This window comes from Cicer arietinum, chromosome 6 (assembly GCF_000331145.2).
Source record: "Cicer arietinum cultivar CDC Frontier isolate Library 1 chromosome 6, Cicar.CDCFrontier_v2.0, whole genome shotgun sequence".
NCBI classification, from domain to species: domain Eukaryota; kingdom Viridiplantae; phylum Streptophyta; class Magnoliopsida; order Fabales; family Fabaceae; genus Cicer; species Cicer arietinum.
In genome coordinates, this window is record NC_021165.2 from 61,557,792 (window position 1) to 61,624,593 (window position 66,802).

General features: G+C 31.0%; 6 protein-coding genes and 1 non-coding gene across 8 annotated transcripts; 4 read left to right on the plus strand and 3 right to left on the minus strand.

Annotated features, from left to right (window-relative positions):
- Positions 1 to 6,830: 6,830 nt before the first annotated feature.
- On the minus strand, positions 6,831 to 7,664 carry LOC140920817 (uncharacterized). Its single transcript, XM_073369659.1, has one exon. It carries the CDS (start codon positions 7,662 to 7,664, stop codon positions 6,831 to 6,833), a length of 834 nt encoding a protein of 277 aa, XP_073225760.1.
- Positions 7,665 to 17,495: 9,831 nt separating this feature from the next.
- LOC101513826 (strigolactones hydrolase CXE15-like) lies at positions 17,496 to 19,394 on the minus strand. Its single transcript, XM_004506191.4, has 2 exons — positions 18,658 to 19,394; positions 17,496 to 18,029 (listed from the first exon to the last, which is right to left on the minus strand). Exons 1-2 carry the CDS (start codon positions 19,308 to 19,310, stop codon positions 17,717 to 17,719), a joined length of 966 nt encoding a protein of 321 aa, XP_004506248.1. The 5' UTR covers positions 19,311 to 19,394; the 3' UTR covers positions 17,496 to 17,716.
- A 2,051-nt stretch (positions 19,395 to 21,445) lies between these two features.
- Positions 21,446 to 21,517, plus strand: TRNAK-UUU (transfer RNA lysine (anticodon UUU)). The gene has a single exon. It is a non-coding gene; the product is annotated as a tRNA-Lys (tRNA).
- Positions 21,518 to 37,964: 16,447 nt separating this feature from the next.
- Positions 37,965 to 42,715, plus strand: LOC101513517 (fasciclin-like arabinogalactan protein 15). The gene is made up of 4 exons (XM_027335779.2): positions 37,965 to 38,888; positions 39,117 to 39,642; positions 41,416 to 41,532; positions 42,295 to 42,715. Exons 1-3 carry the CDS (start codon positions 38,109 to 38,111, stop codon positions 41,487 to 41,489), a joined length of 1,380 nt encoding a protein of 459 aa, XP_027191580.1. The 5' UTR covers positions 37,965 to 38,108; the 3' UTR covers positions 41,490 to 41,532; positions 42,295 to 42,715.
- Positions 42,716 to 49,252: 6,537 nt separating this feature from the next.
- Positions 49,253 to 58,667, minus strand: LOC101513194 (replication factor C subunit 1). Of its 2 annotated transcripts, none has more exons than XM_012717378.3 (22): positions 58,522 to 58,667; positions 58,266 to 58,376; positions 56,865 to 57,440; positions 56,716 to 56,783; positions 56,439 to 56,514; positions 56,302 to 56,363; positions 56,043 to 56,215; positions 55,782 to 55,909; positions 55,492 to 55,683; positions 55,286 to 55,407; positions 54,997 to 55,204; positions 54,038 to 54,091; positions 53,724 to 53,893; positions 52,764 to 52,854; positions 51,951 to 52,132; positions 51,817 to 51,856; positions 51,031 to 51,155; positions 50,541 to 50,613; positions 50,339 to 50,431; positions 50,006 to 50,255; positions 49,812 to 49,865; positions 49,253 to 49,697 (listed from the first exon to the last, which is right to left on the minus strand). In XM_012717378.3, the coding sequence occupies exons 1-22, from the start codon at positions 58,522 to 58,524 to the stop codon at positions 49,558 to 49,560; spliced, it is 2,991 nt and encodes a 996-aa protein (XP_012572832.1). In that variant the 5' UTR covers positions 58,525 to 58,667; the 3' UTR covers positions 49,253 to 49,557. The 2 variants fall into 2 exon arrangements, with proteins under 2 accessions (XP_012572832.1, XP_004506246.1); XM_004506189.4 differs by having other exon boundaries at positions 49,812 to 49,868.
- Positions 58,668 to 62,923: 4,256 nt separating this feature from the next.
- LOC101494926 (uncharacterized) lies at positions 62,924 to 64,225 on the plus strand. Its single transcript, XM_004506212.1, has one exon. The coding sequence runs from the start codon at positions 62,924 to 62,926 to the stop codon at positions 64,223 to 64,225; it is 1,302 nt and encodes a 433-aa protein (XP_004506269.1).
- Positions 64,226 to 64,291: 66 nt separating this feature from the next.
- On the plus strand, positions 64,292 to 66,400 carry LOC101494613 (uncharacterized). The gene is made up of 5 exons (XM_004506211.1): positions 64,292 to 64,537; positions 64,681 to 65,222; positions 65,305 to 65,559; positions 65,687 to 65,777; positions 65,855 to 66,400. The coding sequence occupies exons 1-5, from the start codon at positions 64,292 to 64,294 to the stop codon at positions 66,398 to 66,400; spliced, it is 1,680 nt and encodes a 559-aa protein (XP_004506268.1).
- The last annotated feature ends 402 nt before the right edge of the window (positions 66,401 to 66,802 follow it).

Sequence of the window (66,802 nt, forward strand, 5' to 3'; positions counted from 1 at the left end):
CAAGGAGCCTTGTCAATCACGTTTCCTATTTCTGAGGCACTCTCCTGGTGGCCAGTAAATGGACTTCGTGCTCCTTGGATCCCCCCTTTTTCTCAGATCCAGTTGCTGAACTCATCTATAAATAGAGAGTTCACTTCACTTGGAAAAACACACCAAAAGCACTCCGTATCTGAGGCTTTTCTCACTTCTCCCCCTTATATTCTTCTTCTTCTTCTTTTCTTGAGTAGCCTCTGTGCTATATTTGAGTAGCCTCCGTGCTATATTTGAGTGTCAGTCTATCGACTGGCATACAGAGGGTGTAATTCTAGAACGGTTTTCTACAGTGCAGTAGAACTCCGATACAGTGAATCTGGGCTGTTTTATCTTGGGGACTTCGTGGTTGATAGTCTGCCTTGCACAATTTTGGGCAGTGCCTCGAAACGTCTTAAAGAGAGCGACCTAGTCCGCGACTCAACCCAGTAATATTTTCGGTGGCATAAATTGTTTTCAAAGGTTTTCGAATTTCAAAAACAACACTATCACACTCATGTCTAATATTTGATTTTATAACCAATTGCAGTGAAATTAGATACCTGAACCTTTCACTCACATCCAATATGTCTTGCGCTCAAGTCTTAAATTCCACAATTGATAAGTTATATGTAAGTTTCATTGTAAATCTTCAATATGGTTCTTCCTGACCTTGTGGAGGAGTCTGTTTCTCCTAATCTGAATTTTATTTTCATAAAAAATACTAAAGTTTACAATAACAATATTGTTAAGATAGTAAAAGTTTGTTAGTATTAATTAGTCTCTTAGGGATTACTTAAAGTTAATTATTTAATTAGTTTGTTATCATTAGAGTTAGTTAGATAAATTAGATAGCAGGACATGGGTCTTCACTAACCACTATAAATAGAATTATCATTATATCATATTTTATAAAAAAATGATTTAATTTTGAGTTTTCTCAATTCAATTATCAAACTATGACTTTCCTTTTTTTTTCCCTCTTAATTCTCATATTTCTAATATCGTATCATAGTCATGGTTGCGATACGTGTTCTACTTCTGTCGTTTCTACCACAAAGACCACTTCCACCATTTTTTTCTATGTTATCGTTGATCAACCCTTTTTTCTGATGGCTTATTCCATTATTTGTCATCTATGGCAGACATCAAAGATGATAAAGAAGATTTTTTCACAACCGCCACTTTGTAAAACAGCGTTATTTCGAGTTAGGAAAATCATCATAAGAGTTTCAAATCGAAGCTTGGCAATTGCTTCTGCAACATCGCCATCACTACCTATACGTCATCCTCTGTCACCGCAACCTTTACCAGTAGCACCACAACGATTTATCAGTAATATCACAACACTTTAAACCTCCATTGTCTCATTTTTCTTTACCTTATTTTAAACATGATGTATTGAGAATATAGACTTTTGAAATATACCTCCGAAATATTATTGATAAATGTTACAAAGCGATGATAAAGATACATATATACAAGAGGAAACAAAATAGAAAAGTATAACAGCAAGCTAGCTGCAAACCTAATAGAAGAATAACAAACTAACTGACAACCAACTAATTCTAAATGATAAGGAATCAATAACAAGACTCAACTTATCACAAGCTAGTAAATAATTAATAAGCAAGCTGATGTTGATATCATAATACTCCTCTTCAATTTGGGAGAATTATATCACGAAGGCCCAACTTAGTGATGAACTAATGAAACTGGCTCCGAGGCAAAACTCTAGTTAAGGGATCAACTAATTGATGGTTGGTTGGAACATTAATAAGATTAAGAAATCCTGAAGCCATATATTCTCGAATTAAATGACAATCTATGTCATTATGCTTTGATCTTTCATGAGTTATAGGATTGGTGTCAAGATAAATGGCATATATACTATTACTATAGACCATAGTAGTGGATATATACACTTCCATACTTCTCAATATTTGCTTAAGCTAAAGAAATTCAAAATTCAATATTGCTACTGCCCTATACTCTACTTAAGTAGAAGATTTTGTCACTATTGATTGCCTTTTTCATCCCCATGATATCAATGATTCTCCTAATAAAATACAATATTATGTGGTTGATCTTTTAGTGCTCCTGGAACTGCCCCAATTTGCATCAACATAAGCGTGGTTGATCTTTTAGTGCTCCTGGAACTGCCCCAATTTGCATCAACATAAGCAGACAACTTAAAAGAGAAGTATGTGGAAAACATAAATCCTTGACCTGGAGAAGGCTTGAGGTATCTTAGAACATTATGAACAACATCTAAATGAAGTTTTCAAGGTTTACTCATGAACTGATTGATTTTATTCACCACAAAGGTTATGTTCGACCTTGAAATAGTTAGATACATCACTTTCCGTATTAGTCTTCTATATTGAGTAGAATTCCTAAGTAGTCCACTATCACTTTCACATAGTGGTAGGTTAGAATCCGTATGTATTGGAAGAGGTTTTATTACCAAAAATAATGTGTCCTCAAGGAGTTGCAAGGTGAGCTTTCTTTGACATAAATGAACGCCTTTGTTTGATTTAGCTATCTCTGAAACAAGATTTTTTTTGGAATTTCAAGCACCTTCAATCTGAAGTGTTTCCCAAGTTGTTTTTGAGTATGATGCAACAACTCATGATTATGACCTGCCAATATAATATCATCCACATAGACTAAAAGGATAATTAGAGACCTTGTTGAACCGTTGGTGTACAAAGAATTGTCTGTAGTGCAAGGTTTAAAGCCAAATTGAGCAACTATTGAAGAAAACTTTGTGAACCACTGGCGAGATGATTGTCTCAAACCATAAATAGATTTGTTTAGTTTACAATTGTTTGAGAGTTGGAGTTTTTGACTCAGTAGATGATACAACCACTGGAATTAACAAAGAAAGGGAATTGAACAATGAATCAATCAACCTAATCAGAATCAGAGTGATTCTGCTAGGAAGAACAAAAAGAATTTTATTGAATTGAATAGAAGAAGAATGGTTACAATAGGTCCCACGACCTTGCTGGTTCCACAACCAGAAATTCCGTTATCACCCAAAAACTGCTCAATTTCTAACAACTATTCCTTCTTATAGTTCATTTATTCACTAACTGCCTAACTAACTTTTAGACACGTGTTACATTAGGAAGTTTTCAACCAAACTCCTATTTCCCCTCTGATATACATTTCTAATAGTAGGCTTAGGGCTATTAGTCTTATCACTACCCCCCCCTAAAAGAACTAACTTGTCCTCAAGTTGGAAATCAGGAAAATTGTCTTGAATGTTTGCTGCCAATTCCCAGGTACACTCATGCTGAGGAAGATCTTTCCATTTAACTAGCACCTCTAACTAACCCTGCTTGTCCTCTCTGCTATCCAATATGGCTTCTGGGGTCACTTCTAACTCTAATACTTCATTTAACATAGGTGGAAGTGGTTGAGGCTGTTGGTGTGGCTTCAATGCTTTCTTCAACAAAGATACATGAAAGACCGGGTGAATTTTAGCATGACTAGGGAGGATTAACTTGTAAGCCACTGGGCCAATCTTGCTACTAATTTGATAAGGGCCATAGAAGCGGGGGGACAACTTAGCATAAGGTCTATTGGCCAACGATTTGAACTTATAGGGCTGTAATTTGAGATAGACCCAATCATCTATCTGAAATTCAACAACCCTTCTGTGCTTGTCTGCATTCTGTTTCATTTGGTTTTGGGCTTTAGTCAAGTTCAACTTCAATTCTTCAAGAATAGCATCCCTCTGAAACATTAATCTGTTGACTTCTTCTACTTTAGAAGGTATAGCTCCAGCCTTTAGTAAACTAGGAGGGTCTCTACCATATAAGGCACGAAAAGGAGTCATCCCAGCTGAACTATTGTAATTGGAATTAAACCAAAATTCTGCCCAGTGCAACCCATCTAACCACTTCTTAGGCTTAGGACCTACAAAGCATCGCAGATAAGTTTCTAGACATCTATTTGTTACCTCAGTTTGCCCATCTGACTGAGGATGATAGGAAGTACTCATTTTTAATTGAGTTCCAGCCAGCTTGAACAACTCTTTCCAGAAATGGCTCAAGAACAAAGGGTCTCTGTCAGAAACAATGGTGGTTGGAAACCCATGCAGCTTCACTATTTCTCTCACAAACACCGCAGCTACATCCTTGGCTGAGTAAGGATGTCCCAAAGCAAAAAAATGGGCATACTTAGTGAGCCTATCTACCACTACTAGAATGGTATCCCTTCCTCTAACTTTAGGTAATCCACCAATAAAGTCTAATGAAATATCCATCCAAACTTGCTGAGGAATAGGGAGCGGTTGTAATAATCCTGCAGGAGTGAGTGTCGAGTACTTATTTCTGTGGCAAACTTCACACTTATCAACAAAGCTCTTAATATCTGCCCTCATGCCTTCCCAGTACAGAAATGTAGCAACTTTTTTGTAAGTTCTGAAGTATCCAGAGTGGCCTCCCATAGGTGTTTCATGGCATTCAGCAATGATAATAGGGATTCTGTTAGACAGCCTAGAAAGAACTAGTCGTCCTTTGTAATAAAGCACTCCTTTTCTCAACTCAAAGTTCTGATTTGCCGTAGGGTTAATGATCAGATCTTGCATCATTTGCATCCACTTAGATTCTTGTTGTAATTCCTGAATCCAAGTATCTTTTTCATCCACATACAAAACTGAAATCACTGAATACATCATTTTTCTTGAAAGAGCATCTGCCGCCGAATTTTCAGCCCCTGGCTTGTACTGAATTTCAAAATCTAACCCTATAAGCTTGACTGCCCATTTGAATTGTTCATCTGAAAATAATCTCTGCTCAGTGAGAAACTTAAGACTTTTCTGGTCTGTCTTTACAATGAAGTGTCTTCCCATCAAATAGTGTCTCCACTTCTTAATGGCTTGAACCAGCGCCATTAATTCTCTTTCATACACGGGCTTTTGTTGAGATCTAGTAGACAATCCTTTACTCCAAAAAGCTAGAGGTCGACCTTCTTGCATTAGTACAGCTCCCAACCCCTTGCTGGATGCATCTGTTTCAATTATAAATTGCTTATTGAAATCAGATAGGTAAGTTCGCCATAACAATCTTCAATTCCTCACAAGCATAACTAGCTTCAGGTGACCAAACAAATGCATCTTTTTTTAGTAAATCAGTGAGCGGTTTGGCTTTTCTACCATAGTTTTGCACAAATCTTCTGTAGTAACCAGTCAGCCCTAAGAAACCCCTTAGGCTTTTGATGTTGGTAGGTGTAGGCCAAGACTTCATATCTTCAACCTTGGAACTATCAGCTGCCACTCCTTCTCCTGAGATGATATGGCCCAAGTATTCTAAATTGGACTGCCCAAAACTACATTTTTTTAGATTGGCTTTTAGATCATTATGTTTCAATATGTCCAGAACTAGTTGCAAATGTTGTGCATGAGCCTTCATATCAGTGCTGTAGACTAGTATGTCATCAAAGAACACCAACGTGAATTTTCTCAAATAAGGTTTTAGGATGTCATTCATCAAGGCTTGAAAAGTAGATGGAGCATTAGTTAATCCAAAGGGCATTACAAGGAACTCATAGTGTCCTTCATGAGTCCTAAATGCTGTTTTTTCAACATCCTCTATTTTCATCCTGATTTGGTGATACCCTGATTTGAGATCCAACTTAGAAAACACCTGTGCCCCCCCTAATTCATCTAATAACTCTTCAATAATAGGAATGGGGAATTTGTTAGGAATGGTAAATTTTTTAAGAGCCTTATAGTCTACACAAAATCTCCAACCTCCATCCTTCTTTTTCACTAAAAGGATAAGACTAGAATAGGGACTTATACTCGGTCTAATCACTCCAGCGTCTAGCATTTCCAATACTAACTTCTCTATTTCAGTTTTCTGGTAGTGTGGACATTTGTAAGGCCTTAAGTTTGGAATTTCAGTACCTTCTTTCAGATGGATGGCGTGATCATGCCTTCTAGAGGGAGGTAGCCCTTGAGGATTCTGAAAAACTTCCTGAAACTGCTGTAGTATTTCCTCAATCATCTCTGGAGTTTGGTGTTGTTGCTGCCGCCTGCCTTGTTCATTATCACACTGCAACAATAATCCTTCACCCTCCTTCAACAATACTTGCATAAGGGCACCATAAGATAGTTCAGTTTTGGTCAAAGCTGGATCCCCTGCGATAGTGATCACTGAATTCCCTTTTTTCACGGTCAACTCCATCTTACCAAAATCTGCCTTCACCTCTCCCAACCCAGCCAACCAATCTAGCCCAAGAACTAAGTCTACTCCTTTCAAACTGAAAAGATAGAAATCTTGAATTACCTCTAATTTTTGCATGCAGAATTTTAGCTTCGCACATTTCCCTTTGCCCTTTACTTTATGTCCATCTCCCACTTCAACCATATACACTGGAGTTTCTGCTACTTGTAGTTGTAACCTCTCCACTAACTGCTTGGAAATAAAGTTGTGGGAAGCTCCACAGTCAATGAGAATGACTACAGGTATCTCTTCTATGTTTCCCCTCACCTTCCAAGACTTAGTAGATGTCAACCCAGTCATGGAATACATGGATAACTGTAATGAGTTGGAGGAGTCCACCTGACTCAAGTCTTCATTTTCTGGTTCTTCATCTTCCTCTTCAGCTAAAAGCAACATCCTCAGCTGTTTATTTTTGCACACATGTTCTCTACTGAAGGGTTCATCACATCTAAAGCACAACCCTTTTTCTCTTTTTTCTTTCATCTCAACACTGGACAATTTTTTATAATCTCCTCTTGTTCTAGAACTTTCAGCATCTAAGTTTGGTATGATGGTATTATTCACACTGTCCATGGAAGAGCCCTATCTCTGTTTATTTACTGCAGTATGGGGTTCCAGGGTCACCATCTTACTATAAGAATTTGGTTTATATGAGCTATAGGATCTAGAGTATGTTCCACTATTCTTCTTTAATAACACCAGATTCTTCTGTTCCACTAATATAGCTTTTTGAATTAATTCTGACAGAGTAGCCAAATCATACAATTTCACTTCAGCTTTGATCTCTTCTTTTAATCCATTAAGGAAAATTCCTCTAACAAAATCTTGATTGACTTCCCTCAAAGCCCCAGCATATTTTTCAAACAGTTCAACATATTCCTCAACACTATTGTTTTGTTTCAAAGAAAGTAACAATTCGAAGGGATTTTGAATCATAGAGGGTTGGAAGCGCCTTACCACAGCAATCTTGAAACTCTCCCAAGTTGGATTAGGGTTGCAACCTTCCCACCATTGATACCAACTAAGAGCTTTGCCCTCCAAGGAAATTATCGTGGCTTGCATCTTCTCCTCTGCTGTCACGCCTCTAATTGCAAAGTACCGCTCCAATTTTTGGATCCACCCGTACGCGTCGTCCCCAAAAAAAATAGGGATTTCCAATCTTCTCCAATAATTTGGATTCAGACTCCGCTGATGACTCTCGCCTTCATTCTCACTTTCGCTTCCATCCTCTTGCGAGTGTCCATTTCCGTTTATCCCCAATTTGTTGGCTATCGCCGATAACAGCTCTTCGGTTTTCTGCATTCGAGCTTCGTTAAGCTCCAATCGCAATCTCATTCTCTCGCGATCTTGCTTCAGCTCCTCCATCTCTTGAGTCCAACTCTCATCGTTTCGTGCCATTCTTCTGGTAGAGACCATAGACGATTGCGGCAGCGATTGGTTGGTGGTTGATCCACTCCCTCAGGCACCAGAACGATGCTCTGATACCAGTGATACAACCACTGGAATTAACAAAGAAAGGGAATTGAACAATGAATCAATCAACCTAATCAGAATCAGAGTGATTCTGCTAGGAAGAACAAAAATAATTTTATTGAATCGAATAGAAGAAGAATGGTTACAATAGGTCCCACGACCTTGCTAGTTCCACAACCAGAAATTCCGTTATCACCCAAAAACTGCTCAATTTCTAACAATTATTCCTTCTTATAGTTCATTTATTCACTAACTGCCTAACTAACTTTTAGACACGTGTTACATTAGGAAGTTTTCAACCAAACTCTCCTATTTCCCCTCTGATATACATTTCTAATAGTAGACTTAGGGCTATTAGTCTTATCAGTAGATGATGATTCATAGATATAATGAAGAGAGTTGGAGTTTGCTTGAAGAGTTTTTTATTTGTTATTACTTGAACAAGTGTTGGTAGATTGCAAATGGAACTATTTCCTTCATCTTTCAGTTGATCTTCTATTTATAGATGATGCGAGGCTTTAAAATATTCAATTTCTTCTAAATAATAGTTGTTGGTAAACCTAGCGAGCAATCAGACTTAATAAAAGTCTATTTAAACACATGTTTTATTCTGTCCAAAATGATGTTCGATAAACCAAGAACATTCTTTGTTATGGTTTAATGGAGAATGAGAATGATAAGGAGAGTAGGTTGATATATCAGTTCTGGAAGCGTGTAATGCTTTTTGCAAAGTAGTACAACTATAGTGTACTTGCATCCTTGTTGTCCTAGATCACAACTCATTAATCTGAAAGTTGTTTTCTTCTTTTGGGCCTTCCATTTAAATTATGGGCTTGACCTATTATCTTGAATAGTTTTGTTACTTGAATTTTGGGTGTGTGCCCTAATTTCTTCTGGTCCAGTTTGCTCAATGAGAACAAATGCAACTTCAGATGATGTTGCAAATCAGATGCAACATATTGGAGTATGTTGCATTTGTGAACAAAAACTTCAGAGGCAACTTGCAGAGGTATCAGAGGCATGCTTTAACAGTGACATGTTTTAAACATCAGATGCATGTTTTAGCAGAAGTATGCTTTAGTAGAGACATGTTTTAACTCAAGAGGCATACCTCCGCAGAGACACGTTTTAACTTCAAAGGCATGCTTTAAAAGAGGCACGCTTTATCTAACTTCGATTCCTCTGGTTTTTTCCTCTGATTTTTATCTTTTGATTTCTTCATCTAATTTTTATCTTTTGATTTCTTCATCTAATTTATATCCTTCGGTTTTCTTTCTCTGATTTTCTTCATTTGGTTTATTCCTCTGATTTCTTCCATGATTGATCAGATACTCATGTACTTGTTGATGTGAATGACTTTTTGCTTGTCTACTTATGTGATTCATGTTCCTTCAATAAAACTCAAATGCAATCATCAGTAGATCACCATTCAAAAAACTTAAAAAAATTGTTTCATAAGGTTTGTTGTCATTAACATATATCAAAAAGGTTTTTTCCTCAACAAGATCATTTTCTTCTGTATGGGATCCTAAATTTTAAGAGAATCATTAAAAAAAAAATTGTTGCAGACTAAAAGATTAAGTAAAGGCACTAAATGAAATAAGGTTGACACAAAAATCTGGAATGTAAATAACATGTTGAAGTTGGATATTAGGATTAAGAATAACACTAGCAAATGTTAAAACTCTAACTTGTGAAGTATTATGTAAAGTAACAAACTTATTTGATAAAAAATTATATGAATTAAACATGTCAAGATTGTAGCAAATATGTGAGGCAGCTCCGAAATCAATAATTCGACAATTTAGAAAAGCTCTTTTGGAACTATTCAAGGAATATGTAAAAGAAGGAAAATTAAGAAGAGTGAAACACATACCAACAGTGGCATCTGCAGAATCATGAGTGGTAGCCTTACCCATTTGAGATTGGAAGAAAACAATGAGTTGTTGATATTGTTGAGTGGTCATGGTTGGGATTTTAGCAGAAGACAAAGCAGAATCGGTAACCTAATTTGCAGAAGACAAAGACTTCTTGTAGCCAGGTGGAAATCTATAAAGTTTAAAACACTTCTTTTTGATACGGCCAAACATATTGCAATGTGAGCAAAGAGGACGATCATGTTTACCAACACTGAAATTTGAGGTTTGGTCATTTCACATTAAACACAATTGGGGAATTCGAAAGAGGTTGAGGAGTACCAATTTCACGCTATTTTTTCTCTTTAGTGATCATAGAAAACACTTGATTGATGGAGGAAGGGGACCCATTACCAAGATCTGATCCCGAATTTGAGAGAAACTATTATTTAAACCCATCAGAAATGTCATGACGTAGTCTTGTTGAAGAAAATCGATGAGAGGTTGAACACCGCCACAATTGTATGTGTAAATGGGTTTGTATTTCCCAAGTTCTTCCTATAAACCCTTGAATTTAGTAAAATGTTGACTGATAAGGAGGGAACCTTAATTGCGATTGAGAAAATATTTATTTAATTATAAAACCTTTGGACCATTATTTTGGTGAAAACACATATGAAGATCATTCCAAATTTCAATAGCAGAGCTGCAGAGTAAATCGCGAAAGCTTGGATTTCTTTGGAGACATAATTGAAAATCCATGAGGCAACAATGATGTGTTTTCTTGAGGTGCAATAATGGTGTCATCAACAAAACTGAGTTTATTACGTCCAATCAGGGTCATAATCATCACATGACGCCAAGAACTGGAATTATCGCAGGTGATAGGGTGGGCGACAAGAACAAGACCGGATTATCATATTTGGAGATGGAAAGTGGATTGACATTTTGGCCATGTTCTTCCATGATGAACTTAATCAATATACGACTTATACCATATTGAGAATAAAGACTTTTTGAATATATCTCTAGGATGTTATTGATAAACTTTTAATAATGTTACAAAAGTAATGATAAAAGATACATATATACAAGATGAAACAAAACAGAAAAGTCTAACAAGAAGCTACCTTTAAACCTAATAGAAGAATAATAAACTAACAAACAAACAACTAACTCTAAGTGATAAGGAATCAATAACAAGACTCAACTTAGCACAAGTTAGTAAACAATTAATAAGGAAATTGATGTTATATCATAATATGATTTGCCTCATGTTCCTTCTCTCATGATGAACTTGATCCATATTATGTTAGAGAATCTTCTTTCAAAAATTGTCATGTCTAGTAAACAATTAATAAGGAAATTGATGTTATATCATAATATGATTTGCCTCATGTTCCTTCTCTCATGATGAACTTGATCCATATTATGTCAGAGAATCTTCTTTCAAAAATTGTCATGTCGCCGTCGGTTAAGTTAATTTAATGTGCAATCTCTACTATGTGTTTACAATGCTCCGATTTTGTTTTTGATCTCGACGGAATTTCAGATTGTATGGTTTATTTTATTTTTCATTTTATTTTGGTATAATATTGTATGGTTTCTGTTTTGATGTTTTTTAATTCAAGTTGGCGATCATGGATATCCCCTACCAATTAGTTTTAGTTAGTCTGTTAGGAATTAATTAAAGTTATTTAATTAGTTAATTACAATTAGAGTTAGTTAAGGAAATTAGTTAAAAAGTTAGTGTTGATTAATCACTATAAATAGAAATACCACATCTTTTATTGAATATAATTTTATTTTAAATTTTCTCTATTGAACTCTGAAACTATGATTTCATCTGTTTCTCTCCATTCTATAATAATCACTAAATTATTTCATTGTTCTACTTGTCGCTTTTTATGCAAACCTATAAGTTATGTTTTGTTTTGAGTGTGGTTCTGTATTTAATATGAACTAATAAAATATTGATCCATTTAGAATTATGGGTGTACGTGGGTTGGGTTGGACCGGTTTTGACAAAACTCTATACCTGATTTAATCAATTATATTTAAATTTGGTTAAGTTCTAAACCTGTATTTTTTTTATTTAACCCGAACCGACCCAATTAAGAACGGGTTGGATTGAGTTGAGTTAACGGGTTATATATAAATAATAACTTATTTTTTTATTTTACGGAAAAATATATTTAATACTTGAATGTTTTAAAAACTATAAAATTTCAATCAGATCATTCAATTCTTTAAAAAAATTATCAACCTCTCAACAACAACAACAACAAAATCCAACAATCTTCAAATACATAGATAAATTTAATAAAAGTATTTAACTAGTATTTAACTCAAATGTATTGTATTTAACTAAAATGAATAGTATTTAACTAAAAAAATTATATTTAACAAATGTAAAAAATTTAAACTAAATTCAGTATAAACATAATCATAAGCTTTTCGTTCATACATTTATTATGTAAAACTATAACAAAAATTAGATACGAATTTTATTAGTAGGAATATATGAGATTATAAGACCAAAACAAATTAAATGCTAAACTACGAGCAAAATTCAATATTTAGCCTAGACGCATGAACACCTTTTGCATCAACATTAATATAAAAATCAGTTATTAATAATATTGGACTGCTAGGACTGTCAAACAAAATTTAAAAAATATATATAACTACTTATTGGGTCGGATCGACGAGTTCAAATTGTTAAACTCATTACCTGAACTAAATATAGCGGGTTTCAACGGGTTGAGTTGGGATGGACCCGAAAATGATTGGGTACGGATAAAAATCGAGTTGGATTGAATTGGGTTGCGAGATTAAGTTGACTGATCGACCCACATCCATGTACAGCCCTAATTAAAACAATCATTATAATTCTAAATTATTTGATCCATCATGATTCAAATGGGTTACCTGCTAATGAGGTTATGCTTAGAGAATAGGAAATTTTTTAATATAGCTATTAGATTTGTTGTAATTATTTTTATTGGAAGGATTGATGGGCCAAGATTACACCTAAAATAGAAGGCTAAAGGTCCAAATAATTGGACTGGGTGGTCTTTATTTTGGATTTATGAATTTAACGGTTACAAAAAATTTTACAAATATTTTAGGAAGGATGGATGTTCATTCAACTCTATATTTACTTATGTTTATTGGACTTTAGTTTTTAGTGGTGTAAAATATACTATCGAATATTAACTTTCAGGAATATATTGAGAGACATATAAACATTTTCCAAGTAATATATTGAGAGACATATAAGTATTTTCCAACTTTTTTATTTAAGGATACAAATATTTAGTGTTAAATATTAATGTGTTTTATTTATTGTGATTAAACAAAAGTCTGAAAATATAAAACTTTTTGTTGATAAAATTGTAAATATCATATATTACAAAAGACTATTTTTTTGAATTGATTATTCTAAAAAATAAAAATTAGATAAGTAGGAAATGTTAGTATTTAAATTAGTGAGTCATTTGTGATTATGATATCTAAATGTATCAAAATTAAAATCAAATTCCCAACTTAAAGACTCAAAATATTTATTTTGTTAGTAATTTTTTAGTCTATTTAGATTAGATTGAACAATTTGATGATCGTAATTAAGTCGAAGTTAGTCTATTTAGATGAAAATGTACCGTTGAATTGTCGTAATTCAAATTCCTAAGTTGTAGTTGGTCTACCGTTAATTTATTTAGGTAATAATGCATTGTTGGATCTTTAAATTATAATTCCTAAGTCAAAGTTAGTCTATTTAAGTAAAAATATATCACTGGATTACTCGAAATAAAATTTCTAAGTCTAAGTTTATTAAGGTAAGAATGTACTTTTTCATCGTCGAAATTATAATTTTTAATTGTAGTTAGTCTATTTAGGTTAAATTGAACAATTGGATGGTTGTAATTAGGATTCCTAAGTTGTAGTTAGTTTATTTGCTTAGATTGAACAATTAGATGGTTGTAATTAGGATTCCTATGTTGTAGTTAGTTTATTTAGGTTAGATTGAACTGTTGGAAATAAGAATTCTATGTCGTAGTTAGCCTATTTGGATTAGATCAAACCGTTGGTTCCTCGTAAATAGGATTCCTAAATCTTAGTTAGTGTATTTAGGTAGGAACGTATCATTGAATTTTCGAAATTATAATTCATAAGTTGAAGCTTGTCTATTTAGGTGATAATGTATTATTGTATCCTTGAAATTAGATTTCAAAGTCTTAGTTAGTTTACTTAGGTAAGAATGTATCGTTTAATTGTCGAAATTATAATTCATAAGTCGTAGTTAATCTATTTAAGTTAGATTGAACCGTTAGATGTCGTAATTAAGATTCCCAAGTTGTAGTTAGTTTATTTAGGTTAGATCGAACTATTGGTTCTTCTTAATAGAAGTCCTAATTATTAGTTAGTCTATCTAAGTAGGAAAGTACACCATGAACGACAAAATTAAAATCCATAAGTCGAAGTTTGTCTATATAGGTGAGAATGTACCATTGGATCTTCGAAATTAGAATTTTGATGCCTTAGATACTCTATTTAGGTAAGAATGTATCATTTGATTGTCGATATTAAAATTTCTTAGTTGTAATTAATCTATTAAGGTTATATTTAACCTTGATATGGTTGATTACCGAGAGTTGAACTGGAGGAAGGTAGGTCTGACAATGGGACGGGAGCAGATTTTGCCTCTCCGCCCCGCACCCTACTAATCGGAAAAAATCTCCTCCCGTTTTTTAGCGAGTATGAAACTTAGGCCCTTATCTTTGCCCACAACAGGGTTTGGGTTTCTCCGTCCACACCCACGTCCATTCTTATATATATAATTATAAATTTTAAAATCATATCTATTATAATTAATATAATAAAATAATTATTATTAGATAATAATAAAATAAAATAAATATTTTTTATAGAGATGAATTATAATTTTTAATATTTTTAAAAAATATTAAGTATATTTAATATATACATGTATATACAATTTAAAAATTATAATAATATTACTAACGGGATGGGTTCGGGTGCAGGTGGACATCAACACCTCAAACCCGTCCCGACCCCCAAATTTAATTTCGAGGCAAACTCACACTTGCATCCAATCAAAATGGGGTTTTTCCATACAAATCAAGACGGATTCAAATGGATACCTACATGTGTGAGTTATGTTATCATTCCTAAAAGAAGGTGATTGCATCAATAGATTGAGCTGAAATGTACCGAGTTGAGATTCAAAGTGCATGCAAGAAGAATTAGTATCGCGTGATTGAATGTAGTCATTGGAAATGTAGAAGTTATATTTAATGAGGAATAATTTAGAGATTTTATTATCATTGAATATGTAAAGTATTATTAACTTTTATTTATATTTTATTTAAAAAAAAATAAACTAAATTTGCTTTTATTTTATTCTGGACACAATATTTGACAATAACATAAATTAGAGAAATTTTCAAAACTAAGTAGAAATAAAATATATTTAAAATAGAAATAATAAAATATAGTACTTCAATATCAAATATAAGCAAGGTAGATGAAAGAAAGTTAATGTATATGATTTAAATTTTAAATCAAATACATTTTAATTATTTTATTTTATAATAAGAAAACTATAAAACATAAAATGTTAATATTAATATTAATTTAATTGCATTAAACATAATAAAATTTATAATTATTATCTTAGGCGTAATATCTAAGATGAATTGATTAATGTTAATAAAAAGAAATTTGATTAATATGTATAAAAAAATAATGAAAAGATTAATATCGCATTAAATATAATGATTTTTATTATCAGTATATGACTTATAAAAAATTAAAGAATATCTATACACACAATCAATCTGTATTTTGTACTATACCCCTTTTGTTATGTCACATTTTATATCCAATTATAGTCTCCTTTTATTAAATGTATATATTTCAAAGAATAAAATAAATAATTTTTATATTAAAAAAATTAAATACATAAACTTTCAATGCTATATTTTTAAATTTCGATCACTAACAAATGCCACGAAGACATTTATTAGGGATTTGCTGTATTTTATATTTCTGATAAGTTATGAAATACTATCTTATTTTCAAATATATGTTGTGGCCTGTGGGATGTATAAGCACATATAAAACTGAAATTTATCCACAAGTAGGCTATTTATATAAGTCCATAATGAACCAAAACTTGCAAAAGGTCCAAATTAAAGATACTGTATTTGAAATATTTCAAAAGTTACAATTTTTTTATAGAATAATTTTATGAACTGTAACGTCTTTATTTACTAATTTGATAAGATTTGAAATAGTTAAGAAGAGTGAACTCCCCGTGCACAAAGAATAGACCAAAATGCTTTATTTTAATGTAAGTGATCTGATTTCTCTTTTGCGCTCATGATAAATAGGTGTCTCAACTTTTTGGTCCAACCTATTAATTAATTTTAAGATATTTTTGAATTTGAAAGAACTTACCCCCGAAATCGGGTCTCCTTTGGTTTTATCTTAACATTCTTAAAACCACTTGATGTCTAACTTGTCTCTAAATTTCGTTCACTAAATGTTTTATTATACCCTCTATCGATTTTGACTCTATCGTTAAACAATCATTTTGATGAGTTTATAAATACTCTCTCAGTTACCATGTCCAAAAACCTACCGGAAATACATTTCTTCCTTCTCTGTTGTTCTTATATCTCTTGTTTTGATTTTAATCCTTATTATTTTGTTACCTTTATTGCATTAGGGATGTATTTATTATACCCTGAAGTATTTATACATATCAGACTCATAAATCTTTAAGGACAAGATTATGCCTCTAGTTTTACTTATCAGTTGTCTATTTTGTAAGTTCACTCTACTTTGCAGTTGTTTATTAGTCTTGATCATTGTTGCTTACATCAACTTACAACAAATTCACCATCTCACTTTTATACAACTTAATTACAATGCAATGTAACTGCACCATAGCCATTTTCACATACATCTTTGATGAAAGCTCATGCATATTACGGCCTTCGTTATGTCTTTCAAAAAACATAAATTTTATTATATTTTGATATAAAAGTTTAATGGAATCAAATAGATTTAAATCCTCTTATTTTTAAATTTAATATGAGAGGATTATATGATCATCTTACCATTATGACGACGTAACTATTAACCAAATGAATCAATAGAAAAGAGAAAAATAAAAGTAAGAACAAAAAGATGTTGGAGTTCCATTCGAATAGCATGATCATCTAATACAATACAATAATAAGATATAAATACTATAACTTTAAAAGACTAAACTACCCTTAATATATAATATAAAAGCCCAATAGCATATTACTTAACATCTCCCCTAAAATTCACGATGCATTAACATGAAGTATCGAGAGTTTGTCGATCAAACAAAAGACTCAATCCTAAACATATTTCCTAATATTGGAACAACCCTTCAAACTAAATGTCAAATCAAACGAAATCAACCAATATCAAAATCAAAAGATAGGAACAACCAAAGACATAGAAAGAATCAAAGAGATTCTAAGAGAAGAACCAAACCAAGAGAAAAAGAAACCAAACGAAACAAATCGAAACAAACCAAACCAAATAGAACCAAACAAAACTAAATCATATAAACCAAACTAAACTACACCAAACCAACTAAACAAAGAGAGAAGCAACCAAGTAGATGAACCACATGAGAGAAGAGCAAACAAATAAAACAATCAATATGGAGAAAAGCAACGAAGCAGATGAATCACTAGAGAGAGGAGCAATCAAACCGAAGAAACAACAAAGAGATCAACAACACAGAAGAAAGCAATCAAAGAGATAGGAGAAACGAACAATTAAATTACCAACCAAATTAATAAGACGAATGACCTGCAATAGAACACCAAATCAATAGAGAAGCACAACAAGTCATAAAGAGAATAAATACACAACTGATCAAATCCAAATCACAAAAATGGAGAATACTCGCAACAAAACTTGCAATAACATTAGAACTGTGCCATAGTTAACTGAACTAAATAGCAAATACCAATTCAGATTGAAACTTCATTACTTCTCATGAAATCAAAGTTCTATAATTGCAATTCAACATAGAAAGATACATTAAAAGCAAAGTGTTTGAAGTTCTCAAACATTACCCGAATACTTTTCTATGAATTGCTTAATGACCAACATCAACTCTTTAGCTGGTTCTGAATTTGGATCAATAGTGAAGAATCCATGTTGTTGTCCTTCAAATTCCACATAATCTATATTTTTACCCCAATTCTTAAGCCTCCTTGCATAATCCTCTGCCCTGTCTTTAAGCAAATCATTTCCTCCAACAACCAAAAGAATTGGGTCAAGATCAATTGTCTCAAGGTTATTACTATGAACTCCAAATGGATTCACAAGTGGGTGATCAGTATTCTCCCCAATGGGTATGGAAAGCCTCCAATACCTGTTCAATATTAAGGTACAACAAAAAATACACCTTCCACTACTTAGCAACAAACTATTGTTCCAACCACAAAAATTTTGACACTATTTACATATTGGTTACCACTAAACATATTGTTAGTCCATTTATAGTCAAATGATTATTATAGTTGGAGTTTGTTATAGGCACTAATATGTTTGTTAGTATTAATCAAAAGTTAGGTAATTTAGTTGGATATACTCTCTAATTAATACTCATGTTACCTATTTCTAACAATTAACCTTTCTTTCATTTAATATTTTCTTTTTTAAACTCTATCCTACTTTTAGACATATAGAGAGCAAAAATCTAATTAGTTGCATTGATTTAGTTTGTCACCCCAAATCTGAACCACCAATGGTCTTCCGTTTGAAGGTCATTAACTAAGTGAAATCGATGAGAAATATTGAATTTGAATTTGAATAGAAACAATACTTGGTCTGATTTTACTTATCAATCGATCAAACTTTTGATTAATTGATTAATGGAATCATTTTTTCTAGAAATCTTATTGAAATTTGGGTTGACTACACAAGATTCAAGTTCAAAAGTTTTGGTATGAAAAAAAGAGTTTAATACAAAATGAAGATCATATATCAAATTTTCCAACCTGTCAATAAGTTCATAGTTGAGAAAAGCATCTTTTGGTCCTTCAGCTTCTGACTTGGTTAGAACGGTTCCACCAAAGAACGGTGCCAACAGAACATAACCCCTAACCTTAACCGGAGCCAACTCAGGCGCACCAAAGCCAAGCCGAGCTGCCAAATGGTGAGCAATATTACCACCAGCCGAGTCACCAGAAATAAAAACCCGGCTAAAATCAGCCACGTGGTTCAACCAAGAATCCGGCTCACTACTCACAGCTTGTTCTTGAAGCCACTTAACAGCCTTGAAGCCATCGTCAATTGCACTCGGGAGCCGATTCTCCGGCGCGAGCCTATAATCAGGGGCAACCACTACAACTCCAAGCTGAGAAGAGAGCTGGAAGCAATAGTTTTGACAATTTGGCCAAGTGCGTGAGCCGATGCAGAAGCCGCCACCGTGGATGTAGTAAAAAATTGGAAGCTTGGTAACGGTTGAATTAGCTGGCTTATAGAGCCGAAGCTGAAGATCATGAGCTGAGTCAAAAACGACATCTTTCCATAAAACAGTCCCGTCGTCTTGAACAGGGGTGTTAAAGGCTGGATTTGCGGTGCGAACTATGGAACCGTCGCTATAGACATGAAGAACGCCACGACATTCGTCCACTAAAAGTTTAGACATCTTTTTTCTGTTTTTTTTTATTTTTTATAACCAAAGTATATTTAACAATGATGAAACTCTAGCAAGACACTCAAGCTTGTGTCGTACATATGTACGAAACGCATCGATGTTAAACACAACAATGATTAGAGGTGTATAAAATATATAATTAATATTACACTACATTAAAAAAATTAAACTAATTAAATAATTTATGAATTGAAATATATATATAAAACAAGCTAATTAATTAAATTTAATTCAAAACTATTTAACAATTTAAAAAATAATAATCTCAATTAAAAAGAAATTAGAAAAATTTTAAAATTTGTGTTTCCTGGAAAAGATATAGAAAATATTTCCGAAAGAAACATTTATTTTTTTAAAAAAAATTACTGAGGAATTTTGTATATTTATTTTTTAGAAAAAAAATATCAAAAGAATTTTAAACTTTTTTTTTCAGAAAATAATCAAAACTTTTTCTTTTAAAAATATTTTTATCAAAAAAGGTTTTCATTTATTTTCTCGAAAAAAATTGATATTTTTTGTCAAAAGAATTTCAAAGTTCTTTTTTCCGAAAAACTAGTTCGAAATCGATTTTAATTAAAAATTTGTTCAAAATATTAAATTGATTTATATTTATATATTAATTTCAAACGGTTCAGAAGTGCACTGAATTTGTTTCAAAAGTGGTTTTTAAAAATTGAATAAAATTATTAATGTGGTTCAAATAAGTTAATTTTTGCACCATAAACACCCATAACAATTATGTATTAAATATATTCAATTTATCAATTTTTTCATATTATTATGAGTGTTATATTTTTAATACATATTTTTTATTATTTAAATTTAATTGTTATGCACTACTAATCCCACAAATGTAATGAACTAATAGTGTAAATTTTTTTACTTTACGCTGTATATAAATTAAACCCTTATTCTTTTTAAAAGTCATATAATCAATGAATTTTATTCTGTTTGATTATTATATATTAATCATATCCATTATATTGTTTAAATACGTAGTATTAATTAATTCATCTTTAATTTTTTATAAATAAGACAATAATAATAAATTTTATTATATTTAATGCTATCAATATGTTTTTATAGGATAAAATCACATTTAACCATAATCTCAACTAGAGAAAAGAATTCGAGACAATACGTGACCTTATAATTGGTGATATCAGTGTCGTGTCCGTAGCATATTCTTACTTCTTAGGATGAAAATAACAAAACGTGATTGATGCATTATAATTGTAAGCATATGTTATGAATTATGATAGTGGCGTTTTGTTTGCAGACGTGTTTGCAATGTAAGACAAACACGGCGATTACCAACGCAGGAAAACGACACGGGAGAAGTTAGGAAGGGATTTGTGAAGGGAAATATAAATTGGGAGGAATTTTTCTTTGGGATAAATTTTTATAACAAGACGGCTAAGAAAATGCCTCAAAGAAAAATAAAACTAAGAAAATAACTGTAATTGATAATTTTTTTTTTTTTTATATAGAAAAAGAGATATGTTAGTTTATAATTACCGCGAATGAAAATCAGTTATTTTGTAGTTACTTTTTAAATCGGATTACAAGATGGGGGAGTATATGTTAATATCATGAATTCTTAATAGATGTTAATATAAAATGATATTTCCTTATGAAATAATATGTACATATATATAGTACATTAACACATTTATATATATATTAAATAATACGAAACTAATGAATAAGTGTAATAGAACTAATATAAATTTGTAATAGATCAATAAACTTTACATATTAATTATATTGTAGTTTAACATATGAAAGGTGAATGGATGAAAGTAATGAATTGTCATTTTGACTCTATAATGTTTTCTTGATGAATAAGAGTAATAGATCAATTATTTATAGTGCAGTTTTTTTACATATTCATAATACATTATTATTAACAATAATTTAATTTATATATTTTGTCAATATAAATTAAATTAAATTCTATTATTATTATTATATTAATTTTACTATCATTTAATTATATGCACCATCATAACAAACAAAAATAAAAAGACATAAAAAGTTTTGTAACTAAAACATGATTATATTTATTACTATTATTATTATTATTATTTGGATAATTTTAACTTAATCTTAAACTATTCAAATTAGCCGTCTTAGCTCAGTGGTAGAGCGCGTGGCTTTTAACCACGTGGTCGTGGGTTCGATCCCCACAGACGGCGTGCTAGTTAGTTCTTTTTCTTTTCAAAGCCATAAATCATATTATGTCACATAAACACTTTTGTAATTTTCATTTCAATTAATTTCATAAATAATATTATTTTTATTTTGCTTATATTTGACTTTTTATTTTTTATTATTAAAATAATTTTATTTTTAATGACATATATATCAAATAAATTTAAAAATTGTAGGTTTTAGTCTTTTCTAATAGTGTGCGTATAACTTTTTTTAACAGTTGATATTTGCCAGAAAAAAAAATACAAGTTCAATAAATAAATGAAAAATGGTAACCGCTCAATTTAAAATAAATTTTATAGTAAAAGGAATCATAATCATTAAAAAAACAATTGTGCTAATGTAATTTATGAATATCAAAATAATTGAGACTTCAATATATCACTCTAAACATTATTTCAATAGTAACAAAGTTAAAACACTTAATAGTAATACTAATTGAAAATTATAAAAAAATAACAGGGTATTTAAAAGATGAGTTTTACTAAAGTTAAAATATAAGGGTAAAAATAGTCAATTCTAAAGGTGAAACATAAACAATTTTAAAACTTAACATTTGTTGTTCAAAAATATACTGTTAATAAATTTTTTGTTTAACTAAAAAGTATATTGAGAGATACACAAAAATTGAATTTGACATAGATAATTAGTCGTTTATTCATTTATTATAAAAGATAAAAATAAAGTAACAAAAAAGCTTTCTACCAATGTTTATTAAATTTGAATTTGAAGAAGCTTTCTACCAATGTACTTCAATGGTCGTTCCACCACAAAATTGCTAGAATTCTAGTAGATGTGGATATTATAAACAGGTTTCATGAATCAAGAAGCCATATAGAATTTCTCTGCTAATGGAGCTCCAGGCCCTGGTGGCTTTGGAGGGAACTTCTTTCAACTCTACTTCGGTAAGATAGAAGACAACTCAATTTGGCAAATTGTTGATGGCCACATAACTCAATATTGGTCAGACAACTGGATTGGAGCGCCCTTGGTGGATCTTTTATTACTAATTTGAAATTATATAAATTTAGAATCACGTAAAATTTCTATGTAAAAATTTATAAATATTTTAATTATAAAAAAATATAAAAAATATTTAGAAGTGAGTATCAATTAGGAAGTTTTTAGAAATTTGTCTAGAGTTATCTATTTGTACCGACAAATACCTCATTGTACTTGATATTAAGCATAAAACAAATTATGAGTTTTCTATTAGAAATATTTTTCTTTCTATAACAAAGTGGTATCAGAGCTTGAGAAACGGGAGACTCGTGATTATTTTACTTTTCACTTTCCTCTTCTAAAAAAAAGAGAATTATGAAAAATTGCGTATTCGCATGTAAGACGAGGAAGAAGGATCAGCAAACTCCACCTTCTTCACATTCTTCTCTAGATGTAAGTTTAAGCAAAAGACCAAGTAAAATGAAAGATATAGAAAATATTTATGAAAGGTCAACTGAAGTTACTCTTAACCTTGAGGAATTGTATTGTCTTTTGGCGAATAATGAGCCATTAAATTATGGCGAAACAATGAAAGATAAAAGGTGAAGACAGGCCATGAATGAGGATATCAAGTCAATTGTGAAGAACAACACTTGGTATTCTATATGTGGTTGGAGTAGTAGGTCGTTTTATGGAAGCTCTTACTACTACATATATAAAAGTTACTAAGAGGATACTTCGTTGCCTTAAAGGTACGCTTGATTATGCAATATTTTACTCTTCTTCTAATGATTTTAAACTCTTTGAATTTTGTGATAGCGGCTTTGCAGGAGATAGTGATGATAGAAATAGTACTAGTGACTTTATATTTTCATGGGGGGCTGTGCTTTTTTATGGAGCTCAAAGAAGTAACCACAATGCCAGTTCAAGATGTAACTCCACCTTCTTCACATTCTTCTCTAGATGTAAGTTTAAGCAAAAGACCAAGTAAAATGAAAGATATAGAAAATATTTATGAAAGGTCAACTGAAGTTACTCTTAACCTTGAGGAGTTGTATTGTCTCTTGGCGAATAATGAGTCATTAAATTATGACGAAACAATTAAAGATAAAAAGTGGAGACAGGCCATGAATGAGGAGATCAAATCAATTGTGAAGAACAACGTGTGGTATTCTATATGTGGTTGGAGTAGTAGGTCGTTTCAGGGAAGCTCTTACTACTACATATATGAAAGTTAATAAGAGGATACTTCGTTGCCTTAAAGGTACGCTTGATTATGAAATATTTTACTCTTCTTCTAATGATTTTAAACTCTTTGAATTTTGTGATAGCGACTTTGCGGGGGATATTGATGATAGAAATAGTACTAGTGACTTTATATTTTCATGGGGGACTGTGCTTTTTCATGGAGCTCAAAAAAGTAACATATTGTCACGCTTTCAACATGTGATTCAAAGTATGTAGCAGCAACATTTTGCACGTGTCATGTCATTTGACTAAGGAGATTATTGAAGGAACTTCATATGCCTCAAAAGGAAGCTACTAATATTTGTATAATCAACAAGTCTACATAAGCATTTGCAAATAATCTAGTGTTTCATGATCACAACACATAGACACAAGGTACCACTTCACTAGAGAATCCATTGTCTAGAAAGAATTTGAGCCTAAATTTATGAAGACTTAAGATCATATTGCAGATATTTTTACAAAGCCGTTAAAATTTGAAGACTTTCAAAGGCTAAGAGCAACACTTGGAATGAAGAAGAAAATTTCAAATTAAGCAGATAGAAATTAGATAAGTCCATAACCATATAGAATTTCTATGTAATAATCTAGAAGTGCTTTAATTATAAAAAAATGTAAGAAATATCTAGAAGTGAGTATTAATTAGGAAATTTCTTGAAATTTGTCTATAATTATTTATTTGTACTTATAAATACATATATCACAATCAAGCATACCCTGAGAAGAACAAATGAAAATGTATGGAACCAAAATTTTATATAAAATATATAATAATCAAAATTTAATTAATAATCTATATTCTGATAGTTTTTTTTTTTTAATTCTCAAATTGTCCAACTCGGATAATTTAAAATTTAACATATATTAACGAGCACAACTCAAAAAAAGAGTATAGTTCTTTTAATAAAAGGATTTACATAATCAATACTATATATTAAACCTTAAACAAAAAACTAAAGGTTCTCCCGCGATAATTGATTGTAATTTTTTTTGTTTTTTTGCTTATTTAACTGGTTCTCTCGTTTAACTAAAACACTATATTAAATATAATAATACTAAATATTATTATAATTAATTAATCACCTAAAATTAATATATCAATATTATTACAAATTAACACATTCATTCCTTAAATACAAATAAGAATTCATATTAAATCACATATAAACAAAAAAAATACATATTTTAAATAATAAAATAAAATTTTAAATAATTTCAAATATATAGAAATTAACATATTTTCAAATATAAATAAACTAACATATTTTAAATTTCAAAAAATTTGCACAAAAAAATACAAAAAAATTTACAAAAAAAAAAATCAACAAATAATATATGGTCATAAAAATTAGAATAAAGATTTTTTAATACAAATTTAAACAAAATTTTAAAATTAAACCAATAGTAAAGAATCGGGGTTATCTTATCGCTTTCTCCTCTTTACCAAAATATTTTTATATTAAACAATAAAAAGCATAAATATATAATAACGGTATATAAAAAAACAAAATAAATAAATTATATACAAAAAACAGCTCGAAAATGAAAAAGATAAGATAAGTAAAATATGTTGCTTGAAAAATTGGAAGAGAAGAAAAGAGAAATGAAGAAGAAAACTGAAGAGAATAAAGGAAAAAAATTGGAGTCGGGAAGAAAGGAAGAAAAGAAGGGAAGAGGTGAGAGAAGGAGGAAAAGGCGCAACATAAAGCATGTCTGGTGGGCGAGGACTTCAGCCATCGGAAAATGGGTTGTGGTGTCAGTCTTTAAGGGTTGTGACCATCAGTCAACGAAAAAGAACACTACCAAGGACTTTAGCTCTAGTCCTAAGTAATGTGAAATTTTGTATCCCGCTTTTTATTTACTAAGGGCTTTTGCCCTACCAAAATTTTTATTTGACAATGCTTAGGATTATGACCCTTGTAAAATCCAATGCAACATAGTTAATTAGTAAGGGTTTAAAAGTGCAAGTAAATCTTCGAAAGACCCTAGCTAATTCAACTTCTTCATGTAGTGTCTAAATTAGAATTTGTCTATGTTCAAATTGTTATAAAATGAATTAAAAACAGCAAAATCATGATATAAAATATATGAGATTTTGTATTATTGACTTTGTAGAGCGTATCATTTTACGATGTAAATTTTATTTATAAGACATAAATATATAAGTGAAATACCATATTAAAGATTATTAATAATTAATAAATTCACTCACTAATGAGAGTTATAATGGATATCCACTAAGACTTATATGCACAAAATATAAATAAGGTCTTTTTTCATATATTCTTAGGATACATGTTAAAAATTTGAAAAGTATAAATTTTCTGTTGAAAGAAAAACTTTTTAAACTTTCAATGAATTAATTACACAAATATTAAGGTAAAGTGTCTATGTTTAATATTTTTAGGTGTACCCTTGGAGGATAGGTTAACATTTGCCCATAAAATAATTATATCTAATTACATTTTTCATTTAAATAATAGAAATTATGTTCATTCAATTATTAATTTTTTAATTTGGCAAAAATAATTAAATAATAAATACAGTAACAAATTTTTGATTTTTTTTCTAAAAAACTAAAATTTATTCAAATGTCACTTATTCAAACACAATACGTACTAAAATAGAGTCAAAAATTAATAAAAATACAATAAAATTAGATGGTTGAAAAATAAACTTCCACAAAATATCATAAAAATTAAATGATAAAAAAAATATAACTTAATGATACTTAAATATTGATTTAGGTATAAGAAAACAAACAAAACTAATATAAAAATAATCCTATTTTTCAATAATTGACTTGATATTTTATTATAAAGAAAATGGTAAGTGGATTTATGTACAATTTTTGATCTGTGTAAAAAACAAAAATATTGGCATGCTTGTTTTGACTAGATATTTGTCCACAAATGTCAAATAGAAAATGGTCCACAACAGCCTTCACTATCTCGCAGGAATTTAAGTAGCACATACTTTCAAAAGGGTAATTTGGGGATTTAAACTTCTGGAACTGTATTCCTCGCCAACCACTAAAGAATACGCCAAAGTGAGTGATTACTAATAAATATAAAAAGTAATACAAAAGTAAAATAACAACAAAATAATAATGGTGAAGACTGAAGGCTAGTAGTCTAGTGACAATGCCACCGACAAATTTCCAAACGAGACCGGAGTACTACAAACGAGTCACAAAAAGATATGCCAACTGGATTTCCTGAATAAATATGTACCAGTTTTTATTAACTTTTCAAAGTACTAAATAAAAACATTTTCCTAATAAAGAATACCCCTCCATCCTTTTAGACATATTAAAAATAATAAATTTAAGTTGGTTTAGTTTTTTATTCTTTATTAATTAAGTAAAAATAAAATTATCTAATACATATTTTTAGATTTTTAAGAGCTTAAAATAAAAAAAAACTATTTAATATATTTTGATTTTGTTAAAAAATTAAAAATTTAGAAAAAAAATTAAATATTTATTAAATATTGGGGACGGAATAAATAATAAATAAAAATTTTATAAATTTAATTCATGTAAAGTCATTTTTATATGTTTCACTATTTGAGGTCGTTGCCACTATTAAGAAAATAAAGTGAAATGAATTCGAGACTCAATGATTTTAAAGTACATTTGCGAAGACACTCAAAAACAAAGACATCAAAAATGTGATGTGAGGAGTAAAGTTGGTCGGAATAAATCTGGAATAGACACAAACCCAAATAAAAAAGTTTTTGACATACTTACAAAACAAAAATTATTAATTGAGAAGTAATTTAACCATATCACTTAATTATTTTATCTTTTATTTTTTTTATATTTGTGCGTGTTCAAATATTTGTGTCTAAATATTATGTATTTGGCCAACCCCCTAACAAAGTCTCTATGAAGAAAGTTAATATGTGAAAAATGAAAAAATCAATACTTGAGCCACTTGAAATTGACAAGTGATGGGAATCTAACTTTTGTGATTGAAGATCCAATATAAAAAGTTCAATGTGCTAAAAATACATCACATGTTAATTATTCTAGTACCAATATTTTCAAAATCGAATTGATTGGTGAGACATGCAGGTCTTGATTTAATTGGTTCAATTATAGTTAAACTAAATTATTAATAAATAAATATAACACTAAACTTTATAAATAATTACAAAATTTATAAAATTTAATTATTATATATATAACTATTTATGATTGTGATTTTTTAAGTAATTATAATAAAAATATTTTTTTTTAATAATTATACAGTTACGATTGGCTGATAATGTAAAAATATTTAAAGTGTTAGTTAGTGGCGGATCCTATATATAGTTGATGGGACTCCTGCCCCATGAGCAAACATTTTTCTTATTTATAAAACTTTTTTTTTTATTTTAAGCACGATAAAACCTTCATGTTCTACAACAACTAGAAAAAAATATTGTGTATGCAATGCTATAATTAATTACTTACTTTTAATGTTAGCTTTAATTTTACCCGTGACAACTGCAAATATTGCAGGATGTTTATCTACCATGAATTTTGTGAATAATGAAATGCACAATCGTATAAAGGATGAATAATTAAATAATTTGTTAGTTTCATGTATTGAGAGTGACATATTTCATAATGTTGACAATGAAAAAATTATTGAACAGATTTTATATATTAAATCTCATAGATGACATTTGTAATTTGTAAAAGTTATTATGTATTTTGGATTAGTTTATTCATTTTAATTATGAATTTTGTAAGAATTAGTAATATTTTTCTTTGGTCAATATATATACTATTTATTGGTATCATTCTAACTTTAAAGTATTTGGTAAAAAGGCTTGATACTATGTTACCATGTGAGTGGACATACAATTTAAATTGGTATTATCATCATAGATCCCCTCAACTCAACTTGAGACGCATATACGCGACAATCCAGGTAAACGTATGTTGTATGGTAACTCCCGATATTTGAAGAGCTACCTCAAAGTCACCTAGGAATTCTCCACCCGAATACCTCAAAGGTCTAACAATCTTACCTTAAGACTACACAGTAGACTACCACAATCAACCTCATTCATTTGTACTTTCCCAATATTACTAGGCTTGTCAGGTCCTACCTATATGATGACAAGATAATCTTCAATTTAAAGAAATAACTTCTAGTTACTCTGCTCGTTGGCCTATGATACTACATTAAGACCATCATCTCAAACACAAGTTGGAATCGCCACTATTTCATCAACTTTTGGGTTACTTCAATATTCTCATAACAAATTTATAACATCACTGTCATTAATCATGCATCATCATCAGCACATAATTTATCACAATTTTATAACATCACTATCATTAATTATACATCATTATCATCACATAAACTTATCATAATGCACCTATCTTTTATTATTACATCACATAAACTCGTCTAATAAAACATATGTACAAAATTAATTTGACACTCAATATCACAATAATATTAAATATCACACATTTAACGAAATTAAATCAATTAACGCCTTATAAATATTTTTATTTCATATTTTGATCTCACAATTTTTATATTTACACATTAATTAATTTATTCTTCAAATGGATACTGTCGTAAGTAGCTAGCCACAACTGAATCATTGGAACATACGGTTTTCAGTTCATCTAACATTATAATATTCTCATGAATTCAAACGATCTTCCACCTCTTACTTTATTTCGACGTTTTCACACGCGAATACAAGTCTACACGCAAAAAACATTATAATATTCTCATGAATACAAGTCTACAGTCGATCTAACTCGACAATTTATGGATAAATGTAAAAAAATAAATTATGAGAACACACTCTAAAAATGTAAATTTAGAAATTAAGTTAAATTAAATTATCCTAAATTGAAAAATAATCAGTGGATAATATAATCATTGTTCATAAAGTGATTTTGACGTTGGTTTCACTCAAATCAGATTTACAGTGAAGAAGAACGGTGCAAAATAATGAATTCCATAAACAGAGAAATCATGTATTTTAGAGATAAATTAAAATGGATAAAAATATGAGAAAGTATATTCAATTGATTAACTAAATGAGAACGATAACAAGAGCTAAAAACGTTAATTTTAATACGTCTAGGTAATGGTTTTACTCGCGACCGACTTTTTCCCATCTTCTTTCTTCTCCCCAATCTTCAATCACACCTTTCCATTCTCTTCAATTTATTATTTATAATAATATGCTATTAGGGTTTCACACAAACAATTCAAATCATATAATAACAAAATTCAATTTTATGAAGGAATATCAAAACAAAAGTTTATATATTTAGATTTTATTGACACATTTGGATATCAAAATTTCATTTAAATTTCAACTGAGACAATTTACTTTAATCACTTCTTTTTCAACGTCTATTAATAAAAGTCACAGTCTTTGAAACATGTACGAGTTTATCTATAAGCCACTCTGAAGATATGAATAGTTCACGATGAAGATCAAGATACCAACGTCACCTCAAATGTAGTTTATAAAAAAATGTTTCAAAATATAAAATATACTTTTTTTTTTTTTACAAAATTTGTATATTTGTTTACGCTTGTTCTTTTTATTTATTTCTTATATTTTAAATTAAAAACTATTATATTATTGTCATCTTTTCTCGTACAAATTTTTTAGCGACCAATACATCCCACAAGTAAACGTCTAGTAATAATGAAAAGTTTTAGGGGTGAGTTAAATTAGATTTCTACTGTGAATAATTAATTTGACTATGACTATTGAATTGTTACCGAATTCCCTCTAATATTTGTGATCTAATTGCTTACCAATAGAACCTTTAATCATTAAATAACCCATAATTTCTTAGTGAATTTAAGATTAAAATTACGTATAAATGAACAAGAATACTAGTATTGATCTATTGCCTTTGCATATATCCCAATTGGTTTTATGTGTCTATGTTCATTCCTCGTGTGCAAAATCATGAATTTCTTATCTCAAACATTCATAAAGTACACTTTTCATTTTAAAATACAAATTGTAAATCAATTTAAAGGTGATTAATCGATAAATAGCAATGAACACAAAAATAAGAAAAACAATTCAATAAACCAAATATCAAATCACGCGTCAAGAGATTTCATCAAATTATACTCATCCTTAACACCACGAGTTTAGTTACTCATGACAAAGGAACAAAAAATAGAGATTAAAGAAAGATTACAATAACTATTCATGAATAATTCTTGAGAATACTCCTTCGATGGTGTTAGAATCATTCTCCTCTAAGTTGCCTATGATACGACACAAGTCTCTAGTCTCCAAACCAGAAAAAAAAAAAAAAAATCTCCAAAAAGTGATAAAATTGCAATTTTATTCATTCAACAACACGTTATGTGCTCCAGCAGACACTAGAGACGCTCCAGGCCTCGCAGGACAAAAAAATTATTTAAAAACAAAGTGTGTCTTAGGCACAGGCAATTGTGCTCCCGCGCACAACAATTTTGCGGGGTCTAGCTTCTACTACATTTTTCCCTTATTTTGATTATTAATTTGGTTCAAGTGTCTGCATTAAAGTTGTATCTATGGATCTTAGCTATCATTTGAAACTAATTTGACTCTATTTGGACATCTACAACTTCATATATGATTAAAACACCCACATAAATCATGTCAAATTCTCACAAAAATTCAACATTGCACTAAAACAATGAAACAAAATAAAACTATAAAAAAATATCTACTTAATCTAAAAAATAAAATAATAAACATGTCATTAAATTCAAGAACTAAAATTATCAAACTATATCAAATAACTCTTAAAACTAACTAATGCTTAAATATAAATATGATAATCAAAGACTAAACAATAAAAAAAATGTATATAATGAAGAATTATCACTCTACTAGAGGTTGGGTCGATAATGATACATACACTCCATTTGGTGATTCTTCGAGGCGGCGCTACATGGAATTTAGGTTGTGATCTTTTGTTTGCCAAAATTGATTATCTTTCAGATATTTTGAGATGTTTGTGTTATTTATCTTTGTGTATGATGTTTATGATTAAATTGTTGTGCTTTAATCGATTAAATACTAAATAAAATTTTGTCTGCAATAAAAATGAATAAGTTAATTGCAATAAATTTGAAATTAAAGTAATTCAATTTTCAATTGTAAAAAGAAATTACATAATGATAGTTTTAATACTTAAATATTTATTAAAATATTTAACAAAATTTTATAAATGATATAATACTAGTATGGTACCCCCAAAAATTAACAAACGGACTCATGTTCATATAAAAAAATTATTACAATAAAAAATATATTTTATTATATTCTCAAAGTGTAGTGAACTAATATTTGAGTATCGACTAAAAAGAATATTTATAGTGTTCAACTTGTCTCAGATATAATTACTTTTAAAGAAAAAAATTTATGAAAAATAAAAAAACATTATTACATGCAAATTTTAAAAAAAACATTAGCATTCATAAAATATAATAAAAAGGCATCACACATTGTTTATTACCAAATGAAAATCAAATCATACCATTATATCATTTTGTTTTATTAGTTTTTAAAAATCTCCACAAACATCTTCACATCTATCAAAGTTATTGAAGATTTTCTTTATTCAAGGAAATTACATTTTTATACACATCAAATAGGAACTCAATTACAAATGTCATCTATTATTATTTTATTATCAATTACAATTATAAAAATTTACCATATATAATTGTCAATTGGAATTTCTTTTGATTATTTTTAGAAAAGGGACATGTCATTTATACCAATTTTCTTCTTCTTCCGAATATAGATAAAAAGCTAGGATTTAATACCTTAGAGAATGAGTAATTCATGAGTAAAAAAAAAGAATGAAAAACTTGGTAAATCAAAATGTGAGTCAGAATATAATTAATATATGGTTATCTATAAATAAAAAAAGTATAATCACCGATACTTTTACTTATTGCATGCGATGAGCCATCACGATGACAACATCACCTAATTTATTTATTCTTATGTGAAATTTCTTCATCTATTCGAAGTTCTCTATATTGAGCTTTTTTATTTTGTTTATCAACCATTTACTCCCAAATTATTTTATAGCATTGAAGGCTGTTATTTTATCCTAATCATCATGTTTTAGTTTGGTTCGGTTGTGATTTATCAAGGGAGTCAAAAGCCACGGCATTTGTAAAAATAATTTAAATTTAAATGTATTTTTTATCAATGAAAATAAGGCTAAAATTCGGTTGTAAATAAAAATTTAAAAATTAGATAACTATATTTTTGAATTTAAAATTGACAGACAAAAAAATTATGAATTAACACAATTAGAAATCCAAAAATATATATATACGTAAAAAAAAAAAAACTGAAAGCCACTACCACTAATTGTTACTTTATTTTATTTACCAGTAGTCCTAACAACACTCTTTTTAACATATATATATTTTTTTAATTTATGTAGATTCCACCATTTTATATACATACATTTTGATATAAAGATTATCTAAATACAATCATAATGTAAAAAAGTTTGTTTTCTTTAGATAATTTAATAAAATTAAAAAAAAAAGTATCAATAAAATTTTACAAGGTACATAAAGTTTTAAAAAAAATATTCAAATAAAATTTAAAATTTAATAAAACAAGGTACGAGAATGAACATTTTACAAGGACATATAGATGAGGAAATTGCATTAAACAAATCATTTTGCACAAAAATTTCTTTTATTATTTTTCTATAGATAAATAAGTTTTAACACCTATTAATCTTCACGTTTATAATTAAAATTAATAAATTCTTATTATAATATTTATTTTTTACAAGAAAATATATCTACTTTGATCATTTTTTCGGATGTATCTCACAAGTCACTTATACCATCATATCCAACAAAGTTTAGTTAACTTAATACTTTTTTGGTCTGTATTAACTTAATAATTTATTTTTTTTTACAAATATTGATATCATACTCAAAATAAATATTGCTTCAAAGTTTAGTTATATATTTTTAATTGATTCAAATATAGTTATTTAAAATTTAGAGTGAAATGATATACCATTTTACTTGCACATTATATTTATTTTAAATTTAGAGTGAAATATAACACAAATTAAAACAATAATATCATAAATAAAATTGCACATCACAATCCAGTTAATTAATAATATATAATTTTATGAGTGAAAACTAACTTGTGCTTGTCACATGTTACTTACACTATAGTACAAATTAAAAAAGAAGGAAATATTTAAAAGTTCGATAATATGAGTTACAACATCAAAGGAGTTTCATAAGAAGGTCTAAGGCTTCAATTGCTACATCTAATCAATTTCTTCTCTCTCAAATAAATTACTATCCCCTAATATTATTAGTTTTTAAAGAGTATAGTAGAGAAATACACACATTAAATATAGAGAAATATAGACATTTTATGTTCGAAATGACACTCTAATATATCTCTAAAATTATTTTTTAAGTTGTATTGAAGGGACAACCACTAATATTTTTCTATGTAAAAAAAAAAGAATGGGAGATAAATGTGTATAAGACTTGGTCAACGAAAAAAAGGACTTAACACTTTCCCTCGATGCCTCTCTCCTGTACCTAACTGCTGAAGGATACACTAAACCAAACTCATTTAATATTATGACCAACATCATTGTTAATTATATAATAATGGATTCTTCTACCATCTACCAAATACTTGATTATAGAATTACGTTCCCAATCACTTCCACTTGTCCTTTTTTGTGCCAAAAACTATAGCCATTTCATTTTATGTGACTTTGTTAGTGTAAGGTAATTGTGCCATAGCTATTTTTGAAACTTCTTCACGCCATATGCCTACTATTCTATCATAGTTATGTCTTTACTTCCAAATGGTGATTGATGTAATTAAGTGCTAATGAGGTTTAAGTTTACAAACCTTAATCAATCTATGCCCTTACAAATTCAAAATTGTACAACATTACATTACATTGTTATTACTTGAGAGAAACTTAACCCATAGGCACATACCATGTGTGAAAGTCTTAAAGGACAATTAAATGTTAGATCGTTATTTCATAGTAACATAAATTAAAGTAAATGTAAACATTTTGAAACTTGTAAAAATGTGATAATTCTTTTAATTTTAATTGTGAAATTTTGTTTGAAGAATTAGAAGTCTACCTCTATTCAATTGAATTAACATCAAACTATATACTATTGAGTTACTTGATGACATTTAGTTGTTTTTTTCTCAATGTATGCCCATCTTATTAAATAATATTAATTATTCATTCAACTTTTACATTATAGGATTTTTTTTTAATTAAGATTATTAAAATCAAGTCTTGTTTCAATTCTTATCCATTTTTTTTACAAATAAAAATGATTTTTTGAAAATCTTGATCACAATTGAATTATTAATAATTAAAGTAAAAAAATTAAATAATGAATTTTTTGTATTTGTCCAGGACACTTAAATCCCAAGAATCGGCACTCGTACATTGTGTTCATGCCTAAATAAAAGTCTTTCTAAAAAATTGCCCTTTAATATGAAGTTTTCTTAAATTATTCCGAAAAAATTCTCGCTTTCATTTTCTAAGTTAACTCACGTATATTTTTATAATTTTTAAATGATTTTTTACACTGATAATAAAAAAATTATAAATATCTTATTTACAAAAAAACTTAGTATTTTTATACAAAAGATTAATTAAATATAAAATTTTAAGCGTTTATAAGTATTTAAAAATTTATTAATATTTTCTTTAAAAATTCTAAATTTATTAGTAATTCTTATAAATTTCTAAACAAATCTGTAAAAAATAAATAAAAAAATTAAAATGAATTGACTTAAAAATAAAAATAAAAAATAAAATTTTTAAAGACTAAAAAATAAATAAATTTTATATAAAGACTAAAAACAAAATATTAAATTTTAGAAACTAAAAATTTATCTAACTCAATTTTTTAATAAATTTCAATATTTCAAGGGATTGTTTTATGGTATAATATAGTAGAGCAATATCTAGGATAAAAACAAAACAAAAACCCTTGAACAAATTAAAGAAAAAATTAATAAATGAAGGATTTATTTCCACATCAATCAAATATTATTTCCAAGTTTAATTTCTACCATCACATTCATGAGAAGATAAAAGTTAAGATAAAGCAAGAAATATCCTTAGACATATTAACAGCCCTTCCGGTGGGGGACAAGTCATATTTCACACATTGAACACTCGTATTTGCTAGCTAGCTAATGGAAAAAAGAAAACAAACTAAAGTATAGATCCCTTAATTATTTCTATTTACAATCTTCTCCACTTACTTTCCTTCTAAATCTATTCTTCCAAATAATATTAATTATCCAATCTCTTCATTGCACTTTGTCTTCATTCTTCTTTTTAATTAACAATTAATAAGTAACTAACTTTTTATGTACCAACCAAGTTGTTTCGTTTTTGCAACCCAGTATGTAAAGCTTTTTTTTTCTTTCTAGAATGTTTTGTATTGGTAATTCCAAATGTTGTTTTCGAGTGTTGGTTTAGTTTCTTGGTACATACTGTGTACAATACAGTTCATAGAAACAGCTTAGCTAATGCTACGTTAATTTGAACTCTAATTACTTGTCGTATAAGTTATATGCAGTAATAAATTTTAGTCATTAATCTTACATTAAACCATTAAGTTATACAAATAATAAATTAATTTTGAAGACCTCTTGCCAATTGATTATGGGTTTTATTATTAATTTTAACGAATTTAAGTTTGTATTGTCATTTTTAATAAAAAATAATAATTGTCAATTTAATTTAAATAATTAAGATTTATAAAACATTGTGTGTATTTTTTATCTTAAAATAATCATAATTAATTTATATAATTATAAAATTTTAGATATATTTTAAAAATTAAATTTAATCGTATCAATATTTATTAATTTAGCTAAAACTTAAACACAACCATCACATAAATTCAATCAATTTATGCGTATAAACGGGTGGAAGCAAATTGGGCAACACAACCGATCGATGATCCATAGGTCACCAAGAAAAGATGTCTGATTTATATATTAATTAACTAACATAATAATCATGCAACATGCATAGAATATTTATTCAACGCCTTTTACCACTAAACTCGTCCTCTGCGTGCGGAATCGTTGTTGTTAAAGAGTAACTTCATTTCCAATTCAATCTTTTTTTTTTACTCTATAGTCTCCATACTAAGGGTATCTATCTATTAAAATATTTTTCAACCTCTTTTTAAAAAAGTTCAATTATTTCTTAAATAACTTTTTACATCCATTTAAAATATTAATATTTTTCCATGTCATCAAATATATACATGATAATAAATTAAAGGCTTAATTGTAATATTGGTCTCCAATTTTAGCTGATTTGCAAAAGTAGTCCCCCCATTTTGTTTGTCCCCAGTTTTGGTCTCTCAAACAAAATTTTGGTCCAAAACTTGATGAAATTTCATTTTTTTTTGTATTTATTTAAGTCACAACATGCCTCAAAATCTCATTTGCAACAATTGTACTTGGAATCTATGATTATAAATGGTGTAGTACGACTTTAAAAAATGAAATTTCATTAAATTTTTGACCAAAATTCTGTTTGGGGACCGGAACTGGAGAGAAACAAAATTGGGGGACTACTTTCGCGATTCAGTTAAAATAGGAGGACCAAAACTGCAATTAAGTCTAAATTAAAATAATAATGCTGATTAATTGTAATGTTTTTTATAATTAAAATCAAAGGAGCACTATGTTACAAAAAAATAATTTTTAGGTGGAGGATTTGGGTCCTATAAGTAAAAAAGAAAAGGGTTTTATGCAACCCAGAAAAGGTGAAGGAAAATGTACAGAAAGAGACAAGGAAAATAAATAAAGAAATATAAGAGGGAGAATGACAAAAATTATGCGAAGACCTTATTATAATTAGGTTGGTTGATAATAATAGCCAAACTGGTTCATTTAACCTTTCATTAACTCATCACGAGGTGTGAGAAGCAGAAAAGAGCAAGAGCCAGGTAGCAGTTAGAAGGTACTGGACCCCATCCAGTTCAAAGTCACACACCGCACTCTTCCCCTTCAATCAAAACCTGCCACGTGTCTTAATAGTTCCACAAAGCAACCGACACACCTTAGTTTACCCATAACCTCAAGGTAAAAACAGTAACAACCATTAACATCTAAACTCATCTTAATCAAAAATTAACAACACAACAAAACACATTTATCACTTAACCCCTCTCCAATCTCACCAACAAAAACAAACCTTGCATTTAACTACCATCGCTCTCTCTTTTCTTTTCTTCACAGTACACAACATAAACCATAGCGTACAACGTTTCTCATCACTTTTTTGTTTTTGTTGTTGTCTGTAGAAAAAAAATGGCTATGGATTGCGGCATCTATGGCGTCGTCAAGCTCCGCACGTTGTTCATAAGTTTCCTTCTGTTTCTCGCATTTTCTTCATCTTCTTTGTCTTCGACGGTTCAGATTAACTCAAACTCAATCTTGGTGGCTTTACTTGATTCACATTACACAGAACTAGCTGAACTTGTTGAAAAAGCGATGCTGTTACAAACTTTAGAAGACACTGTTGGAAAAAACAACATCACCATTTTCGCACCAAAAAACGAAGCTCTTGAACGAGATCTCGACCCGAACTTCAAAACGTTTCTACTCGAACCGCGTAACCTTAAGTCTCTTCAGACTCTACTCATGTCACACATCATTCCAATCCGAATCACTGGATCCAATTCGGTAACCGGGTCGACCCGACACAAAACGTTGTCGCTTCAGCATAATCTCATTCTAAACGGAACCGGTCAACAATGGACAGTTGACGGCGCTAAGATTCTTCACACCGACGCCGTTACACGACCTGACGGCGTTATCCACGGGATCGAACGCCTTCTCATTCCACGCTCCGTTCAAGATGACTTTAATCGTCGCCGGAGTCTCATCTCCATTGCTGCTATTAAACCTGAGGGAGCGCCGGAGGTTGATCCCAGAACTCACCGGTTAAAAAAACCGGCGCCGCCGCAGGAGGCAGGCTCACCGCCGGTTCTACCAATTTATGACGCACTTGCTCCGGGACCTTCACTAGCACCAGCGCCTGCACCAGGACCTGGTGGACCCCACCACCACTTCAACGGCGAGGCTCAGGTAAATTTAGATAAGGAAACTTTATCTTTAATTACAATTAAGTAAAGTGTAACTAATAATCATTTTACAATTAAAGAAATATATCTGTTAATGTTTCGGAGTCTAAGCGATGAAAAGTGAATTTGTTATAAAAAAATTGCAGTTACATTCTGTTGAATAATTCGTTGAGAACCGACAGTATTTAATATTTGCAAAATTGAGAGATATTATTTTGTTTAATGGGGTCAGGTGAAGGATTTCATCCAAACACTAATCCACTACGGAGGTTACAACGAGATGGCGGATATTCTGGTTAACCTAACATCATTAGCAACGGAAATGAGTCGGTTAGTTTCAGAGGGTTACGTTTTAACCGTTCTAGCACCAAATGATGAAGCTATGGCTAAATTAACCACAGACCAGTTAAGTGAACCGGGTTCACCAGAACAAATCATGTACTATCATTTAATCCCTGAGTATCAAACCGAAGAGAGTATGTATAATGCTGTTAGAAGATTCGGGAAGGTTCGTTATGATACTCTTCGATTGCCTCATAAGGTTGAAGCTCAAGAAGCTGATGGCTCGGTTAAATTCGGCCACGCTGACGGCTCGGCTTATTTGTTTGACCCTGATATTTATACTGATGGAAGGATTTCTGTGCAAGGGATTGATGGGGTTTTGTTTCCACATCAAGAAGGTGAGGTTCTTCCTGATAACACTTTGACCCGTACCCGGATGGGTCAACCCGCTAAGGTTCTTGCTAAGCAAAGAAGAGGTGCGTTCATTTCTTTTCTTTTCTTTTTTTTTGTTTGGGTGTTTTTTAAGTCAAGAAAATAGGAAATATGCTAAAAGGTGATGATGATGGGTTTAAGTTTGGTTGGATCAGTAGAATTTTTTTTGCGTTTACTTTAAGTGTGTGTGGAGGGGTTGAATTGTTCTTCTGCTTTGCGATATGATTCTTGTAGCGTTGTGATTGGAGCTTTTGGAGTTACAAATAATTGTGACAGAAGAGTTGGAATTATTTAAGGAAAATACTAACAACTAACCGGAAAGATATAGGTTAAGGAACCAAATATAAAAAGTGTTTTGATTTATTTATATATTCAATTTCACAAAACTTTAAAAATCGTTCTATTATATTCAATACAAATTTTTTAATTTTTTAACATGTGTTTAGGACCCTTTATTATCTAATGTAACCTTTTTAGGGAAGAAAAAAATTGATAAAGAAAAGTGGGTAGACTATTGTGTGTTTGATTTTGTAATGACAAATTTATATTGATTAAAAGATGGTCGAATATAAAATAATTTTTGTTTGGATATATTTATATAAAAAATGGGTTGAGGATTAAGTTTGAGGCTATAAAACAAATTTGGAGAAAAAATACTCTAAAATAAAGTTTAAATTTCCGTTTCAAGTTAGAATATATTCTAAAGGCAAAAATAATTCTACTCGAGAGCATTCTAAATATTTCCAAATCAAAATTTTCATCCTGAATCACTTTTGTGAGATAAAAATGATTCCAATGATGCACTAAGTAAGGGTTTTATTTTAGTTGATCTGTGAATATGTGATCTAAGTTATGCAATTGTAATATGGAGAATTTGGGTTGTTGAGGTCCAAGTATTTTTTGTTATCTTGTTTTCTTCTGATTTGCGTATGTTAGGTTAGATTGTTAGACATATAAAGAATTGATGTAACAAATAGAATACTTAAGGTTTAAGAAACTAGTCTAAACCTTAAAAATAAAGGTCTTTACTTTTTTCTAAATAAGTCAAATATACAATGTGGTTTTCCTTCATATGTCACCAAAATAGATTTAGATGATCATTGTTGGCAAGACAACTGCTTAAGCTTTAAGTATTTTGAACTAAATCTGAAATTAAAAATTACTAAACAAGTTTAGTGTCACAACACTGTAATAATTTCTCTTTTTAGTTTTCTACATAGTGGCAGCAGCACCATATTTGAAAGTTTCACGTTTCTTATTTTCCACATTTAGGCATATATTAAATATAAAGAAAACCAACTAGACTGGTAAGTGGTAGGTTCAATCCAAAAGTCGATGGATTGTTGGTTTTCTATTTTTCATTTTTAAACTGTTCTGCTATTATTCCAAAGATGAATTTGATGTCAGTTAAAGATTCGTATGGATGAATTGTTGTAACTTATCCTTTAATTATTTGCTTTTTATCTTAAAAGATATATAATATGACTATTTTGTGTTAATTTAAAATTTAACCTGGTACAATTTCATAATATTTTATATTAATACATTGCTTAATATATATATTTTTATATTAAACAAATATATTTAATTGTTATTGATTTGATTTGGTTAAAAGTTCAAATAATGACTCGCCTTCACTTGATTAAATAATCAACCTGTATTCAAAACATTCTGCATAAAATTTTCTGTATCTCAATTTATGGGACCTTTAACATCTCTTGTAGCATGTTATGACATAAAGATTTTATAACATGTAACCATTAAATATGGATTACTACATAATTTCTCTTTAAGCTAAAGTTTGAATGGAATGACAGGAAAATTGCTGGAAACAGCATGCTGGATGCTTGGAACCTTTGGACAGCATTCTAGATTCACCTCTTGTCAATAAAATGCCTCATCTGGATGCTAGCAATAACACTCAAAAACAAAAAGTGAGATTATTGCTTCATTTCTTGTGATTCCTTATAACTAGCTAATTTTAATGTTCACTTATTAACTTAGGCTGATTATTAAATCATGGAAATTTTAATCTGTATCTCTTGATGTTCTCATTGTCATGTTGATGTTACCGATAATAAAAGACTCATATTTCAAGCTATATTTTAAAGCTAATTTGGTGAAATCATAATATGAGTCTTCTGATCTTCATCCAATAGCCGAAATCCCTTGTCTGCATGTTTTCCATGGTTGCAGGGAGTCTGTAAGTATGTAAGCGTGAGTAAGAATCCCACATTAGATGGAAAAGTGGAAAAGTGGAAAATTGGACTTTGAGCTCCATATAAGTGACATGACCTGTATACCAAATATCTTAACGTATTAGGTAAAGATGTAGCAACTCACTTGTGTGGTTGTTCTTAGTCTATTGTGATGACCTCAGACCTTGTCATGACCCAACAGAGTCCTTGGACCTGGTAGTCATGGTCAGCAGCTTCTCCCTCTCCTTCCCCCATGTGATTTCAAATCTTAAACACCAAATAATAAATAATTAAATCCATGGAAACCATTATTTCTTTTATTGTCCCCCGTCCTTTTTGTCTTTTGAAGCTTCTTCTTTTTAGTCTCCCATGATTCTCCTTTTGGTTAGGGTTGACATATTTTTGCATACTTGCAATTAAGTTAACCATTTAATTAGTTTACTTAATTTCTTTCAACATTATTTATTGACATACTAATAGATCATGCCTTGATTACAGATGCACAGGAAATTCCAAAGATGTAAAAAGTCAACGGAATATGAAGGCCAAATTTACTTGAATGGTTAATAGCAGCTGTTATATTATATGGGTTTGGTTTTGCCATCTTTTTTTTTTTTTTTTTTATCTTCTTTTTTCTCCCTCTTGATTTTCTCCTTGTGGATTTGGGTCCTTGATGAGAACACAAGTTCCTATATAGTGCATATATTAATATATATGTAATTAGGTTTCAATTAGTATGCTGCTATTATTATTATTCAATAGAAGGTTGTGTTGGTGGGTGAAAAGGTTTTGTGTAATAATAAGAAGGGCTAGAATACATGCCCAATTCAGTAAGTAATAATTTACTCATGAAATGGAAGATGGAAATATGGTAATAAAATGATTCTTTATTGTAATATATATATGACCTTTTATGGCATCCACTTCATGTATCTCTCTTTCTCCTTATGTCTATATTTTGTTATGTCTATATTTTGTCATTTTCAGGAAATTTGCCAGCGTTTGGATTCACATTGATCTTTATTGAAGCTACAAAATAAAACTAATGTTTCAAAATCGAAGTGAACCTATGTGAACTGTGAAGTGACATGGTAAATGGTTTGGTTTGGTTCGAGCAGATTAAAGTAGTTTAACTGTTACAGATCTTGATGGTTTGGTGTTAGATTCGATTTGTGAAATATTGATTAAAACTTCAAGATACGCTCTCATTGAAGGCCCTTTCAAAGTGGTTTCAAATATGGACATATGTGTGTTAATGCATTTTTAGTTCATAGTCGCGTTTTTACTTTTGGAAGCAGTGTTGGTGGTTAAATATCCTTTGTTTTGCATATATACGCAACTAATATTATATTTACACAATAACCGAAGTAATTTAATACTTATTTTGCATATATACGCAGCTAATATTAAATTTACACAATAAAAAAGTTATTACTTATCTGGAAGGACAACTAGTGATATCTTAAAGATGATCTCTTGTTACCTCTATAATTGATTTAATAAAGGAATAAAAAGATTCAAATTAATTTTGGTTTGAAAAATGTTATTTTTTGTAGGTGGTGATTTTTCTATTTTGTTTTGTCCATATGTGGAGTTTTAGATGTTCAATTGAAGTGATCTTTAATTCATAGAAAAGTTTAGAATTTATCTATAATTTATTTTTTAGACTCAAGATCAAATTAGCTTCTATAATGGTAAAAAATGAGCTGGAACTTGACCACGAAATTTGTGATGTTTTTATTGTTTTATGGAGTCAAAAATGACATTGTAGCAATTCCTCTTGGTTTATCAATTATTATAGTCTTCTTTTAACCTCTCTTTTTTCAAATCCACCTTTTGTTTATTTATTTTAATTTTTTATATTTTTATGTATCTATATTTTAAGTTTGTGATCAACAACTAAGTATTGTTACGAAATGGCTACAAAAACTAGACACCAAAGCTTTGTCACATTGAGTTGTCTTAAGTATCTCAATCAATCCTTAAGATATGGGTAAGTGGAACTTGCAACTTGTGCATGAAAACTTTTTTCCCTTTCAAAGGTTGCAAATCTGGCAACTCTGCCTATCTCTTTTTTTGTCAGATGGATATATTGGTTTAGAGTCGTAACGGAAAGGTATTTTCTCGGTTAGAAATGTCTACCACTGCATCAAACAATGAGAATTGAGAAGAATGTGAGTCTTCTCAAACCATTGCAAAATATATCTTCCTCTTGTTGGTCAAAATTTTAGAATCTCAACTAAGGTCGTCAAACTCTAGATCCTATCTAAGATATTTGAGATATAAAAAAAACATAGATCCTAGGATAGTAAAATGGATCTTAAGATCTCATAAAATTGACAAAATCATACCTTAAAATTAAGAAAAATAACGTTAACATAAAAATTTTCATTGATTTAATAAAAAGTCACAAGCTGAAACACAAAAGGCTATTACCATTGTCTCAAATAAAAAAAACAAAACATATCACCATCATCTAACAACATCTAAAACTTTAATTTAACAATTCATCCAATGCGTTGTGATCAAAACCAATATCTTCTATACAATCTTCATATCCTTCTCCATCAAATTCATCATGAAGGTTGTGAATCTCCAAATCATCTTGAGAGACAGCATCTTCAAATCCATTACCTTCTTCATTTTGATTGCCAAATTTTAAATCCTCATTTTCTATTGTGAAATCTAAAATGTCATTCTCAGTTGAACTTTCATTATTATCTACAATCCATTCATCATCATATTCAATATCATCAAGGTTATGTTCTACAACATATCTAGTTTGCTTCTTCTTAGCTAATTTTAAATTTGTCATCACAAACACAATATTATTCATTGTCTTTTGTTTCAAACGGTTTTTCCTATTTGTGTGGACCTAATATATACAAACTTCATTAGTATATAGACAATTGTGGATAATTTTCAAAGTAAAATTTTACAGTAATTTTTATCATCTCAAAAGCGCTCCAATTTTGTTCACATTCAAATGAACTACAAGTAGAGCTGTCAATTTGACAAGCCCCCTAATTATTTGCCCCAGCCCACATGTTGGAGGGGCCAAAAAATTTTATAATTTAAAAGGCCCCCCAAAAGTAAGCCCCAACCCCCTAAAATTTTGGGGGCTTAATAATTTTTTTCGATTTTTTTACTGATAAAAAAAATTTGAACTTTTTTTCGAAATCATTTTTGTTCGAGAAAAAAAAATCGATTTTTTTCGAGAATTTTTTATTTATTTTTCTCACAAAATTTTTGAGAAAAAATATATTTTTTAATTTTTTCGAAAAAAATTACTTTCAAAAATTTTTCAAGAAAAAATCTCAATATTATCAAAATATTAGGGGACTATAAACCCCCTCTCTTAAGCCCCATGAAATAATTGGCCAAGATTTAAAAAAAATTATTTTTATAGGGGGCCTAATATTAAATGTTTAATAGGAAAAAAAATAAGGGGGCCTAGCAGTTGAGGGCTTTTTTGACAGCTCTAACTACAAGTTAAGCTTAACACACTAATTGCAATAGATTGAAGTTCTGAATGCTCATCCCCATATTATTCCCACCATTGTGATGAAGTTTTGGTTTTAAGTGCAGCCTTTGCTATCAGACTACCAAAAAACTTTGCTTGTGTCTTGAAATCTTCTAGTTGAGCATCAATCTAACAAATTTCTTCAACATTTTCCACCATCTTTTATAAGTAGTCATATAACCCACGTTTGACTTCATAATCAGCTTTAAATCCAACGTTGTAATGTAGTTGAGGGATAAGGTAGTAGACTGCTGCATGCAAAGGTCGATTGAGTTGTTTATCCCACCTTTCGTCAATGATATTCCATAGAGGTTTGAAACTAAATAATGGAAAAACAACTAAATCACTTAGGCTTGAAATAGAATGCAGAATTTACTGAAATATTGTGCATTGCAAAACAGAAACATTAAGCAGAATTTGAAGACAAAATTTGCAGAAACATTATTTGTAGAAATAGTAATACCTTCTTTGAACACCATTGAAGGCAGCTTGGATTCTCTCTTTAGCTTGGTTCATTGCCTCATAAACAAACTTCATTGTTGGTTTATCATCTGAAGCCACTAAACGAAACACTTTGATTAGTGGATAAGCACCTTTTAATCGAATAACAATCTTTTTCCAAAACTCTTTATCCATAATGACTTCTTCAACATATTGCCCTTCATCAGTTTTTACAAATTTGTTTGATGTCCATTCATTAGATGTGAACATTTTTATCAATGATCCTTTGTTCTCCATGATACAACCCAAAGTTAGATAAAGGTTGCAAATCGAGTACCAGTTGGTCTCACCAAATCTTTTCCATTGGTGAAATGTTGTAATAAAGAAATTAGAAAAGCCTTTGAATATATATATATATATATTGGGTAATTTTCATACCCTTTGAAATTGTTTTATGATGAACTGTTATATTTTTCTCAAAATCATCTAACATGAGATCAATATAGTGTGTTGCACATGGTGTCCAGTAGAGCCTCTTCCTTTTTAACATTAATATTGCACCAGCAGCTTTGTAATTTGATGCATTTCGATCACAATTTGCACGACATTTTCTTCTCCAACTTCTTCTACTACTTAATCAATCATTTGATATATTTTATCAGTTGTTTTTATTATACGAGAAGCATTTATTGACTTTAAAAAAATAGTACCTTTAGGGTTGTTAACTAAGAAATTCAAAATTGTCGTCCGTCTTTTGTCCATTCACGCATCATTCATAATAGTACAACTTGTCTTCTTTCAAGTAAGTTTGTGTTCTTCAATGACCATAGTTGTCTCCTCCACCTTTTGCTTCAATTACTTTGTTTTAATTTGATGATAGGAAGGTGGCTTAAAACCAAGGCCATGTCTTGAAACCATCTCCAACATCCTTTTAAATTCATCACTATTTGACACATTAAAAGTTATGGCATTATTGTAGAAGAATGAAGTTATTTATAGACACGCTTCTTCTTTCAAATTCTTCTTAAAATTGTTGTTGATGGTGGCTTAAGTGCTTACTACATTTCTCTTGAAAAGTTTTGCAGGGGTAGCATTCTCATCCTCCTCTAGTGATCTTTTTCCTTTTACTTTTTCATTATGTGTCTTGAAACCATCTCCAACATCCTTTTAAATTCATTACTTTTTGCAACATTAAAGGTTTTGGCATTATTGTAGAAGAACAAAGCTATTTCTAGACACGCTTCTTCTTTCAAATTCTTCTTAAAAATGTTATTGATGGTGGCTTGAGTACTTACTACATTTCTCTTGAAAAGATTTGCAAGGGTAGCATTCTCATCATTCTCTAATGATCTTTTTCCTTTTACTTTTTCATTATTTGTATCATTGTCTTCTGTTTTCTTTGATGATTTATCTTTTAAGGATTTTCCAAGTTTAAACATGTGTTTCTTCACATCATCATGTACAACATCACATGCAACAACGTTGAGCTATGTACCAACCAAATGGTGTTTCAGTATGTACACTCCTCCAATAATCTTTTTTCAACAATAATTGCATTTTATTTTTCTGGTTCCTCCATCAACAGATACACCATGTTTCCATGTTATATCAGTTATGCTTCCTTATGCCTTTTTCTGCACTCTAGGAGGTGTAAAACCATAACTGCAGGCAACAAATATGTAGACATGATTGAAATTGTGAGGCGGCAAGAGAAATTGCATATTGTAGCGAAGAGGATTGAGGAGAGTTTCATATATGAGATTGAGAATGGCTGGAGAGCTGAGAAGAATTTATAGAAGAAATAGAAGGATGGAATCTGAAATTGAATCATTTAATATAAGTATTAGAAATTGAAACAAATGCTTAAAACTAAGACTTGGAAAACGAGTAGGGCAGAATACGAAGGTGCCTATGAGGAATACGAAGGAGTAGAATAGGAGCAGAGAAGAGCATTGTCTCATGCGCATGTTGTTGGGTGCTGCTGCCTTCAAAACCTCATGCACTTGCCTTTTCTTTATGGGAAACAAACAGAATACGAAGGCAAAGAGGTGTGAACCCAGGCCAAAGCATGGGATTTACAACCGGGTCGAAACAACGTAAACGGATCAGAGCTTCGTGAAAAGACGCATCTTCTGCGTGAAGAGGCGTATCGTTCCCACACTTCCATGCGCTCATAGATCTAGGTCAAACAATGCTCTTTCTTTCGCTCTAACACTATTCATGCTGTAAAATGCGTAAGATCTTAGGATGTTACGCTTTAGAGCTCACTCCTAACAACCTTGATCTCAACACTCTACATAAACACATAAATCTGAATAATGAACTACTTGTCAAAAGAAATTTAATCAAAAGAAGAATATATTGATCATATCTTTGGAGATTGTTTGTGGACTCGTGAATTTTGGTTTCTTTTTTTTTTTTTTCCACATGATATTGTAGATCTAATTTTGTCCGTTTGTTATGGTATTTGATTTGTCCGTAATAAAATTTGTTTTCAAGATAAACAAACATGAATCTAAGACCTTACTCATAAGGCGTGGATGACAATTGAAGAACACAAAATTATGTGAACTCTCATGCATCGGTTGTCCCCAATCATCATTCAAATTCCTAATCCATTTAGTACAATTATTATAAACTGCTACACCATTTTATTTCCTATTCTTCCCGTTTAATTTGTCATGTGGAAAAGATTGTAAATGTTACACCCACAATTTAACTAAATTCGCTTAAATCTTTGCTAGGATTGTTTGGATTAAGGGTTAACCCTTCTTTTTTGTTTAGAGGATTAACTCCTTATATTGCTTTTTTTTTTACAACTTATATTGGAGTTTATTGTAGGAGTTTTGACTGCTCAATAATTTTTTTTTTCTTATATAGAAATTTCAGTTTTTTATCGGTTTTTTATAAATTAATGATTTATTTATATTTATTTTTGTAGAATGGTTTATTTATATTCTTATAATTTAACCAACTTTCTTTTTTATAAAAATGAACCATAACTAAATTTAATATTTAAATTTCAATAAGGGGTTTTTCGGCACTATTGTGTTTTTTTATCAGGTAAATATCATTTTAACTTATGAAAGTATAAGATGCATTTTATTTCTTAGAAAAAAAATTTAAACTAATCATTGAATCATCAAAATAGTTTTTAAAATATATAATTTACTGTCATAAAATCATCTGAAAGATATAATTTACTATCAAAATAGTTTATGGTCGTTATAACATTGAAGACTAAGCTGACTAATATTTTAACAATTCAATGATTAATTTAGATTTTCTTTCGAGTCAAAAACTAAAATGATAGTATTTTATAGTTTTAAGAACTAAAATGTGATTTATCCTTTTTTTGACAGTATTACTAGACAAAAGATTTAAGGCTTTGTACGACATCTTAGACAAATTGATGTTTCTAACAAAGTTAAAAAAAAAATTATTTATTTGTTATTGAACTCTAAAGTTTTTACTAGAAAATTCTCGTGAGAATACCACCCAACACTTAACACTAATCTCATACAACATTGCCTGTCTCATAATTGTACTATAAAACTGTAAAAAAAGATATTTAAGCTAGAGGTACTTTCATATGATCATATCACAAGGCATCAACTGCATTTAAGAAAAAAAGCCACAAGTAATACATTGGCTCATGTAATCCTTACTAGAAAATTTACCAAAAAAACAACTCAAAATTTGGAAAGACCTAACATCAATTACACGAATAGAAAAAGGATTCATATACAACTCTTCCAAATAGTGTCTCCAGAAAAGGCAAGTTGTTTAACGTTTCTTCACCTTTTTCTTTTTGCAGGAGCCTTTGACGTTTGAGCAACCTTCTGCGCAGATGCTGAAGCACCTTTACCTCTACCACCAGATGCCTTCTTGGAACTTGAATTTCCAGTTCCCTTCAATTCAAATTGTACGTGCATGGCTACACACAAATAGATAAAAAAAAATAGAATAAAAATCAACCAAGCTCTTCTATTTAAGGATAAATTAGCAAAAGTTTCAACAATCAACATGCTAAAGGAACATGACATCCTACCCTTTGAATTCAAACTTTGAAGTTCTGACTTCAGCTTCTCGCCAGTTGTGGCGTCTTCTATTTTGCATCATCATAAAATAATGCATAAGCAATCGATCAATGAAGAGTAACATAGTACTACAGAGCTCATTAGAGTCCAATGATTGTGGATCTGTTGTAATATATATGCAGACTAATAAATAAAAATAACTTACCTGACTCATCATTGTCAGAGGTGTTCTCTTCTTCACTCTCGTCCAAGGCGTCGCCACCATTACCTTGTTCCGTTCCTTCATCAGCTGGTTCTAAAATAGCAGCAATGCGCTTCTTAGGTGCCTTTTTAATACCAGGAAGATTAATTAGATCTGCAGCTCGAACCGTCCGAGTTTTGCTTTGCTCTTTGTATGCTTTTGTCAAGGCTGACTTAACGGCAGGCAGTATGCCATCTAGTGGATTAGGATGACCCTAATGAATAGAATATCAAAAAATTAACCTGAGGTTGAGATCACTTAGTGGTAAAGAGACAGCATTAAATATAGTTAAGGAACCTTGAATTTCGATAACTCTACTATAGTATCAAAGTCTTCCTGACTGATTGAGTATGTATTCATAAATTCCACAACTTTCTCAACAGCTTCGGCCTGATAATTTTTTTAAAAAAATAAGCCATGTGTGAATCAACTAAAATTCCAGATTTCAGCTTAAAACATTTCATAGGTTTAAACCAATAAGTCATAATGTATTTCTAACCTTAGGCAGGACTTTGAGAGGTTCTGTCAATTTTTTAAGAAGAAGACTAAGGTATTCCAAGCGAATAGTAACCCTGCAATATTTTGTGAAAGCACAATGAGTATACTAGAGAATGACGAAAGCACAATTAGTATACTAGACAATGACAAAAGCACAATGAGTCTACTGGACACATACTTCCATACCCTAATAGAGCATGTATAAACCACAACCAAATTACAACCAAGATTCTTAATATTGCGTAGTTGCTGACATTGACTTGTACGTTCAACACAACTAAAAATAAACATCACCGAAGTTTTGATAGCTGACCAAATTCACAGGGTTTCATGTTTCAACTGCAATTGGTTTCCATCCAAAATCATCAAGGGCTTACAATTTAATTGCACGTATTACAGAAGGATTCATAAAGTCATCAGATGAAATTAAACTCTTTGAACCAGGTGCGTGAGAAAAGGTGATAAAGTAAAAACATTGCATACATATTTACCTTCCCGAACTAGATTCACGAGATGCAAGAATGTGAACGTGCAGGTCATCCATAAGCCTCGTGTTTTTGCCCATTGTCGAGTTCTTCCCTAGCCACCCACCAAATCGGTTAAAATTTCGTTCTCCCTGCAGAAATAATGCCAGTTATGATGCAAAAGCTAAATATAATCAGATGAATTCAATGGAAAAGACCAGTAGAAACAAATGTCCCACGAAAGCCAATCACATATGACACTATTGTTCAGCATATGAAACCATTCATGAGACTTACTTCAGCTATTAATGTTCATAAATTCTTCTATATCTCTAACAACATATAACAGAACAAATGTCTCTCCTAGTCAAACTAATCCCCTGGGTATGACATTAATATAAAAACATTGTTAAAATATCTGAAATTTATCATCACACCATTATTCATGAAATATGTTTATTACATTATCGCAACAAATTTGTTTTCATATTTTCTTAGGTTCATGATTCGTTTCTTATATAATTAGACTTGAAAGTCTAGTATTGGTAAGCGCTATATCTTCTATTACAGCATCAAGCAGATCAATCACATAACCAGCAGTATAATTCTATTTGGATTCTATTTGGGTATTACTTTTTCCTCCCTCCATACCATAAAAGACTAACCCTATAACTTCAATACATATAATGCATTTAATTTAAAGACGCGTGTTAATATGACTTTTCTGAAACCCTGATCCCGAAAAGAAAAAATTAAGTGTCAGGGAAGAGATGATATAGTGCAATAGCTTGCACAGGACAAACTAGTTTTTACCTGTTCAAGTATTTCTCTTTGCCCATGTAATAATGAAGCACTGAAACAATGATAAGGAAAAAAGATGAACTAGTTGGAGAAAAATTCAATAAGGAAATTTCATTATTTTCAAGAGCAGTGACAAGGCTACATACGGAAGTATACATGATGCAACAGAACTAGTTTGAGATAGCTGCCACTGTCGATATCTGCGAATCTGTACATTCACTATATCCCCATCAGCAATAGACTCAGCAGCACGGGCAATCAGGTTCATGCGTTTTACGCCATTGTCATCCTTACCAGCCGAGCTTGGTCTATAATTAATATAATTTTCCTGCCATATGTAATTTCAAAAATAAAAATGAGGAATATTTGAAATATTCACGAAGTACACAACATCAAGTAAATCAGGGTTATACACAGTAATGAAAGTAAATCACTACTGCATGTGAAATCAGCATAAGCTATTTTTTATTATCATATTATTCCACAAATGAAAATTTCTCAACACTTACAACCCTGTGACATGATCGCATTAGTAAACACAAACACACAGGCCCAGTTACATTTTACAACTTTACCTTGAAGAAAATTCATGAAAAAAAAATATTGTGCAAGAATCAATTCATTCAATTGATAATATGGCAGGTTTTACATATTTTTTAAATATGGCAAATTCCAAAATATAATAACTGGCATGTTAAGTGGTGTTAATGCCATTTTAGTTTAAACCAAATCTAAGTTCAATCAGTTATTCTGTGATTTTTATGGACTAGATGTGGCCAATGCAGACATATCTGGTCAATTTGATTAAAAGATGAGAATCCAAAAATTTTTGAATATCAAAATTGAATAAGGTTAAAGCAAGGGTGGTATAACACGCTCGACCACTAAGTGTAAATGTCATCATATAATTGGCCTGCAGACAAAATGAGGCATAATAAATTGGACATGAATTAAAGCACCTGGATAAGAAGAGGAACAAGATCGGGATCACTCATGCTGAGATTAATCCTCTCGTCCATTTTCATCTTTCCAGCATTAAAACCAAAAAGCCTACAAAACAAGAAAAGTGTCATGAAATTAAATTCAGTAACAACCTTCTGGCCGGTTAATGCTTCAGATTTCAAATGATGGAATTATTGTCATGCAGAGCCCACCTAGAATAAAATCACTGATGAAATGAGTCAAATGACAACAAGTTCACAGATCTATAACTTATTGTTAACCTTATGAATGAAACTCAGGATCCTCAAATTCTGGTAATTGAAAATATTATCATTCCAAGGTGGCATCACCCAGAATGACAACTGTTGGTTCTGGAAGACAGAAGAGAGATATAGCTAAAACTATAACCATGTTTCCCTATTTTGGTTCCCGAAGCCCAAATCAATTGAGCCGTTAACTTCAACATACATTTACTAACCCTATTGTATATTTATACTACTTCAACTTGAAGGCCCACAGTCCACACAGCCTCCATGATTGAGTGACGTGTTTGCTTTGCATGGCTATGAACAAAAGTTATCAGAAAATCTAGCTACAATTACATGATATTTGATAACAAACCTAATTCTGTAAGAAAAATAAAAATCACAGAATGAAACTAAAATTTGGTTGAAAAGCACAGTGGAACTGCAATGTCATGAATGAAAGCACGAAATATTCAATTAATCGCATGTCACTTATTTTTACTAGCATATATAAGAGCAATCTGATAATATGATTTGACAGGCTACTGGGGGTCTGGGGCAAAAAAAAAAGGTTAATAAAATGAAATAATTCTAAAGGAGAAGAGAAGTATAATGTCAAACCAGCAATCACAAATAGTGAGAATAAAGATACACCAAATAAGAAATTAGAACTAGGAGTGTGACAATAAAGCATGGTTTAAGTCCAGTACTTAGATAATATGAATATCATACTTATCAACAGCTGTGAATGGTGAAATGTCTTCATCTTTTGCATTGGTAAGTAAGCGCTTCCTAATATCATCATAGTTGATAACTGACATGGAGAGGCCCATATATTGTAACTGGTTTAGAGCCATGCGCATATCTCCATTAACTCTTTCTGCTAATTCCTCAAGAGCAATCTAAAACAAACATGGCAACGGTTCTAGTTAACATTAATTTTTTAAAAATGTGAGACAGATGTAAATGATTCAAAGAAATTATGTATCCTCATAGCCCACAAAATTAAGCAGACTAAAACTCTCAGATATAAGTTAGAACTATACCTCATTAACTTGAAGCCCTTCGGCCTTTGCAACATCCATAAACTTCTTTGCCATCTAGCATAAATAATAATTTAGTTCTAAACTGCCAAATCTCAGCATGATTGTTTTAACATGTAAAGTTAAATGACGATATAAACTCAGGTTCACTTAAGGGTGACAGGACAGCCATGATGCTTCTAAGTCATCAAAGATGAAAACTCGGATCATTGAAAACTAATCCAAGGTCAAGATCATATGCAACACCAAAATATTAAAGATTCAAGAAAGTTACACATTAAACTTGACCAAAGTGGAAATCCAATATCATGAGACAGACAGAAAGACATGGAAGTTAATGTTTAAGTTTATGATATTCAAGAACTGAGTGAGTTCAATAAATAGAACGAAAAAAACACGTGTAAAATAAATCAAGTTGTTCAGTAGTCAAGTGATATAATGTGGTAGGGAGATATACTGTGGTTTGAAAGAACTGAGTGAGACATAGGGGATGGGATTGGGAGGTATAAGGTGTTGGATTTGATCCCCACCAGCTAACTAGTTAATAAATACCCACTAACTTAGGCTGTCAAAAAATGTAATGTAATGTAATGTGATCATGAAAGAGAGAATAATTATCAAAACGGTTTGTAAATTAAATATTAGCTTTGATGAAAATGGTATTTTGATCCCCAAGAAGTATCAAGCAATAACAACACTCATTTGTTCAAGTAACTGACGACATCAACTTTAATATGCTGAATATAAATAACCATAAATAATTTGGCGAGGTCATCCCAAATGTTTGTACAAGCAAGGGATCCCTATTGTTTTCAAGAGTTAAATAAACAGAACTTGAACAAATCGATATGATTCGGATGAAGAGAGAGAAACAAAAGGACCTAATTTAAATGAGTGATGATTTTAAATTTACATAAAAGAGAAACAATAACATCTAGCAGTGAGTGGTATGCAAGACAGACCTGTTGCTTTGTAGGCTTCCGATAACTAAGAAGCAAGCAGTAGTTCACTAGGCTTTTTAGTTTCTGGCTATAACGGTCATTGCAAATGCAGATAATAGGAATTTTTGATATCTTGATGCTAGCAATAAGATCAGCAACACCACCCCTATCACCAGCTGACATCCCATCAACCTCGTCCATAATGAGCACAGTTTTGGACAGCTTTGACCTGAAATTTACAATTTTAGAGAGTTAACAAGGTGTAAATTGTGGACTCACAAATTACATACTACGATAATGAATGACCAACCTATCCATATTAGTACCAAGGGCCTCATTGGTTACAAGTTCCTTGATAGAATTTGCATTGCTTCCACTAATTCCTTTTTCAATTTTGCTATCAGCTTTTCCACGGCTATCACTAGCATTTACCTTCAACACAAACATGCACACGAGAGAAAAATTAGGTTATGAAATATCTTTTCCACATACAAATTTAATAAGAAATGGCACCACCTCTATGGCTTGGAAACCCAGCTCCTGACACACCAGCTTCGCTGAAGTTGTTTTGCCTATACCAGGGGTTCCACTTAACAAGACGGCCTTTTTGGAAACAGGGTCATTCAGCTTTTTTCCTTGTTTTTTATTTCCCCCAGTATTAGAAAATTGCTCATGCCAACCTTTCAACCAATTTCGAAGCTGTGAAACCTACATTTAAGAAAAGGGAAAATGATGATTCATACCAAAGTATATACAACAAAATAAATTAACCACCGAAATATGGTAATTAAGACTAGTTATTATACAAGTGATTGATTCCCTATGATATCCTTTGGATTTGTAGGTCGATGTTTCTCTGTCCACATCAAATTAGACTGAACGGTTTTAGGCTTGGCCTTGGCTTGCTTGGAAGGTGAGCATGAAGACAAAGAAACTGCATTGGTTGATAAAGGAATACAGCTCAGAACATAAATAAATGAACACACTTAGATTGCAATAACTTTACTCTAAGAGCTACTGTACAAAGGGCAATCAAAGGACAACACAAAATGCCTTATAGGGTTTACCCTTTGTTTCTGCTTTCAGAGGACCTTTTGACTGGGCTGGCACTGCAACAGCCTGATTCACAGATTTCTTACATTCCTCTTGCGAAGGACCTTTTGCAGGTTTTGAGGTAGTTTTTGCAGGTTTTGAAGCCCGAATAATATCAAACAACCCATCCTCTGTGAGGAATGAAGTTCTATATAAATAGAAACAAGTGTTAGCAAAATGTGGAAACTCTAAAAATGCTTTGTAATATGTAAAAGAAAATATAAGAATGCCAACCCTAGCTCTTTTGCTTTTGCAGACTTCCTTCCCCCAATATCATCGTCACATAACAAATAATTCTGCAAACAAAGGATGTTAATTAAATACTGATTATGCAAAATTTAATTGCAACTGAGTAAAATGCATTATATAACTGTTTTCTTGCTGACTGATGTGGTGACACGACCACCATGGCGTTTAATCAAATCTTCTGCTTCTTCTCGTTCCAAACTGTAAATATGCAAAGGCAAAAAATATAAAGACTGAAGAGGTTGAAAATGATAAGAAATAGTTATGACGTAAGTACTGTACATGGAAAGAGAACCTAAACAAAGACAAAATAATAACTAAATAGAGAGAGTAAGAGATGAGGAAGCAATAATTTGTAAACCAAGTTCAGCTTCGTGCAAGTTCAAAGATTTCTGTGAATACCTGTCAAGCGTTCCACTGATTACAAAAGTTAAACCAGCTAAACAGTCAGGAGCACCTTCAGGGACTACCTGACACATGAAAGAAGTTTCAGTGCATTGACAAAGAAAATATTTTCAATTGATAGATCCAGATATTTGATAACTTTGAACCTTTTCTCCCTTGTGTGGAGGATCTTTTCTTTCACCGAAATTCATGAATCCCCCCCTACCACCCCCTCGGCCCCTCCCACCAGCTGCTTGTGTAGAGGCTCCTCTTCCACCACGACCCCTTCCACCAGATTTAGCAGACACAGCATTTTTCTCATCATCTTCATCACTTTCTTCCAAATCTGCAGACTTCTTGGGGATTCCCCGACCAACCCCTCGGCCTCTCCCACCAGTTGCTTGTGTTGATGCCCCTCTTCCACCACGACCCCTTCCACTAGATTTAATGGGAGACACATCGTCTTTCTCATTGTCTTCATCACTTTCTTCTAAATCTACAGATTTCTGGGGGATCCCCCTTCCAGACCCACTCTTCAATTTTTTTGTAGGAGTGGAACCAGCTAACTTCTTTTTATTTGTGGATGGAACAGAGTCATCTCCATCATCTTCCTCATTGCCTTTCATAGTCTTCCTTTTAGCAGGGAGTGCCCCCGTTTCTATCTCATCTTTTGGCTTCGGTTTATCTGTATTAAAATATTTGCTAGTTTTCCTCCTGCCCGAACTTGATTGACCTTCAGGTACCTAAAAAAGGAAATATTCTCCTTTACACTCACAAGTTTTCATATGTTGAAACTTGAAATACCCTAATAGTCCTAAGCCCTAATGACTAAAGAGAGACAATCAGTTCCTTGAATTGTGAAGCATCCTGATTAAACCCATTAAGCAATAGCATGGGAATTTTAATTAACAATAACCATTCTTATATGTCTCAGGCAAATCTATCTATTACCAGTAAGAAAACTGTGATTCACTCCACTCCTTTATTTAATTAACATGTGAACTTATCCAAACCTGTGTTGCAACAGGTGTTGTTACTGCTACTAGTTATTAAAAAGAGTGATGATATATGTTATGAAGAGGAACTGGCATGAAGTGCGGGTGTATTGTTTTTAAGAAAATAAAACACCATTACTAACATCTTTTACGGAAACCATATCAGGGTAAGTGTTAAAATGAGCCAAGTAAAAGTAGTTGTGCGTTTCGTTCTACAATTGTTTCGTAACAATCAGCATTTTTCTATTAAAAATGGGTAAATTTAGGTTGAAAAACAATTTCCACCAAATCATTACTTGTACATGCAAACAAACCCCTAAACAATAACCATCCAAAACCACATTTTGGTTCAGTGGCCAATGTAATTATGTAAACATGTCCAAAGAAAAAAATGCAAGAGAAAAAAAAAAACTCGCATTCTTCAAATTTCGTAAGCTTTTCATTCATGTCCTTTATAATAAAATCGATGAACTCTGAAACAAAATAAGCAATCTAACTTTACAGGCACATTGCATTTAGGGCAAAAAAGTACTCATGAAAATGAATTACTAAAAAAAACGTAATGCCACTAACCGTTTTGTCCGGGTCGGGTTTAACCGGAGAAGGCTTCTTGGGTTGATTGGAGTTAGCGGCGGCATTGTTAGTCTTTTCATGTGATTTCATGAACCACTTCCTTATATCACTCTGTAATTCGAAGATTTAAAGATTAAATAATAACTATAAAAAAAATAAAAAAACAAATACTAGATAAGAAATTAGAAAGAGGAAAATCGAAAGTTGTTGGTGAAGAAATGAAAAGAGAGAAGAAGCATGAAGAACCCTAAGATACCATTTGTGCGTAGTGGCGGGAGAACAGAAACAACTTTGTTGGAGCTGTGAGTGTAAGGAATATGGAACCTCACTCTTGCTCTCTAATTTTATTATTACTACTTTTTTTTTTTTTTTGACAAATACTTTCTCGTATTATTATTTTATTATATATAAATAAAATAAATTTGAACTTGTTCAGGAAGCTTTGGTGATGTGAGTTCTTTTCTCATCAAACTCAAAACAAAATCATTAATTAATGCATGAGTGATTAGTCAATAATGAGGGATCGCAAAACCACTCCATTTTGTATGGTTGGCCCATTTAATTTTATCATTTTAGATGGACTCATTTTGATATTTTTGAATTGAGTATTTATATTTGTTTGTTTAGTCTAGTTTTTCTTTTAAAATAGTTTATGTTTTTCACCTTTATTGATATAATAATAATAATTAAAATTTCATGGTTTTAAAATTTTGTTTAATTTATTTATTCGTTGTGAGTCACAAGCAATTGATCGAATATAAATTTAATTCAAAAAACATTAGAACAAGAGTGTGAACATGAACTTTGATGGATTAAACGAGGGATTGAGTTGATCTAGGTCGACAAATAATTTCTACTTCTTTTTTTTTATTTTTGTAAAATCTTATATTTTAAAAATTTAATCATGCTCTATATAAAGAGCTAAATTGTAATTTCAAAACATATCAAATTTTAAACAAATCCTAAATTTATATTTAAATAAATAAATATATGAATAAATATATGAATATATGAATTATATATAAATAAATAAATATATGAATTATATATCTTAATGATATTTTATTTTAAATATTAAATACATTTCTTTTTAAGATATTTAAACATATTAGTATCAATATTGTGATCAAAAATATTTACATCCGTATAACTTATGAGAATAAATTCATTTAATAATAATATATATCAAAAACGTATCAAAGAATTAAATTTATAAAATTCTAAAAATAGAAATAGTTTATTCATAAAATGAACTTGAAACATACATATAACAGCAACACAAATTCAAATAAGTAGAATTAAAACATAAAAGGGTTCACAAAAATTTGATATATTACATTGTTCATAACATTATCTAGGTTAGCAACGAGCAATTCAAACTTCCAGTTGTAAATTTAAGCACACCCAAATTATCAAACCTTAGTAGGCATTTAAGCACCTGTTCAGCATCGGTTTAAATGATTGTAATTATGTACAAATTTAGAGGTACACATATCTTGGAGATCAAAAGTTGATTAAATCTCCAAATATATAGATAAGGCATTTAACAAAAATAAAATCAATACTTTGGGAAGTTGGCTTTGAGTACAAGAAGACTGTCTCTATGTGAGTTCACTTATTTTGTTATACACAAGTGGTTTTGTAGTTTTCTAAAATTAATTCAAATTTCTAATTTTTGTCCAGAACCAATATTTAGAGGCCTAGAGTAACATTTTACATCGAGACATTTTTAAAAAATAACACTAGGCTTGTACAAATAAAATCAAGTTTTGTGAAGTTCAAAAGGTTTGAACAGACTAACAAAGATACGATGCTTTCATTTTAAGTAACTGAACTGGAAAAACATTTATAACTAATTTGTTATATTATATATTTGTAATTAAATTAATATTTTCTAAAATTTTGAGGTCTAAAACCCTAATTTGGGTTGTTTGATTCTTGGTCAACCATGTATTTGTTGTATGTAGTTTTATTTTAGAATTTGACTTTCTTAAAGTGGGAAGTTGGTAAAATAAATGAATCAATTATTGATATTATAACCATTTATGATTGGTCAGATATGTACACAAAATATCAATCATTAATTTAATGATTAATAGTTGATATCATTACAAGAAAACATTTGTATACCTACGGAAAATCATCCATGGATCTCAGTTATTGAGTAAATTATTTGATATCTACGAAATAAATTTGTTATTAAATCGTGAGTAAATTTGTTATGAATAAATTGATTTTTTTTAATTATATTCAACGGTTATTTTGTGGGTAAAATAAAATAAATAAATAAAGAATATGGGGTGAAGTTAAAAAAAATGCAATTCAAATTTATATTGTCGAAATTTCTTCGTAATTTTTTTTACCACAAATTCTTCATAGGTAAATGAAGATAATAGTTTTAATTGTTCCACGGATTGTCCGTGGGTAAAGTGAAAGTAAAGTTGTGTTTATTACTTTTTTTTTTTTTATAAGGTTTTTCTGTTGAGTTAAAAATCTCATCATTTTCACTTGACTAAAAAACCTAAATCATTCTCAGTTGACTAAAAATACTAAGACATTCTTACTTATCACTATACAACCCTAAACTAAAAACCCTTCCTTTTCTTGCAACCCAGATTACAACCTTGTTTCAAGCGAGATTATCGCTGCTCAGACCCCTTTGGCTATCGCTTCATCGTTCGTTCTCGTTTGCTCTCTCTAATTTGTTCTATTTTCATGATTATTTGTTGAATAAATGAAGGAAGAAATGATTTATTAATTGATTTGCAAACCCTAACACTACAAGAAAAGATTCATATACCTACGGAAAATTACCCACGGATGTCAGTTAGTGGATAAATTATATAATATCTATAGAAGAACCGTGAGTAAATTTGTTATTAAGTAATTTAATTTTTTTTAATTGGTTTCCACGGTTTGTCCGTAGGTAAAATAAAAAAAAATCCGTGGGTAAAATTAAAAAAAAAAGAAACTCAACTTGAAGTTGCCAAAATTTAATAGTATTTTTTGTTACCACTGATTATCCGTAGGTAATATCCGTGGGTAAATTGAAAGTATAGTTTTGTATATTACTTTGTTTTTTTTTTTAAAAAAAAGTTAAGGCATTTGTTAGAAGGCATTTCTGAGTTCAGTAAGCAAACAAAACCCTTCGCAATCAAACCCTTCAACGTCGTTCAAATCCTACGCAATCAACGTCGTTCAAACCCTTCGCAATCAACGCCGTTCGCAATCAATCAACGCCGTTCGTAATCAACGTCGTTCGCAAACAAACCCTTCATCGCAATCAACGTCGTTCGCAATCAATCAACGACGTTCACCGTTCGCCCTTGACCGCCACTTCAAATCACAAGTTCTGTCGTTCGTGTTCGCCCATTCTGCCACTTCAAATCAACGTCGTTCGCCCTATCTGTCGGTACCGTTTTTATTTTGCTTGGAATCTGATTTTTGTTTTGCTTTGGATATTGTTTGCTTGGATATTTTTGTTCCCAAATCAGTTGGTTCTGACAGGCTCCCAAATCAGCCGGTTCTGTTTTCAAAACATAGGCATAAAATGGTCATGTAAGGGTGTGATTATATCTGTTTCAAAATAAAAAATTTCATTTTTTGATGTCAATCGTTAAGTAACCACAAATAGGTTATAGGACGATAGACAAGTATTCAAATTTGGTGTGTAGTGTTTCGTTCTTCTAGCCTTGTGCAACTACTTGGTGCTCCAATTTTAATGTGCCAAGTGGGTAGTGGTAGTAAAGGTGGGAAAATCAGTTGAAAACGTGTCTGAATATCTGCAGCTTGAAATAGATAGCTTACTTTTAAGGGGTTTGTGCAGTATTATACATCACGTTCATGTGTTATTTATTTTATCTTCTCCTTTATTATGAATCTTTTATGCACATGAATGGAATGAGAGCTGATTGGAATTGGTTGCAATTGGTTGGAATATGTTCTTATTTGTTGCAAAAGGAATGTTAAGTTAGTTTAACAATTTTACAGCAATAACTTGTTATAGTTAGTTTGACAATTTAAGTTAGTTTGACAATGAGAGCTAAATTATCTGCAACTAATTTTACAGCAAATATCTGCATAACTATTTATAGTTAGTTTGACAATTAGTTTATGTTTGGAGAACATTATTTTCAATTTGAACTTTGAGTAATAACTTGTTTGAGGTTTGTATAGGTATCCTATTTGATATGTAAAATTAACTTATAAGGGGTTTGTGCATATTATACATCACGTTCATGTGTTATTTATTTTATCTTCTCTTTTATTATGAATCTTTTATGCACATGAATGGAATGAGAGCTGATTGGAATTGGTTGCAATTGGTTGGAATGTGTTCTTATTTGTTCTTATTTATTGCAAAAGGAATGTTAAGTTAGTTTGACAATTTTACAGCAATAACTTGTTATAGTTAGTTTGACAATTTAAGTTAGTTTGACAATGAGAGCTAAATTATCTGCAACTAATTTTACAGCAAATATCTGCATAACTATTTATAGTTAGTTTGACAATTAGTTTATGTTTGGAGAACATTATTTTCAATTTGAACTTTGAGTAATAACTTGTTTGAGGTTTGTATAGGTATCCTATTTGATATGTAAAATTACATTCTGTTCACAGTTTCATCGCTCCTCATTTATTTGTCTGTCCTTCAAAATATGGATGGCTACCATCCATATCGTAGTTGGGTATATGATAAACTTTATGTTCAACGAAGGGGGTTGAAACCAGCCTTCGCAAAAGGTGTTGAAGAGTTTACAACAAAGGCAATAAGTCGAAATCAATTTGTAAAAGATGGTGGCATCAGATGTCCTTGTCACAATTGCATGTGTAGCGGTATATTGTCTGCAAGTGAAGTCAAACTTCACTTGTATAGGTTTGGGTTCCAACCAAATTATTGGTATTGGACTGAGCATGGTGAAGAAGCCCCACATATTGACCCAGAAAATATTCCAAGTAGTAGTGGAAATATTGATAACGATGATCCGTTTACGTTAATGCAACATATGGTCGATGATGCATTTGGTCCTACGTATGACTTCCAAAATATGGGTGATGAAGGCAACGAGGAAGAGAATAATGAAGAGCCCCCAAATGATGATGTTCAAGACTTTTATGATTTGTTAACTGCTGCAAACAAACCCTTATATGAGGGGGCTTCTGATTCAAAACTTTCAATATGCGTGAAACTTTTAGCTTGCAAATCAAATTGGAATGTTCCACAGAAATGTCTTGATTTCTTTGCAAGCATGCTTGTAGATGTGTGTCCTTTTAAGGATTCACTTCCAAAAAAAATTTACCAAGCGAAAAAATTGGTGATAATGCTAGGATTGAAGTTTGAGAAAATTGATTGTTGTGTTAAAGGGTGCATGTTGTACTACAAAGACAATAGTGCAGATATAGAGTGTAGGTTTTGCCATGAACCTCGATATATTCCTCGTAAGCCTGAGATAGGTATCCATAAAGACATTCCAGTTAAGAGGGTGTTCTATATGCCGATCACTCCATGGTTAAAAAGATTGTATGCATCAACAGAAACTGTTGCCCAAATGAGATGGCATCAACATAATAGATCGAGTTCAGGCAGTTTACGTCATCCATCAGATGGGGAAGCTTGGAACCATTTTGATGCAAAGTATCCAAACTTCGCAAATGAACCAAGAAATGTAAGGCTTGGTTTATGTTCTGATGGCTTCACGCCATACATTCAGGCCTCTTCAACCCCATATTCTTGTTGGCCTGTTGTTGTGACCCCGTATAATCTCCCGCCCGAAATGTGCATGACTAAACCATTCATGTTTTTGACTTGTCTCATACCTGGACCATCTAACCCAAAAGCAAACATTGATGTATATTTACAACCGTTAATAGATGAGCTTAAACAGTTGTGGAGTGAAGGGGCTTTGACTTATGATATTTCCATGAAACAAAATTTTGTAATGAGAGCAACCATAATGTGAACAATTAATGATTTTCCTGCTTATGGCATGTTATCTGGATGGAGTACCCAAGGTAAGTTGGCATGTATGGTGTGTATGGATGGAAATAAGGCTTTTACCTTAAAATACGGTGGCAAAAATCCATGGTTTGATTGTCATCGTCGTTTCTTACCTCATAATCATGCATTTAGAAGAAGTAAAAAAGGGTTCACTAAAAATAGGGTTGTGAAAGATGAACCTCCTCCAATATTGACCGGTGAAGAAGTTTGGGGTTGGGTTCACAATATTCCACGAGTGATAGATAATGCACATTCTAAATTGTCTGGATATGGAGTTAGCCATAATTGGACTAAACGAAGCATATTTTGGGATCTTCTATACTGGAAAGATAATTTATTAAGGCATAATTTAGATGTCATGCACATAGAAAAAAAAACTTCTTTGATAATGTGTTTAACACTGTCATGAATGTTAAGAACAAGACTAAGGACAATGAAAAAGCACGAATGGACTTGGCCATCATTTGCCAACGTAGCGACTTGGAGTTGGTTCCACATAACCATGGAAAAATGACAAAACCTAAGGCAAATTATTGTCTTACGTCTAATGAGACAAAGAATGTTTGTAAATGGATAAAGGAGCTTAAGATGCCAGATGGGTATGCTTCTAACTTGGCAAGATGTGCAGATGTTAATATAGGACAAATGAATTGGATGAAAAGCCACGATTGTCGCGTATTTGTGGAGTGTTTGCTTCCATTTGCATTTAGTTCACTGCCTGACCATGTGTGGAAACCATTAACAGAATTAAGTCAATTCTTTAAAGGCTTGTGCAACAATACCTTAAGACACGATGAATTGGTCAAATTGGGTGAAAATATTCCATTCATCATATGCAAACTTGAAAGAATCTTTCCACCAGGATTCTTTGATTCAATGGAACATCTTCCAATTCACCTACTGTATGAGGCAAAACTTGGTGGTCCAGTTCAATATCGATGGATATATACATTTGAAAGGTATTTTATATTCACCATTAAGGATTTCATTTTTTTTCAAGATATTTTCACATTTATTAAGTTATTGCTCTCACTTTTCCAGAAAGATGGGTGATTTTAAGCGCACAGTGAAAAACAAGGCTAGAGTGGAAAGCTCAATATGTATGTCATACTTACATCGAGAGACAACATATTTTTGTTCCCACTATTTCAAAACAATCTCTTTGTTTGATAGAAGCCCGCGTAATGAAGGTGCAAAATTAAATGATGCTGTCACGACAACACTATCAATTAGCAATCAATTAGGACGTCCTAGTGGGAAGGCTCAAACTCATTGGTTAAGTGATGCTGAAAGAAGGTCTGCACATGTACACATCCTCATCAATTGCAACGAGGTCAAGCCATATATTGAGTAAGAAGTCTGTAAGCACTCACCCCACATAACTACCAAATACTTGTAATAACACTTCTCTCATTATTGACAGCGCCTTTTTGCACTCTAATTCCATTATTGAAGACGATCCTATATCTCAAACACGTATACATGGAGAATTCCCAGAATGGTTTCGTGCGTATGTAAGTGATTTATTGAAGTTTGATGCAAATAAATTAGAACTTCTCACCTAACTATTGTGAATATCATGTTTGTATAGGCCAGTGACAAGGAAAATGGTGTGACTGACCCTAACTTGTTATCATTAGCTTGGGGTCCTGACTCAATGGTCAAAACATGGCACAAGTATTACATTAATGGATACAAATTTCACACAAAAACTTGGTCTCAGGGTAAGAAAACCATAAGTAGTGGAGTTTATGTGAAAGGGGTTACTGGAGGATGGGAAGATGATTTCTATGGAGTTATCCAACATATCTTTGAGTTGGAGTATTACAAATTGCCTCACAAGGTAGCCTTGTTTTATTGCCAATGGTTTGATCCTAGACGAAATAGAGAAACCAAAGTTCATCCGCAATATGATATTGTAGATATCAAGATGAATCGGAAATATGATCTCTATGATCCCTTCATAATTGCACAAAAAGCTAGACAAGTGTATTATGTACCTTATCCTGAAATGCGAACTGATAAGCGTCACCGATCTGCCGTTATCAAAACAAAGCCTACGGGTCATGTAGAGGTGGACGAAGTCGATGAGGACTGCCATATCAAGATGAAGATATGGCACATGTTGAACAATTAACTGAAATTGAAGAAATGGTTGGCTTGCACAATGAAACACATAGTGATGCAGAAGTCAATGTAACGTTTGTTCCAAATATTCCAATTGATAATGATGTGATATGGATGATAAAGATGGGGATGATTCTTCAATTGACGTTTGAATTTTTCGTAAGTATAAATAGTAGTTGATTATTTGTTTAAATCTTCATATTCTACCTTTTTATCTATTAGTTTTACATCTTGAATTGTTGATTGTTTGTTTGAATTGTGTGTGTGCTAATTGTTTTTATTCATCTTATTCTTTATAGATGACTTCAAAAGAAAAGATTAGACTCAAGCTTCCATTCAAGAAAAATCGCATCATTTTACCGCATAAGGTAACTCAAGCAGCTCAGCAGGTACAAGCAACAGTTGATCAATT

Excerpts from the sequence above, each read along its gene's own strand:
- LOC140920817 (XM_073369659.1), bottom strand. The coding sequence starts at position 7,664 with ATGGTCTCTACCAGAAGAATGGCACGAAACGATGAGAGTTGGACTCAA.
- LOC101513826 (XM_004506191.4), bottom strand. The coding sequence starts at position 19,310 with ATGTCTAAACTTTTAGTGGACGAATGTCGTGGCGTTCTTCATGTCTAT. Across the intron at positions 18,030-18,657 it reads AACTATGAACTTATTGACAG|GTATTGGAGGCTTTCCATAC; the intron begins GTTGGAAAATTT and ends AATATTGAACAG.
- LOC101513517 (XM_027335779.2), top strand. The coding sequence starts at position 38,109 with ATGGCTATGGATTGCGGCATCTATGGCGTCGTCAAGCTCCGCACGTTG. Across the intron at positions 38,889-39,116 it reads ACTTCAACGGCGAGGCTCAG|GTGAAGGATTTCATCCAAAC; the intron begins GTAAATTTAGAT and ends TAATGGGGTCAG. Across the intron at positions 39,643-41,415 it reads TCTTGCTAAGCAAAGAAGAG|GAAAATTGCTGGAAACAGCA; the intron begins GTGCGTTCATTT and ends ATGGAATGACAG.
- LOC101513194 (XM_004506189.4), bottom strand. Across the intron at positions 56,216-56,301 it reads GCAAAAGCAAAAGAGCTAGG|AACTTCATTCCTCACAGAGG; the intron begins GTTGGCATTCTT and ends CTATTTATATAG. Across the intron at positions 53,894-54,037 it reads AAGGGCTTCAAGTTAATGAG|ATTGCTCTTGAGGAATTAGC; the intron begins GTATAGTTCTAA and ends TGTTTGTTTTAG.
- LOC101494926 (XM_004506212.1), top strand. The coding sequence starts at position 62,924 with ATGGATGGCTACCATCCATATCGTAGTTGGGTATATGATAAACTTTAT.
- LOC101494613 (XM_004506211.1), top strand. The coding sequence starts at position 64,292 with ATGGTGTGTATGGATGGAAATAAGGCTTTTACCTTAAAATACGGTGGC. Across the intron at positions 65,223-65,304 it reads TGGATATATACATTTGAAAG|AAAGATGGGTGATTTTAAGC; the intron begins GTATTTTATATT and ends TCACTTTTCCAG. Across the intron at positions 65,778-65,854 it reads CAGAATGGTTTCGTGCGTAT|GCCAGTGACAAGGAAAATGG; the intron begins GTAAGTGATTTA and ends ATGTTTGTATAG.